Here is a 69,981-nt window from a genome sequence, read left to right as displayed (position 1 = left end):
AATTTGTTTTATTAAGCTATGATTTCAGCCCTGTTTTTATTAGCTTCGAATGTATTATTGAAAGTGGATATATAAATCATTAGAAAATAGAGCTTCATTGTGCTGAAGACATATTATTTTCATCTGTCGCCTACAGCAGTAGAGACAATCTTAGACACACTCAGCAGTACTGAAAAGCAGACAAATAACAGCAAACACCATTTACCTCACTGTTTAGAAAATATCAAATACCAGGAGGCCTTCGTTAATGGTATTTTTAAATGGAGTTTTAATTTTAAATATATGATTGTATCTCAAATATTCTTAGGCACTTGGGTGACCCCACAACATTAAGCTCCAGACTCTCTGAACAAAGCATGATACGGCTAATATATAACACATGTCTCAGCCAACCTCTTCAGTGAGATGGCAATTAAAAGGGTTAACTTTTTTTTTTTCAACTGATGCTTGGAAGAATGATGTGGTATCCTAGCAACAGGGATACTATCTCATTATTACAAAAGCAGAATATGCTCATCTAGATATGAGTTACAATTGCTAAGAATTCTATGGGGACTGGCTACATGGCCCAGTGGTTAAAAGTACTCACTGCTCTTGCAGAGGACCTAGGCTTGGTTTACAGCACCCACATGTCAGCTCACAACAACCTGTAATTTCAGCTCCAGGGAATCTGATGCCCTCTTCTGGCTGCCTCCAGCTCCTGCACTCACATGGTACACATAAATTCACAGTTATTGCTGTGTGACACTACTCTTCCAGAGATATAAACAGACATCTACTTATGCCAGGCAGGGAGCCAATGACAAACCAAAGCAAGGATACTACGGAAGCCCAACTTGGTAACTACTGAGATTTGTTGGGGGGATATGAGTAAGGGGTTACATACAAGAACAGAAATGACTCAAAGACAGCTGTATCACTACAAAGCCCACCCCAGAATGGGTGACAGCTCACAAAAGCTGGAAATCAGGAGCTTACGGCACAGCCTGCAGGCAGCTGAACAAGTTGAAAACTTTCTCTTCCAGGTAGCTCAGTTAGTCTGAGCCTCTTCGAGGAAAGCTCAGTTTATCTAAGACTGTCTCTCAACAGTCCTTCCTGCTTATAGATGGGTGGAGTGGGAGAGGCCTACTAAATCCTGTCAGCTTTAGGGACTTCCTGAAGCCTTTAGTTGTTCCCTTTCTGAGCTTAATGAGTTTCCTTGCAGGATACAGTGTTTCACACCCTCCTCAAGTATCCTGTTGTTCCCCTCCTTTATAATACCCTGTGTCTTAGGGAGCTTTCCTTCCTCTAAGATGGAGTATTTTAATCTCAGAGGAAATAATATAGTAAATAATTCTAGGTACAATGACCTCTTGCTCTCTTTTTAACAGTTCTTTTCTTTTATTGGAAATACTTTTCCCCACACACACAATATATTCTGATCAGTTTCCTGTCTCCCAACTCCTCCCGGATCCGCAAACCCCATCCATCCAACTCCCTGCTTTCTTTCTCTCTCTTTAGAAAACAAATACACAAAGGAAACAAACAAATGAGCCAAACTTGTGGGGGGGGGAGCACAAAAAACAGAGAGACACTCATAAAAACACAAAATCAGATGGTTGGAGAGACGGCTCAGGGATTAAGAGCACACTGACTACTCTTCTGGCGGTCCTGAGTTCAATTCCCAACAACCATATGGTGGCTCACAACCACCTTTAATAGGATCTGATGCCCTCTCCTAGCATGCAAGTATATGTGCAGAGCATTCATATGTTAAAATATATACATACATATATATGCACACATACATATATACATGTATGTGTGCATATATGATTTAAAAAATACAGAAACCATAATATAAAAGTCAAAGACCAGTAAGACAAAAAAAAAGCCCAAATAAAGCTATATAAGTCAAAAAGTCTACAAAAATACCCTTGAGTTCATTTTGTGTTTGCCATCTACTGCTGGTCATGGGGCCTACCCAGTGAAACTCCAGTGGGGGACACTGATTTTTCCTGTGCAAGCATCTATTAGGGACAGCTTCTTGGTGAGAGGTGGGAGCCTGTGTCCACTATCCATCTCAGCATGGGAACCTACTCTGACTTGACGCTATTCAGTCCCTATGCATGCTGCCACAGTCTCTGTGAGTTCATATGTGTGTCTGTCCTGTTGTATGTGCAAGACACATGGTGTCATCCATCTCCTCTGACTCTTAAAATCTTTCTGTCTCCTCTTCTAGATAGATACCTGAACCCTGAGGAGAGGGGACTGATGAAGACATCACAGTTAGGACTGATGCTCCAAAATCTGTCACTCTCTGCACATTGTCCAATTGTGAGTCTCTGTGTTAGTTCCCAGCTACTGCAAGAGGAAGCTTCTCTGATGGTGGCTGAGCGAGACACTGATCTGTGGACATAGCAGAATGTCCTTCCCAGTCATTTTAGTGCTGTGCTCCTTCAGCAGAACAAAGGCACTTGGTTTCCCCCTAGACCTCCATATGGTCATATGGTTCCCATATGGTCTCTCCAATGGCCCTTGGTGTTAGTTTTCCCTTCCTGTATTCCCTCCTCTACCTTTTCGTCCCTCCCCTTCTCCATTTAATCCTCCTGCTCCGACCTCCCCCATGTCTCTCTATAACTATATATTCTACTTCCCCTTCATTGGAAGGTCCTCCCCTCCCACTTAGTCCTTTATATCTAACCCCTGTGGTATATAAACTTTAACACGCCTATCAAGGCTTAACGGCTAACATCCAATATATAAGAGAATATATACGATATTTGTCTTTTGTGGTCTGGGTTACCTCCGTGTGATTTTTTTTCTTAGATCCAACCACTTATCTGCAACTTGTATAATTTTAACAGCTGGATAATATTCCATTGTATAAATGTACCACATTATTATTATCCATTCACCCATTGATAGGCACCTCTACTGTTTCTAATTTCTGGCAATTATGAATAGAGCAGCAATGAATAAGAATGAGCAAGTATCTCTGTAGTAGGATGTGGAGTCCTTTGGGTATATGCCCAAGAGTGCTATAGCTGGATCTTGAGGCAGATCTATTCCCAGCTTCCTGGGGAACCACCACACTGACTTCCATAGTGGCTGTACAAGTTGTACTCCCACAACCAATGAATAAGTGTCCCACTTTCTCCACATCTTCACCAGCATGAGCTGTCATTTGTTTCATTGATCTTAGCCATTCTGACAGATGTAAGATGGAATTTCAAAATAGTTTTGATTTGCATTCCCCTGATGACTAAGGATGTTGAACATTTCTTTAAGTGTTTCTTGGCCATTTGTGTTTCTTCTTTTGAGAACTATGTTTATATCTGTACTCCATTTTTCCTTGGTATCCACTTGTTTTTGTTTTTTGGGTTTTTTTTTTTTTTTTTTTTTTGTATCTTAGATATCAGCCTTCTATTGGATGTTTCTGGTAAAAAAAAAATCTTTCCCCATTCTGTAGCCTGCTGCTTTGTCCAAATGATGCTGTCCTTTGTCATTCAGAAGTGTTTCAATTCCATGAGGTTCCACTTACTAATTGTTGATGTTAATGCCCGCACTATCAGTGTCCTGTTCAGAAAGTCTTTCGAGACTATTCCCACTTTCTCGTCTACCAGGTTCAGTGTATCTGGCCTTAAGTTTAGGTCCTTGATCCATTTGGATCAAACACTTTTTGCTAAAGATGCTTTCTTTTTTCCTTGTGTACTTTAGGCTTCTTTGTCAAAAATCAGGTGCCCATAGGTGTGCACACTTATGTGTGGGTTTTCAATTTGATTCCATTGGTCAACATGTCTGTTTTTATGCCAACACCATGATGTTTTTATTACTATAGCTTTGCAGTACAATTTGAGATCAGAGATGGTGATATCTCCAGCAGTTCTTTTATTATTCAGGATTGTTTTTAGCTATCCTAAGTTTTTTTTGTGTGTGCTTCCATATGAAGCTGAAAACTGTCTTTTCCATTTTATGTGAATAATTGTGTTGGCATTTTGATGGGAATTACATTGAATCTGTAGACCACTTTTGGTAGGATGGCCATTTTCACTATATTGATCCTACTGAATAATGAACATGGAAGATACTTCCATCTTCTCAAAGAATCAACTAGTTCATTGATGTTTTGTATTGTTTTTATTGTTTGTTTCTATTTCATTGATTTCAGCCCTGAGTTTAACTATTTTTTGCTGTCTACTCTTTTTGGGTGTTATCTTTTCTTTTTGTTCTATAGTTTTCAGGTGGCACTGTAGGGTTAAGCCAGCCCCTTAGGGGGCGGGCTTGCCTCGGGTGAATGTTTACTTCTAAATCGGGCGCTCGGGAGTACGCGCGCCCCTTCTGCTTCCTGTGCTCCACAGGAACCTTGGTCCTGTAAGTCTATTTCTTCATTAAAGCTGTATATATTCTTTACAATCTGCTTGCATTCATTTACGCCACTACATGGTGCCACTAATAGGAGACTCTTATCATTTGTTTTTTATTGCTTTAGTGCTAAGAACTTGCCTCTTAGAACTGCCTTCATTGGGTCCCATAAGCTTGGTTATGTTGTGGTTTTTCATTATTTATTTTTTATTTTATGTTTTTCAAGACAGGATTTCTCTGAGGAGCCCTGGCTGTCCTGGAACTCACTAGGTAGACCAGGCTGGCCTTGAACTAGGAGTTCTGCCTGCCTCTGCCCCACGAGTGCTGTGATTAAAGGCATGTGCTACCACTACCCGGCTGTGTTTTCATTTTTATTCAGTTCTAAAACGTTTTTAATTTCCAACTTAATTTCTGTCTTGACCCCTTTCTCATTCCATTCAGTTTTCAAGAGTTGGTATACTTCCTGCTGTTGTTGATATCCAGATTTATTCCATGATGATCAGCTAAGAAGCGGGGTATCATTTAATTTTCTTATATCTGTTAGGATTTGGTTTTTTGTCAAAGGTGTGGTCAGTTTTGGAGGAAGTTCCATGAGTTGCTGAGAAAAGGATATCTTCTTTTGTATTTGGGTGAAATGTTCTGTAAATATCTACTAGGTCCATTTGATTTATGATGCCATTTATCGCCAGAATTTCTGTTTAGTTTTTGTCTGGATGACCTGTTGGCGAGAATTGGATATTGAAGTCACCCACTATCACCATATGAGGGCCAATATGATTTTTAGCAGTACTAGTATTCCTTTTATGAACTTTGGTGCCTTTGTGTTTGCTGTATACATGTTTAGAACTGCAATGTCGGGGGCTGGAGAGATGGCTCAGAAGTTAAGAACACTGATTGTTCTTCCAGAGGTCCTGAGTTCAATTCCCAGCAACCACATGGTTGCTCACAACCATCTATAATGAGATCTGGTGCCCTCTTCTGGCCTGTAGGCAGACATGGAAACTAACACTGTATACATAATAAATAAATAAATAAATAAATAAATAAATATTAGAAACTAACACTGTATACATAATAAATAAATAAATATTAGAAACTAACACTGTATACATAATAAATAAATATTAGAAACTAACACTGTATACATAATAAATAAATAAATATTAGAAACTAACATTGTATACTAAATAAATAAATAAATAATAAATAAATAAATATTAGAACTGCAATGTCCTCTTGGTGGGTTTTCCCTTTGATAAGTATAAAGTGACTGTTCCTTTTTTTTTTTTGATTAATTTCAGTTTAAGTCTATTTTGCTTCTTGGGTCTGCTTGCTTGGATTATCTTTTTCTATCCTTTACTCTGAGGCGATGCTTATCCTTGATGGTAAGGTATGTCTCTTGGGTGCTGCAGAAAGATGGATCCTGTTTTCTGATCCACTCGTCTATATCTTTTATTGGGAAGCATTAATATGGAAAGTTTTCAGTGAACTGTGTTTTTTGATTCCTGCTATTTTGTTGTTGTGGTTTGCCCACCCCCCTCATTTGATTTGCTGCTCTGGGATTATTTATTTCTTGTCTTTTCTTGGATGTGTTTAACCTCTTCTGATTTTCCCTTCTAGTGCATTCTCTAGAGATGGATTGATAGAAATTGCTTAAATTTTTTCACAAAGTATCTTTCTCATCTACTGTGATTGGGAGTTTTGATTATTATAGTAGTCTGGGCTGGCATCTGTGATCCCTTAGCGTCTACAGAACATCTGTTCAGGCCCTTCTGGCTTCCAGAGTCTCCATCAACAGTCAAGTGTTATTCTAATAGGTCTGTATTTATATGGTACTTGTTTTTCTTCCCCTTGCTGCTTTTAATATTCTTTGTTCTATATGTTTAGTATTTTGATTGTTTAATGTGCCATGGAGGATCTCTTTTCTGTTCTTGTCTATTTTGTATTCTGTATGCTTCTCGTACCTTGATGAGCTCGGCGCTCCTTCTTTAGGTTGGGGAAATTTTCTTATATGATATTGTTGAAAATATTTGGATTTGTTTTTTTTTTAGATTTAACATTTTCTTTGACTGAGATATCCATCCCTTCAACCTTGTCTTCAATGCCTGAGAGTCTCTCTTCCAAGTCTTTGGTAGGTTAGGTTTATCTCTGAGGTTTTGGTTTGACTTTCTAAGTTTTTTATTTTCAATTTTATTTCCATTTGGATTTTCTTTGGTGTTTTTTAGTCTGGTTCTTTGTTAAATAGCTTTATATTGTGGATTGTTTTCATTATTTCATTCCATTGTTTGTGTTTTCACAGACAAGGGATTTATCCATATCCCCTTTAAGGCCCTTGAACATATTCTGAACTGCTGTTTTGGAGTCCTTGTCTTGTGTTTCAGCTATGTTGCATTTCTCCTGGGCTACTGCAGTAGGGTTATTGTCTTCTGGTGGAAGGATATTGTTGTGGCTATTAATATTTGTGCTTTTATAGGGGAACCTAACCCAGATAAGGTGGGAGGAGAGGTACCTGCAAGCAGGCTGCCACCGGCCTCCGAGTGACACCAGGGAGATCTTAACAGAGGAAAGGAAAGCGAACAAAACTTGCTGACCTGGGTGCCAGCCGGTGTGGCTACTGCAGGCCCCAGGTAGAAAGTGTTTCTAGGCCTACAGGAGGAGGAAAGCTGCGTCCACGCCAAGGTTCTGCTGAGTCCCTTGAATAGAGATGGGGTGAGAGGAGAGGCAGCTGCTCGCCTCTTTGGTTGGACTGATGTGTCCCCAGGCTGGTATTTTGAACTTTGGATCGTCTACCTCCAGGGTTCTGGATTATAGGCATGTGCCCCAACATCAAGTTTATGCAGTGCTGGGGCTGGAACCCAGGGCTTGGTGTGTGCTAGGAGAGCGCTCAGCCCACTGACCCAGCTGGGGCTCGTATTCTACGTGTTCATTTTCAGTCCAGCAGCTTTCTCGTGAACGCTGGGTTAGCAAATACTGAGTCCTGAATACAAACCACGAAAGCACTTCCTAAAAGCGAGCAAGCTGATGTTGGATGTGACAGCTCTCTGTTCCCTTGACATACGATGCACTCCATAAAGCAACAGTTCCCCCAGGTGTATTTGTTTCTGGAGCACACAGCTTGGGTGTTCTTTTTTTTTTTTTTTTTCAAAGACAGCTACCATCTGTTTTACAGCTTCTTTGGAAACCAGGTAGCAAGTTGAGGGGGCAGAAGTGAGTAAAATTTTAAAAAAAAAAATGAAAAATTCAAAGTTCAAATTCTTAGATAGCTATGGAGACCAGAAATAAAACACTAAATAGTCCCCCAGGAACCAGAAAAGTCTCCCATCCGTTCAGGACGCTTTTACCAAACATGGCTTTACCAAGGTTACTACTGACTCACCACTCCAAAACAGGGGGAAGACCCCTTCCGAATCATCTTAAACAATATTCAGAAACAAGAATTCTGGTCATTTCATGGGAAGCTGTATCTGATATTGTGTGCAGACCCTTCATTGAGTCCCCACCAACAGACTTCAGCTTTGGATGGCGTTCAGAGAGCACCTTTGTTGGTGGCCTCGGGCCAGGACCAGCTGCTATGAAGGAGTTGCAGCCCTCCCCCTCGTCCTCATTATAGTCTTTGCATCACCAGTCATGGCTATTCTCCGCTGGGCCACCAGGAGGCAGAAAATGGTTGCTGGTTAACTATTTCAACTGAGATAGTGGCACGCCCATTTCCTGCCTCTTTCTGCTATGAACTGAGTGACTCCCCCGCCTTCTCAGGCAGGTCTCGCTGCCACCTGTGAGTCCTGCAGTTTGGTTCACAAACCAGATTTATCTCTGATGTTGGTGGTGACTGGGAGAAAAGATGCAGGTGTGGTGGGACTGGTTCCTTTGGAGACCTCTGTTCCTGGCTTGTAGATGATGTCTCCCTATATCCTCACATGGTCATACCTCTGTGGCGGTATCCTGAACTCTTATGGGGACACAAGTCACTCTGGATCAGGGCCCACTTACAGATCCCCGTTTGACTTTGATGGCCTCTTTAATGGCCTTGCTTCCAAATGGCGACATGAATACTAAGTCAGGACTCCATTGTGTAAACAAAGACTCTGCCCTTGCTAGAGCCCCCAGCCAGGGACTCTGTCAGCCAACAACAACTTTCCTAACTGATGAGCTCTACCCTCATTAGTAAGATCATCTCCCGGTACCTTCCTGGAACGGTCCACACTGCCAAGGGTGTTTCTTGTTTGTTGAGGCACTCCTGCAGGCTGGCCACTTCTACAGGGCCAGTGAACCTTGCCTGGACCAGCCCCATTCCCACTTCCTTGTACATTTCCTTTTCTCTGATCTCACTGAGCCCAGCTCCACCCTCCCTGGTCCCTCTTTCTCCCTTTATGGGTCCCAGAGCCCTAGAATCCAGGAGGAGCTCAGCTTCGTAGGCTCGGGTTTGCAGTAGCTACTGCAGGCTTAGCTAGTTCTGAGCCCTGGCCAGTCTGGCCTCACTCATCTGTGGCAGTAAGAGCTCATGTCCGGTACACAGCCCCACTCTCTCCACCCCTGCCCATGCCCTGCCTCCCTTCTTCCCAGCCTCGGCCGATGGCATGCTTCTCTAGGTTCTTTTCTCTAGCGTTTTCTCATTCACCCTCGCCACCATTCATCTTTGCTTAGCTTTTGTCATCGTCAGGGTGTGTCACACCGAGTCCCTGCCCACGGTCTCTAAGGTTCCCCTTTCGCTGCTGCGGGCAGGCGTTGCTCACTCAGTACAAGGTGTGCGATGCTCCACTGACTCATGAAATTCACTAACCCATGTGTTCTCTTGTCCCTTGCAGGTCTTTGATTAGTCATGTGACACTGCTGTGGCCATGTTGGCACACGTGTGACCACTACACGCAGAACTCAGATCTATACAGTTCCTGTGCTGGAGTAACCAGTGGCTCCCCAAGGTGCCTAGAGACACCAGTTCCCAGTAGGGAGAGCCGGCATGTGGACATTATGCCAGGCTTCTCATTTTGCCAATCAAATGTGTATAAAACAATATCCAATTTTGGATAAAACTATATCCCTAGTAGCTGGAAAGGAGGTGCACATGCATGTATGTATGTGTATATATGTATCTATATATATATATGTAAAATTGTATATGTGTATATATTTATTATATATAACAATATTTATAAATAAAACAAATATATATAAAATTGTGTTTATATTTCCCTTTTTCTATTTTAAGTTTTGGTTCCTATTCTTTTACCCATTAACCTAAATGTATCATCATATTTTTCTTACTGAATTATAGAAGCTTTTGCTTATTATATTACATATTCTGAATACTAGGCTGAGGAGATGGCTCAGTCAGTAAAGCACTTGTGTCCCAAGCTTGAGGACCTAGGTTCAGATCTCCAGATTCCACATAAAAAGCCAAGTGCAACGGTTGATAGCAAAGTGGGAGGAGACTGGCGGATCTCTAGATCTCTCTGGCAGCTAGCCTGGCCTATGTGGCGACATTTCAGGCCAACGAGAGAGAAGCCCTCTTTCAAAGGAAAAGTAGAAGGCACCTAAGGAATGACATACCTGAATGAGCACGTGTTGCATGAACGAGAGAGAGAGAGAGAGAGAGAGAGAGAGAGAGGGAGAGAGAGAGAATATTAAACAAACAAAACGAGGTTGCTTGAGTGTTGAGGAATATTATTTTAAGGTGTGTTGCTTTTGCTTATGCTGCATTTGTTTAACTCTCTGAAGCTGTGATTCTTTCCCTGTCTAAACGGCCTGATGGTCCTAATAAAGAGCTGAATGGCCAATAGCAAGGCAGGAGCAAGGATGGGCGGGGCTGGCAGGCAGAAAGTACAAATAGAAGGGAAACTATAGAGTTGTAGTGAGAGAACAAGGGGAGGAGGACAGCAGGGGCCAGTCACCTAGCCAGCCGTGAAATAAGAATGGAAGTAAGATATACAGAAATAGACAAAGAAAAAAGCCAAGGCAAAAGGTAGTCGGGATAATTTAAGGAAAGCAGACCAGAAAGAAGCCAAGCTAAGGCTGGACATTTATAACTAAGAATAAGCCTCCACGTGTGATTTATTTGGGAGCTGGATGGTGGGAGCCCCAAAAAAGCCAAAAGAGTAAAACATTGCATAACACTTGAGAAACTCAAGAGTTGAAGCAAACTGCACCCTAGTGGAAAGATTTAGTGGGCTGGCAGATGGTCCATAAGACCAGAGATGGGTAACTCTCAGAAAGGGCAGCTCTGAGCCAGGGGAGGGAGCATGGTGAGGAAGTCCCACCAACGTTGAGTCGATATCGGGGTGTAAGCAAGTCATGCCCAAAAAGGCTGGGAAGAGTCTGAATGGAGGACACAGACTTCGCCAGGCAGAGAGAAACCTGGTGTGCGCTCAGAGACACGGAAGTGGGGTTGCAGATGGGGACGGAAGGCGTGCGGATTCCTTCCCTGAAATGGCAGCGGGGCTGGCAGGAGCCTTCTCAGCAGCAGCCAGCAAGTAATGGCTTTAAAATTCTGATAGAAAATTGCTGTCAACAGGGAACTCTGCAGCAGCTAAACAGTCATTCAAGAATTAGATGAAAATAGAGAGGGTACATTCATAAGCTTAAGGAGAATAGCCCAGAAACACTTGCCAAGAGAACTAAACAGAGGCGGTTTAGCTGGAGAATGAGCGTCAATAAAAAGGCAAGATAAGTTCCTACATATAATTAACTATTGAATACAAAAACTAATTTCGGGGATTTTTAAGTGAAATCAAAACTTCAGATGACAGTAGGAAGAGGCAACAGGCTCAGATGGGGCTGTGCTGGGGTACCCAACGGCTCCCCAAGGTGCCTATGGACACCAGTTCCCAGCAGGGGGACCCTGTGATTGTCAGCACATGGACATTACACCAAGCTTCTTATTTTGTCACTCAAACGTGTATAATACAATGTCCAATCTGGGTAAAATTCTATTTTCCTAGTAGCCGGCCAGGTGGAACATACACTCTTGTGGATGGGTATGGGTACATGTGTGGAGGTTGGATGCCATGCCTCGTGCCATTTCAACAAGCTGTCTACCTTGTTTCTTGTGGGAGACAGGGTCTCCTGGCGTGGAGGAAGGTGGGTTGGGAAGGTTGGCTGGTGAGCCCTAAGAATCCACCTGTCTGTCTCCCAAGAGTGGGGGATTACAGGCATACAATGCTGTACCTAACCTTTCAAGTGGATTCTGGGGAATCTAATTCAGGTTCCCATGCAGGTGTGGTAAGCACATCACCGCCTGAACCATCAGAATGGGCTCTCTGATGGCATTGTGGCCAGGTAGGAATGGCCTGCCTTCTCTGCCTCCTGAAGCTCCTCTCTAAACACGTCTTGGCCCCAACCTTTACCAACATGTAACCAAATTCAGCTGCCAGCATCCATCTCTGTTGTGTTGAGGAGACCTCAGAAGACATCCAGCCACACATATCTGGGCCACTGGACTCCTATAGCTCTTGAATTTTCTAAGCTTTATCATTTGTTTGGGTGTGTGTGTGTGTGTGTGTGTGTGTGTGTGTGTTACAATTTACTCCCCATCTCACCTTCAGTTCTAAGTGATCTGCTAATACACAATTGAAAAACTATTTACATTTATTATTGCATAAATATGGGGCATACCACGGTCCATGTGTGGAGGCCACAGAACAATATTGTGAAATTGGTTCTCTCCTATCTTAACTTGGGTTCTAAGAATTAGCTCAGTGAACTTACCCACTGAGTTACCTTGCTGGCCCGAATAAACCATTTTTGTTGCTATTGGGTTTTTGTTTGTGTGTTTTTTTGGGGCTTTTTTTTAGCTCTAGACTTCCACTTTGGTTCCATCTTATACCTTCGATACAGCTCCTGTTTTTGCTGCTTCAAAAATGTTTAGCAAAATTATATCCATGTGCCCGATAGCTGAGGACACAACTCACTGTTCTGACCAGTTCATTTCCGGCGATTTCCGTAGATTTGATCACGGGTCGTGTTGCCCTGTGTGTGACTTATTACTCACGAAAATGGAACTTTCTAAGATCCTAAGTTCTGACCTCCAGAAAGGAATGACTCACATCACCTGACTGTTTAGGATCTTCTCTCTCCCACCAGATCTGGTTTTAAGGTAGTTCACCATATTCTGGGAATCTCTTTTCTATCGGGATCCCTTTCCTCTGTGGAGTATGGTGTGGTTTAGGGTGTATGCATAGTTGACCGACCTCCCAGAATGCCCAGTTGTGCAGGTTTCTAAATGGGTAGGGACAGCCTCCAAGTTTCCACATTCGGAGCGTCTGTGCCGAATCAGGCCCCACTACAACAACACCTCTCTGCTTTGAACCCTGTACCCGGTGCCACGATCATGGCACTGCTGCGGCGGCTGTTTCTACGCAGGCGCAGAGGTCAGCGGTCGGCTCCGGGCAGCCTGTGGCCAGAAGGTCCATTGCCCTGGAAGACGGTCCGCTCAGCTGAAGCACCGCTCAGTCTCCTTCGGGTCCCCAAGCCCTCCCCGAGTCCATCCGCCTGCCCTCTCGAAGTCTCTTTCTAGCCTTGTCACCCACCACAGGCCATAAGCGCACGCGTACCAAAGCCACCCCACCCCACCCCCCGCCCCGCGGCTTGACGCCCTCGGGCCTCCGTAGGGCAGTTGCGTCTCCGTGGCGACAGTCTGGGTCGCGCGGCTCCATTGTTAGACAGTGCCTGAACCTCTCGGAGGCGGGGCAGCCGGCGTGCCGGGGCGGAGTCGCAGGTGGGCGTGGAGGCTCGTGGAGAGGAGGAGGGGTGCTGCGGCGTCAATCACCGCTGGCCGGGCTGGACTGGAAGGGAGCGGGCACCTGACTTCGCGCTGTAGGACGGGCCCCCGGGATGGCGGGCGTGGAGTCCGGGGTTGATGGGCCACCGGGCTGTGGGTCTGTCTGCTGGGGGTCCTTTGAACATTGACCTCTGATAGCGCGGTGGTGGGAGAGGACTAGGACTTGGTCCCCTGACCCTCTACAGTGGTCACGCCCCGAGGATAGAAATTGAGGCCCAAATGTTGAGTTCTGCCTAACCAAGTCCCAGTGTGGAAACCGAACCACCAGTCCCTTCAACTGGTGGTTCTCTCCCATCAACGCATCTTCCTTACAATGTAATCTGTTGGAGGAAGAATCCTTTCCTCCTAATTCTAAGGTGTAGAAAAACAACAACAACAAACCATAGACTATGCAAATACCTGGAGACCTTAGGGAGCCCCATCCCGGGTCAGGAGCAGACCTAGGCTCCCCATGAATTGTACACTCTTGAGGTCAGATCCTTCACTGAAAGTTACCTTCTCAGAAAGGAGTGACAGGCAGTCTTTGGACGGAGTAGATGACAGATTATCTCAAACCTATAAGCATTCCGGCCATCGTTTTTGCTGGGATTGTTTTGAAAGTATGCGCTGGCTAAGCAAAAGAATTACTGAACTTTAAGATGCAAGATTGTCATTGCCTAGGCAGAGAATCAAGGCGGAAACAGGAAACAGGCTTACAAGAAACCCCTCCCCATTTTGCAGGTAGCTTGCAGACTTCCCCCCTTCGTTTTTATTCTATCATCCTTGCTTTCGCGGGGTATTTCCCAGTTAAAGTTATATTGTAGCCAGGTATGTACTTGATTATAATTGCAACATTTTCAAGGTAGATGCAAGGAGATTAGGAATTCAGAGCTCACCACAGTGAGTTGGAGGCCTGCCTGGGCTGCCTGAACCTATATCTCAGATCATAATAATCATTTTCTTTTTTAAATTTTGCGGTACAGTGTGAGGAGCAAAGAATTTAACCAGTGCCTCCTTATGTTCCAATATTTACAACTTTGAAAGCCAAAATCATGGTACTGTTGCTTTTTCAGCAAGTCAAGTCCCTGCAAATGTGCCCTGCTCCCATCCCGTCATGCTCCCCCCCCCCCCCTCCCGACTTCTGGTTGCTAGGACCCTCCCCCTTCCTGTTTTCAGGTGACTCCATACCAAGAAGGATGAGCTGTGGCCACTGGAGGGCATCCAATGGAGGACACGGAGGAGGCTTCCAATGATCCGGAGAATGCTGCTGTTGCCAAGGGCATACCTGCTTCCTTTTCCAAAACTGATGAGTCTGGTTTTGAGGGAGTCATCTCTTCTTCACCAGTTTTAGACCTGAGTCAAAGAGGCCTGTGCCATTTGGGAGAGTTATTTAAAGTTCCCACCCTTCAAGTAAGTGTCCCGTTCCTGAGAGGGTGTGGCACACAGGTGCCTGCAGCCAGAAGCAGAATCAGCGCTGGGCTTTTTGTCCCTCTTGTTAGGAGAGGTGAATTGTAGAAGGAGCGGGAGGGTTAGCTGGGGTTTCACAGGCTGACCACAACAAAGAGCAACTGAGATGTGGTGCCAGGCAACAGAGAGAGCCAGGTGTCAGGATGGGGCAGCCTTCTCTACCCTGCAGGGTGTGTTTCTTCACGGGAAACACTGAGGCTGAGATCAGCCAGGGTAGAGAGACCACTGTCCAAATAGGTGGGTCTCTGATTTAAACCACGTGTCCTTCTGCAGGGCCTGGGGACTATGAAAACAGTCGGAAGCTTTCTCTCGTTGTCTCGGACTTTGCTGATGTACACTGCTTTCCTTTGTGTCAGGCCTTCCTTCAGGGCACTTCCTAGTAATATTGCATTGTCCCCAAGTTTTCTGGAGCAAGCAGTGTTGATGGCAGACAGAATAGAGGATCCCCAGCAGTGCTGGCAGGGCTGGCACTGCCCTTGTGTCACAGAATGCCCTTACGTTGCATTCGGCTTCATCTGGAACCTAGAAATGGTACTGTGGTTTGTTGTAAGGTGGCACGGGGTTGTAAGGTGGCACGGGAACACACGTAGAGCCCTCGTCAGGGACAACAGCGCACTGAGGTGAGCTGCTCATTCCCTCTGTGCATGTCTGCTCTCAAGGCATGCGAGCCAGCTAGCACCCTTGCCCTTCAAGTTTTGTAGACAGGATCTTGCTATGTCGCCCAAACTGGCCTCAGGTTCACAGTCCTCCTGGCTCATGCCTGGCTGTTATCAGCCTCCAGGAGTGCTCTCTTAGTTACAGGGACCCACCTCCTCAGGCGACTGTTGTTTACATGGCACTCGCTAAGAAGTGAAGCTCTCCATTCTCAGGAGTCCAGCTAAGCGATGAGATAACCATTGCCTTTATCCAGAAAGGAAGGAGGAAATTCCAGCGTATTTTAGGTCTAATCTAGACTCATACCTGAGAAGACAGGTGTTGCTATGAATGTATTTCTATGGAAAAAAAAATCATCCAAGTGGTGGTGGTGGTGGTGGTGGTGGTGGTGGTGCACCTTCATTGTGGGAGTGCACAGAGAGCTGAATATCCCAGTGCTGTCTGTAGTTTCAAGCAAAGTTGGGACAGTTTCTCAGGGCTCAGATCAGGCCTCATGGATCATGTCTTCCTACCTGGGCGATGGCTCCTTTCTGTGTGGCCGGTCATCACAGATCATGCCACAGCAGAATGTGCCTGTGTCCCGTAGCTTCCTCCTAGGCAGGACTCTTACTGTTTGCTCAGTGGGTTCTCTGCAAGCATGGTACTGAGTGTGGCCAGGGAGAAGGAAGACAGTGTTAGGTTTTAAATCTCTGATTCTTGTGTCAACTGTTTATATTCTTTAAGAGTAGCTTTTTTTCGTTTGACATGTAGTTGTGGTTGTTTTAATCCTTTTGGAGATGGTTTTTGGATACATCCTGTTTTAAATTTCACTGGCTGATAAAGCATCCTCTTGTCCCCTTCTGTGGAAGCAATTACACCTGCAGAGGAATTCGCTCAGTGAGATTCCAAAGGATTTCTTCCAGTTGCTGCCCAACCTGACATGGCTGGACCTCCGTTATAACAAGATCAGGGCCCTTCCATCAGAGATTGGCTCTCACAGGTAAGCGTCTGCTCCTTGGATGTGCAAGTTGATCGTCTTCAACTGGGCTGGGCACTTAGGAAGCAGAGGCAGGCAAATCATTGTGAATCTGAGCCAACTCAGGCTGCATAGTGAATTGCCATCTCAAAATAAAAAATCCAGGGGGCTGGAGAGATGGCTCAGTGGTTAAGAGCATTGCCTGCTCTTCCAAAGGTCCTGAGTTCAATTCCCGGCAACCACATGGTGGCTTACAACCATCTGTAAAGAGGTCTGGTGCCCTCTTCTGGCCTGCAGGCATACACACAGACAGAATATTGTATACATAATAAATAAATTAAAAAAAAAAAGCCCCAGCAAAATAAAAAATCCAGATGGTTCAGACACAGCTCACAGGTCCGTGGCCAGCCGTCCCAGGTGTGGCTAATCGTGTTGTGATGAGCTCTTTGACATGGTAGAAAATGGCAGCCTTGGTGCCCCTGCTAGAAAGTCCACATTGCTTCCTAAACAGCTGACTCCACCCTGACTCTCCTGTGGGAAGCTGACTGAGATCAAAAGTACCCTGGCTATATAAAAACCCAGCCAGGCATTGCCTTGGGTCCTGGAGAATCCCCCCTGGCTCTTGGGGAAGAGTTTTACCCTGTTTTGGAAAGCTAGAAACCCCCAGGCAAGCAGTATAGACTGTCTTCCCACATTCCTGCCCCTCGGCTTCCCAGGGTTTCCCAGAACTCCCAGTTGCGGAGCCCAGTCCAGCCCACCCTCGACAGCCAGGCTTCCACTCCCTACCCCAGCCACAGACTCACTGCCTCCTTACCTAGGTCTACTCTCTGTGCCACCGCCCGACTCTGTTAGATCTGCCCAGGCTACTCACTTCAGACCCTCCTCTCCCCTCACAGAGCTGAGCAAAGGGAAGGGCAGACAAGTCCCCTAAGTACTCAAGAGCTTACCAGGGGTCAGGGACAAGGTAGGAGATGAGGCTGAGGAAGGTCTTCAGGGTTTGGGAATCTATGCTCTCAACTTTGAAAGAACTGGACGCGGATAGGGATAGAATTAGACTTGGCGCCAGATCACTGCCTGAGGATGGAAGCTATGGGGCAAAGGGTAGAAGGAGTTGGCAGGCAGCCAGGGCAGTGGTCCATGTAGGAGGCTTGGCCAAGTGACTGTAGCTGGGCCTCAAGGAACCTCAGAGCTTTTGGGATTGGCATTGACAGCAGACTAGAAAACAGATGTGTCTAAGGTTGACCTAGTTCCCATGAGTCCCAGGGAACTCATCAGTCCGCTGTGCATCAGCATAAGGTTTGCAGAGGTGCCTTGCTTGCGCTGAGGGCACCATTTGTTAAGTACTGATCAAACTATATTGTAGCTGGGTAGTGGTAGTGTGCGCCTTTAATCCCAGCACTTGGGAGGCAGAGGCAGGCTGATCTCTGTGAATTTGAGGCCTGCCTGGTCTACAAGCGCTAGTTCTAGGTCAAGTTCCAAAGCTACAAAGAAATCCTGTCTTGAAAAACAAAAACAAAAGAAAGAAAAAGAAAAAAAGTGTGTGTGGGTGGGGAGTGAGCACCCGGCACAAATAATGGTGAGAGCAAATGCCTTGCCCTTGCCCTCCACGCTCCTACTCAGCAGTCAGCAGGAGGCAGCTAGTTTTGACACATCTGAGCTGGGGAAGCACCAGGAAGCCTCCTGTGGAGTCCTGGAGCCCCTGGAACTAGCAGGGTAAGCCGTGCATGGACTGGTGGACTGGTGAGGCGGCAGCGCATGCCTGGCCAGCAGGTGGTGACACAGCAGAGCTGGCTCTTGGGATCTTTGGGTTGTTTCTACCTAGTTATACCTTCCTGGCCAGGCCACCCGGTCTTCTGGGCCTGTGTCCTGTACAGAGTTGCATTCTTCCTCACAAGAACACCATCTTCTGTGCTGGGACAACTGAGTGGTTTTGGCCACAAATTATTTTGTGGTTAGCATTCATTCTGTTGAGTAGTTGTCCCTGACTGTTAAGGTCACATGAAGTCTGCTGCTGAGGGGTCCACTTCCTGTTTCTTCCACCAAATAGTGCTTAGTTCTCAGATCTGGAATCCTTGGATTTTGACAGCCAAAGCCAGCTGCTTTGTGTTGTTTAATTTATAATTGAGTCTCTGATTTCACACCCATTATGTCATTAAAACTGGATCCACTTGCTCAAGAGCTGAAACATATTCATTAGAAATTTTAAGTAATTGTGGGCTCATTAAAGGCTTTAAAGTTAAAAAATATATTTAAAGCAATAGTATCGTCAGAGCCCCCCCTCCACTGTGTGTGGATGTGTGAGTGTGGGTGCAGAGATTAAAACAAGGCATGCTGACTCGTTCTCTGGAGGCTAGAAGCTGGCAGGTGTCTGCTCAGTTGTAAGCTGGTGCTGAGGTAAGCAGCAAGGACAGTCTGACTAGTGATAGAACATACAAGACCAACACAGGTTTATCACCATATGGATATTGTTATATCAGGTAGAAATCACCTGCATACTTTCAGCAATAATATTTGGTAAATATTAAATATTATAAATATTCTTCTAAAAGAACTCAAGCCAAATAGACTGGAATGCCTTTGGCTTTGGTGCTGGAGAAGCCCAGGGCACATTGCTGAGTGTCCTGTCTTGAGTCACAACCAGCTCATAGAGAGCAGGCATATCCCTGCTGCCTGTTTCCTTATGAGGCGTTTTAAAGGGCACCACAGCCAAGCCGATGAGCTGAGTCAGGAAGGCTCACATAACCGGCCTTTGTACACATCACGTTAAGTTTCTTAGGGCAGAAGAGACAGTTTGGTGGTTGAACGGGCTTGCTGCACTTGCAGAGAAGTAGGTTAGGTTCTCTGCAAACGCCCACACGGGCCGTTCATGACCATCTCAAACTCCCAGGTTCAGCAGATCTGACACCCTCTTCTGGCCTCCATGGGCACATGGCGCCTGTTCATACAAATAGGCCATAAAAACATGCATACACGTAAAACATTTTAAAATAATATTTCAAAAGAGACAAGTTTTTTCATAAAAATATCAAATAAGGCAAGATGTGGTATGTACCTGTAATCTTAGCACTGGAGAGGTAGAGGCAAGAGGATTGTTGAAAATTGGGACTGCCCTGATCTGCATAGCAAGGTCAACCATGCCATAGAGTAGAACTGTTTCAAAAACAGACTTCAAAGCATAAGAATTCCTGAGAAAGTACACTGTGGAGAACGATGAAGTCAGCAGACATGAGCCTGACCTGGGTGCTGAGGCTGCAGTTCCCCGCTTCCCCCCCCCCCCCCCCCCCCCCCCGCCCAAGCACGCCTTCTCTGTGTTTCAGGCCCAATCAGATATGGTCACTGTGAGCCCATCAGTCCAGAGGGCAATGGTTTCAGCATCATTCAGAGTCTCTGGGTGTAGCTCAGGCCCAAAGCCCTGCCTTCTGCTAGCCCTGAGATAGCCATGAGATAGACCCTATTTTCAAGTAGACAGCACATGAAGGAATAGGCCATTTGAGACCTTGTGCCAGATTTCAGCCAAGGGTCCTAGTAAAGAGAAGGAGAAAGCAATAAATTAATAATTTAAGGATTATGATAATCTCAACACTCGGGAGGCAGAGGCAGGCATAACTCTATGAGTTTGAGACCAGCCTGGTCTACAGTTAGTTCTAGGACAGCCAGAGCTATGCATAGAAACCCTGTCTTGAAAAGCAAATAAACAAAAACAAATGAAAAAACAACCAGAATAGGTGCAGGACAGAGTGCAGTAGCTCTCCTGCTGTGCTCCAGATCTGAGATGCTTGCTAATGGTTCATAGTGCGTGTGTGTGTTAGGATATCCACTACCAAGAAAGGAAAAATTGACACAGTATTTTACAGGTGGTCATTTAATCTTCTGTTTTCTAAAGTATTTTGTTGTTGTTTTCTTTTAAAGACATTTGAAAACTTTGCTTTTAGAAAGAAATCCTATCAAAACGTTACCCATTGAGCTAGGTAAGTACCACGACAAAGTGAAAGGTGGATTTTAATGCTTTGAAGTCCAGGGCTTGTGATGGAGGGGAGAGGCATGATGGAGGAAGGGAGGCAGCGAGGTGTTCCAAGGCCCTTTCCCAGGTTGTTAGTTCCTTCTCCAGTTGCTGTGGTAAGGCACCGTGACGAAACAGTCTAAGGGAGGAAAGGTTTGTTTGGGCTCACAGCTCAAAGGTTCATGGTGGCCAACTGAAGATAGCAGGGCTGGGCAGAAAGGAGCAAGAATTGGTGCCCAGCTCATTTCCCCCTTTTCTACAGCACAGGATCCCAGCCTAGTGATGATGCTACCCACAGTGGCTGGGTCTTTCTCTTCTGTTTAACCTTACCACAACACTCACCCACAGGCATGTCCAGAGGGCCGTCTCCACAGTCCTTCTAGAGCTCATGCCTGTTCTCGGGCAAAGGAGTTGTTAGCACTCACGTGTGTTGTTCATGCCATGGCCAGACAGCTTTGCATTTTGCACACAGCCTAAGAAAACCTGGTCATACAACGCTGCGTGCTGCCGGCATGCGGCTTTGCTCTCCGTGGGAGCCAGGCTTGAGTCTCAGCTGCTTGGGTTCAGTGCCCTCCTTTGGACTTGAACTCGGTTACTTGATTCTTTGACTCACATGTGCTTCTGAGGCCCGAGAGGATGTGAGGGGCCATTGTGTGTGTTTTCTCTGCTATAAATGAGGAAGACACTCATTTCCTCCTTACATACTGATTTGCCTTGGTTTCTGCTTTCTCTTATCTTTGTCTGTTTGAATTTGATTTGCTCGCCTCCCATCTTTGTTGAGTTGAGTTGAAAACTTGGAGTTTGATTTCAGATCTCTTTTCTAACACATTTGAGCCGCACTCTGTCCTAAACACTGCCTTCACCGTGTGATTCAAGGCCGCATGTCTTCTGGTGCGATTCACCCATGGGCTATGTTAAAGTTATTTTCTTCACTGCTCTGACCAGAACAGCTTGAAGGTGGATTTGCTTTGGCTCACGTCACAGAAGGTATTACAGAGTTCACTGGGACAGGATATGCAGCTGGGACAGGTCAGGAAGCAGAAAGCACAGAATGCTGCTGCTGCACATGGCTTTCTGCTTTTTACCTTGATCTATGGGATGTTGCCACTCACATTCAGGTTCCCTTTCCCCTTAGTGAAACCTCTCTGGAGACACTTCAAAGATGCGCCAGAAGCGCGTCTCCTAGGTGATTCCAAATCACCCCAGTTAATTATGAGGAATAGCTGTCATAGCTTGCTGCTTAGATTATATGCAACTAGAGATTCTCCAGCTGGCTTTCTGTGGTGCGTGATGCTTTGCCGTTTAAAAGGCAGAGACTATCAGGTCAGATAAAAATGAGCAGTCAGCTGTATGCAGCCCACTCGCAGTTACTAAAATGCAGGAAGTTTGAGCACCCTCAGCCGGAAGGGAAGGGAAGCAGCAGGCAGACAGGAGTGACTTCATGATAGCTGCTTACCACGTCACATGCTATCAGTAAGCAGGTGACAGTGCTCAGTGTCATTCTATCACTAAAGTATTGTGTGTTTTCAAAAAGGTGGACAGCCATCTTTGACTTCCCTCAGTCTTTCTTCTCAACATCAGTTGGCCATGAAGCCCGTCTAGAAGTGGGAGTGTGGGGGAAGGTGCCCCAGAGGCACACATATGGGAGCAAATCTAGAAGACAATGGCTGGATTTCACCTAGGCTTGAGACTGGGCTGGGAAGTGGATCCCTAGGACATTCTTAGACTTTGTCAATTCAACTAGGTTTGGAGACTCAAGCCTGTAACCCCAGCACTTGGGCTATGAGACAGGAGGATTGCTGCATGTGAAAACAACCTGAGTTAAATGGTGAAATCTAGGCCAGCCTGGGCAACAATGGAGTGGAACCATCTCCACGGAAACAAAAGAATGAAGGAATGAATAATGGATGTCAATCACCCTCTCCCATCTCCCCATCTCTTCCTTCTCCTCTTCCCTCTTTTGGCACAGTCTTTTGTAACCCAAGCTGGCCTTGACCTCCCCAGTTGAGCTCAAGATATCCTTGATTCTACCTGGAATCTCAGGCATGTGCCACCATCCCTAGTTTATGCCTGGCATGGAACCCAGAGCTAGGCAAGAGCTCTACCAACTTAGCTGCATCCCTGCTCCATCTAATACCCACGGCTGAGTTCCTCTGCTAAACTTTTTGCTGCAATGATTGCCATGTTCAATTCTAAACCTGTTGGTAATTTTTGATTCTTTGTTTCATTAGCATTCCTATTTGTTTAGGTATTTTGTTACATTCTCCTCAAATTAGCTAGGCAGCTCTACTTTTCATTTCCTTAGCTGTGTTTGCAATGGCTGCTAAAGCCTTTGTTTGCTAATCCTGGCATCTGGGCTGCCTGAGGACAGTGACTGTAACACCTGTCTCCTCAGTACAGGTCCTATTTTTTTTTAATAGTTCATATAGCTTATATGTTACAAAGGGACATTTTTGGTAATGTAGCCGCTTTCTGCTACGAATTTGACTTGAAGGTTGCTGTTGTTTGGCTTGCTTTTATTATCATCAATTATCTGTCTCCCCTGAAGAGCTTTGTTCACAATTTTTATCACATTTATTTATTTTGTGAGTGTGCAGTTTTATCATGGCATGAGTGTGGCGGTCAGAGGACAACTCACAGGAGTGAGTTCTCGCTTTCAACTAGGTGGGCCCAGGGATGGAACTCAAGTCATCAGGGCCATCTCGCCAGCCCCACCTGCAGAGTTCTTAAAAGAAAACCTCAGGTGTCCGTCACCTCCTCTGCTCTGCTCTCCCTCCTGGGCTGCCCTCTAAGAAGCAGGCAGGGTACTGACGCTCCCCCTCTGCTGCAGGGCAGGTCACTACACTGAAGGCGCTGAACCTGAGACACTGCCCTCTGGAATTCCCACCTCACCTGATCGTGCAGAAAGGCTTGGTAGCCATCCTGACCTTCCTACGGATCTGCTCAGTGCAGAATGCCTTCCCTGGGGGTGAGTCCCCTCGGGTTTGTAGAGACTTCTATGACTTGATGAAACTGCAAGGTGTGGATCAGAACCAGGAGAGCTACTTCTCCAGCCTCTGTGGGGCTCACATGGCAAATGCCAGCCCCTACACCGGCCCAGATGCCATGCCTTTCCCTGACTCAAGTTCACTCTGAACAGTCACACCTGTCTGGGTAGATGTGGTAAAAGTTCATGGGAGGGGGCTGGAGAGATGGCTCAGTGGTTAAGAGCATTGCCTGCTCTTCCAAAGGTCCTGAGTTCAATTCCCAGCAACCACATGGTGGCTCACAACCATCTGTAATAAGGTCTGGTGCCCTCTTCTGGCCTGCAGGCATACACACAGACAGAATATTGTATACATAATAAATAAATAAATATTTAAAAAAAAAAAAAAAGTTCATGGGAGAAGCCGGCTGTGGCAGTCTTCACCCCAGCCACTAGTAAGCAGCTACTTTGGGGGTCCTTGTGCTACTCCAGACAGCTTTGTAAAAAGCTCCATGAGGCATATCCTGTTCCTTCCTAGATGCCAGGAACTAGCTTAGTAAGCATGGTGTCCCCCTGTAGGATACTTACTAAACTGTCCCATTTTGTCAACATATTGACCAGCCAGAGAAGAAGGGAGGGAAGGAGAAGGGTGACCCAGTCTTTGCCTTGACCCATCATAAATGTCCTGGGTTGTGATGTTTTAAAACAGTCATGTTCATAAAAGGACTTAGTTTGTGTCTTCAGAATCAACTCTGAGACAGGGACTCAAGGGCCTGTGGATGGTTTTGGAGGTGTCCCAGGAAACTTGAGAGTGGCATTGGGCAGCCAGGGAGGGTGAGGGGCTGCACTTTAGCAAGCTCCTAGGAGACTTTTGTACTGGACAGTTTACAGAGTGCTAGTGCTGAGTCACAAGGGTTCCTGTGCCTGCATGGGGACCTAGTGAGGGTTCATCTTCGTGTGACATCTAACTGCGGTATCTTAGACTGACATTGTAAAGGCACATAATTTAGGGAAAGGCAGCATGTAGCAGGCTCTGAGAGGTTGCAATGGCATCCTAAGCCCCTGAAGGACAGGCCGACAGGCTAAGAGAAGAGAGGCAATGTGGAAAGCTCTTCATGCCTGGCAGGAGCAGGAGTGAGCAAGGGATTATGGGTTACTGAGAGGCCAGAGTGAGAGTCTGGATGCAGCCACCACTGTGCTAGGGATTGGGGGCAGGGACTCGGGGCAACACCTGGGCACATGGGCACTAAAAGACGTACGTGTCAGACCCCAGTGGAAAAGAAGCACCCTGGCAGTTAATCTGTGCTGTCGAGAAGTGAGGATGCCATCAGGAGGAGGTCAAGCTCTGCTCCACACTGGAGAGGCGCAAGGGCATAGGAGGGTGAATATACAATATGTCCCGGACAGCTTGGGTCTGGTCTGGAGATGGTGCAAGAAGTGTCTCTGGCCCAGCTGTGGGGATGCAGGTCCTCCATGACATAACAGATGACGGGAGTCTGTGTGACACCCTGGCTCTGCAGTAAAGTTTGTGACTGGAATTCACTCCTGCTGTGTGTTTTACCCAAATGTAAGGAGGGGGTTACCAACCATAGTCAGAGTGGCCAAGATGTTTGGTATTTAAGATCAGAAGATGTTAGATGCTGAGGCCCGGTTCTGTCCAGTCCTGCACTTTCTGGCTTGTGGTGTGGAGCCTCTGTCCCTAGTGGGAGAGAGCCACGCTGACTCAGCACTTATCTTTTCTCAATAGTTCACACAGAACTAAAATCTCTAAAAGTCAGCAAAACATCGCCAAAGAACAGCAGGCACAAGGTATAGCCTTTAATTGGAAATAAAGACTCAAGATATCTTGGGTGAGGGGAGCAGGAATGTTCACAAGGGTGGCAAAATTGCCTCATGCACATAGGCTAAAAGATACTGGGATACCGGAGGTGGAGAAGGCTCAGGAGCTCAGGGATCTTCAGTGTGTCCATGCCCTGCCCGGCAACTGCTGCTCTGTGGTAGCCTATGAAGTCCAGCTAGTCCTGACCTGAGTGGACTCCCTCCCTCCCTTCCAGACATCTCAGCAAAGGCACAAAGGCTGTGGCCTTGGCTGCTAGGTGATACTGGAGAGTAGTGTTGACTACAGGCTACTGTTGCTGCCAGCTTCTCCTTTTGGTGTGACAGAATGCCTGAGGACTAAGGATAAAGGATAACTTAAGGATAAAGGCTATTCTGGCTCCAGGTTTGAGAAGATACAGTCCATTTGGAGAAGTTACAGCAACAGGTACATGAAGCAGCTGGTCACAGTGTGTCTGTGGTCAAGAAGCAGAGAGAGATGAAGGCTGGTGCTGAGCTCACTTTTTTAAATTCAATCAGGGTCCCCAACTCATAGGATTGTGCCCCCCACATCCAGGGTGAATCTCCCCTCCTAGTTAAACATCTCTGGAAATGCTCTCATTGTGACAGAGGTGTGTCTCCAAGGTGATTCCAGGTCCAGACAAGCTGACCATGAAGACTGCCCCCCCCCTTCACCGCAAGGTCTAACATGCCGTTTTACTCCACCAGAAGTCTCCGCCATTAAGATGTTCTTCAGTGACCTTCCGTACCCTGTGCTGCCTCAGCCCCATAGAAGCACGTCCAGTGAGAAAGGCCTTAATGTCCCAAGCCATGAGGCAGCCGCGGTGAAGGAGAAGGCTGACTTCTTCCCGCCTATGGACAGGCTAGACCTGAGTGAGCTCCGCAAATCCAGCGCCTCCTCCGAGAACTGGCCCAGTGAGGAGGAGATCAAGCGCTTCTGGAAGCTGAGGCAGGAGATCGTGGAGAATGAGAAGGTGGATGTTCTGGAGAAGAAGCTCTTGGCTGTTGAGCTGCCTCCAAATCTCAAGGCAGCACTAAATGCCAAGGAGAAAAGGCACCGGAAGCCAGTACCCACAGGCAGGTAAGGCAGCGCTAAGGCGGACTTGCCTGATCTCCCAGAGCTGTAAAGCTATTTCACAGTCGTGTGAAACACAAGGTCCACTTTCTAAATCCATTATTTAGGGTATGTTGAATAAGACCTGAGTATAGGACCCGAACAGACCAGTGTCACAGAACACACTTGGCAGAGTAGGTCACGTAGAGGAAATTCAGCTCTGGTGTGGTATGTAACGTGTGTACATGCAGCAGGTGTGTGTGCTGAGTATGTATGTGTGGTGCTCATGTATAGAGAATGGAAATGAGATGTGCCATCATATCTCAGGAATCAGTAATGGGCTCCTGAGGGTGACGGAGTCTTAGAGCTGACAATAACCAGTAGTTTAAACTCTGGTCTGAGCATTTGGGAAGATATCCACAGGAGCTGGGGCATCTGAAGATGACAAGCAGCTGGCCCTTTAACTGTACTGTGGTTTTGGATGTGTGTATGTGGGCGGTGTGCATAGGTATGGATGTACTTGCCCATGTGTACAGTATGGAGGCTAGAGGGTGACTTCAAATGTCTCACTCTCCACCTTTGAGACAGGATCTCTGACTGAACCTGGAGCTCGATATTTCTGTTAGTTTATCTGGTCAACAAGCCCCTAGGATCCATCCGTCTCTGGCTCTGGCCTCACAGTGCTGGGGCAGCAGGTGTGCCCCTACTCTAGGTTTCTACATGAGTGCCTGGGAGTCAAGCTCAGGTCCTCACATTGTCCCACTGCACTGTCTCTGCAGCTCCTGGGCTCGAACAGTCATCTACACCTTAAAGCATTCATGCATGTTACAGCCAGGAAGTTTTAGAGTTTTTTTTTTTGTTTGTTTGGTTGGTTGGTTGGTTTTTTTTTTTGTTTGTTTGTTTGTTTATTTTTGGCCCTCTGCACCGTAGCCTGTAGTCCTCATGGCTGGGACTGCTGGAATGTTCTCATCTCGGAGTCCCAGGCAGAGAACAGTAGCATCTACTCTGCTGTTTGGAAGCCTCTTTCCTCTCTTACACTGTCGCGATGAATAATAATGATAATTTACTCCAGCAGTCATGGCCACTCTCTAGGAGTACTTCATAGGTCTGTCTCTCTGTGAGACGTAAATACCAGATCTCAGCCCCGGGAGACTGATGTGACTTGAGAGCTTGGGGCATTCAGTGTGTGGCCACACTCCTCTGGTTCCCTGCTGATACTGTGTCGCCTTCTGGGAGTGGTTTAAAGATGTCCGTTCCTATGGACTTGAGCTCAGTAGCTGGTGGGCATCTGGAGGACAGCATCTTCTGCTGACATGAATCAGTACTGATGCTTCCCCTGGATTGCTATAGCTGGGACCACTGACTGTTTAGTATCCAGTGCACCCACCAGGCCTGCTTTGGAGCTTTTCTGTTATTCACTGGGTAGCAGCTGGGATCTTGGTTTTGGTTTTTTGGAGTCAAGATCTTAAACTATAACCCTTTAAATCTGCACGTGCTCAGCACTGTATCTCCCGCAGGTGGGAGGGACCATCATAAAGTTACATTTTCAGCTATAATCATTGTGTGATTTTAGAAAGAAGTCCACCTCCTTCAAAGGAATCTTGCCCAACCTCCCTTCAGTGTACCAAAACACAATGCGTACGAAAAAGCTGGATGACAGTCATATGGCGACTCTCCGGGAACTCCAAGAAAAGGAGACACTGCTGGAGCAGCGGAGGAGGTACGCCTGGGATGGATGACGTCAGGACTGGGCCCAGTGGCCAACTGTGTGGGTATGATATTGTCTCCAGTCTCAGAAGAGGCCTGATAGCTTCTATTCTCCTTGCCTCGTTTAGAAGCCCTCATACCCTTTGTATGGCCTGTAGTTTTTGAAAAGCCCAAACTCTTGCTTAGCAGTTCAGAGACTTCTCCTTGGACTTGCACAGAGTGGTAGTTCATGGGCATCCTTTGGGCAGTGTACTGTCCCCTGCCTGCTTTTCAAGTGCCTTGAGCTTTTTTGTGTGGGCCCCACCCACCTACCCACCCACCCAAGTGCCTTTTTCCTCCCTTGCCCATCCCTAGGGCCTGCCATCATATCTAAGGAATGTTCCCTCGTGTTGGTGGCACAATGTCACACTTCCTACCCTTGGTTTCATGCAACCTGCTTGTCACCTATCCCATTCTCAACAACTATTCTCCTTTGCCCTACAGCTCCACTAACAAGCCAGCTGTGTCCTGTCATGGGCACCCTGCAGCCAGTCAGTGTGGACCACATCCACAGTACCACAGTAGCCCAAGCTTCATGGTTGGGTTTGGACAGTGGGGGATCTCAGTGGAGCTGTGCAGGGTGCTGAAAGCCAGGGTCAACTCCCCATGTCCATAGCCACCGCGAGCTCCCTAGTCACATCCCACATGATGCCTTTGACTTCTCTCCCGTTTTGTGTTTCTGACTGTTCTTCCCCTGTCCTGTCAGGATCTGGGATCACATCAGGCTTAGATATTTGAAGCCTCTCACTCCTCCCTTCTGAAGCCTGGCTATAAATAAACCTCCTGAGGCTACAATCAGGAATTCTGCCTCTGTTTGTCTGGGCCCTGATGAGGACAGACTGCTCACAAGCAGCATCTGTGCTAGCCCATGCCAGCATCATACCAGACACCCTGTAGTCAACCCGGTTGTCTTCTTCCATAGCGGGTCACTCACCGTTGTTGAGAACGTGCCTTGTGTACAAACAACCAGTGAATTATCTCCATTGTCTTACCTCTGTTGTGGTCCCTTGCTGAGCAGCTATGGGGGTTCTCACTTCCCCAATTAGGAGCTTCGTGCAGGGTGAGCAGATCCCTTCTGCTCCTTGTGATGGAGAGGTGGCTAAGTAAATAGAATCCTTTGTCCAGGAGCAAGTGGACGATTTGGAGCATGTCTGAACACTGGGAGCTGGGGATTGGGCCATCTAGGCAGGAGGTATAGGGGAGGACTCAGCTCTGTATCCCGTATTGGAACCCAGGGAACCTTGGCATCTAGACAGGAGATAGTTCAGAAGAGAGATGGGGAGGCCCAGGTAGAGTAAGCATGAGCCAGTGCACAGGTGTCTCTAAGGAGAGCAAGAAGAAGCTGATCTGGAACAGGATTTGGGGCTCCATCCACTGGAGCCGATGGCTAAAGTTGGTGCCAACAGGCAGGTGGACTTGGGAAAGCAGAGGTGGTTTTAATATAGCAAGGCTTCTTTGTATCTCTGCCTCTCTGGATCTTGTGAACACTCTATCCCTAGAGGCTCACTTGGTCCCTGAGGTTGAACAAGATGGAAGATATACACTATTTAGACCAGTATCCTTGTGAGAAGCTGCCATGATTCTGAGCAGTGTCTGCAGCCTAGCTGGTTCCTTCCTGGCCAGTAGGGAACTAGGGGAACTTGGCTGCCACAGCAAAGTAACAGCCTACAGCAGGAAGTACAACCCAAGTCCAGGGGGTCTCAGTTGGAATCTGTCTACCCTGTCTCTGCTCCAAGTGGCTGGAAGAAGCCCAGCAGAAGGGAGGGATTAGGGAATGGAGGATACTCCCAGCCTCCCACTAGCTCTAAGGACAGGTCGATGGGAGAAGGCTGTGAAGCTGAAATGACAGCAGATCTTGCGAGCTCTGCTTGAAGTAACATCTGGCTTGTGACTTTAATGTGACCATGCTTTTTCTCCAGAAACAAGAGAACTTTGCAGGAGTGGAGAGAGCAGACCCAGCTGATGAGGAGCAGGAGGGAGGTCAATAAATTCCAGCCACCACATAGGAACATGGTACGTGGCAGACCAGGTGGCTCTGGCCTCATGTGCGAGCTCAGTGGGGCTCACACAGTGTCTGGGCCATCCCTCTAAGTCGGTGATGCTGCACATAGCCCCCACCCTGTGGCACTGTGGCCGAAGCCTCTGTGTGCCGGACCTGGCCTTTGAGGTTGCCCCCTGCCCACTGACTACTGGCTCCATCTGAAAAACTTGATGTTCCAAGAGGAAATAGGAAGGACTTGAGGGGGAATGATCAAACAGCACTAGGTTGAGGAGGAAATAGGAAGGACTTGAGGGGAATGATCAGACACCACTAGGTTGAGCTATGTGGTGGGCATCATCCTGTAGACTCTGCACCCTCTCATGCCAGTCACCTTGGGACCTGGAGAACAGCAGCCTTACAAGCTATCCCTAACCCCAGGGTCGCCCCCCCCCCACAAGGCTGTGTTTCACAGAATGTCTGTGCAGCACCCCTTCTGAATTCCTCCCAGTCGACTTGCAGGTCATGGTCCAGTAGGGCACAGGAAGCGGTCAGCACCAGGGACCCGACTGCTCCTCCAGAATGTTCCTGGCATACTTGTACAGGCCGAGTGCTTCTTTAATCCCTGCACTTAGGGAGGTGGATGGATCTCTGTAGAGTTCCAGGCCAACCTGGTCTTCAAAGCGAGTTCCAGGACAGCCAGAGCTACACAGAGAAACCCTGTGCCAAAAAAAACAAAAAGAAAAAGTTCCTTGTTAATCAAGCCATTGGGGGCTGGAGAGATGGCTCAGAGGTTAAGAGCACTGGCTGCTCTTCCAAAGGTCCTGAGTTCAATTCCCAGCAACCACATGATGGCTCACAACTATCTGTAATGAGATCCGGTGCCCTCTTCTGACCTGCAGGTGTACATGCAGGCAGAACACTGTATACATAATAAATAAATAAATCTTTAAAAAAATAATCAAGCCATTGGTTAGGTCAATAGATCCCAAGATTTTGCACAGGCTGTTCTGACCAAACTATGCTGGCCTGCAAGTGAAGTCAGTGTGCACAGTTCAAATCTTTAAAACAAACAAAACCCTAATTTTAGAATTTATAGTAAAGTTAGGACATCAATACAGAATCCATATGTCCCTTCCTCCCTTCGTCTGCTGTTGTTATCTTCCCAGATCACAGAGCAGTAGTCAGAATAGGCATGCCTGGTGCTGCAATATGAGGACCCAAAGGAAGACTGCACCTCACAAACTTCTTTGGTAGGGTCCTCTTGTCACCTAGCATTCATGTTCCCTGGTGTGCTCTGGCTGGGTGGCTCTGTCTCACTACGTCTTCCTTGACCTGATGCCTTGGGATAGTGCTGAACAATTGTATCTCCATCTGATTTCATCGAATTTAGGTGAGATTTGTTTTCGGGGCAAAGATACCACAAAGCGATGTTGTGCCTTTCTCTGAGCAGCTTGTTGTGGGTTCATAGTTACCCAGCTGTGGTAGTTTGAATGAGAATAGCCTCCATGGGTTCATATATTTTAATGCTTGGTCTACAGTTGGTGGAACTGTTTGGGAAGGGTTAGAATATGTAGCCTTGTTGGAGGAGGTATCTCTAGGGCTGGGCTTTGAGGTTTCAAAAGCTCACACCCCTCTCAGTTAGCTCTCTTTCTGCTCCATGGTTGTCTCAACATGCAAGCTTCCAACCACTGTTCCAGTGCCTTGGCTGCCTGCCTTCTTGCCACCATGTCCCCACCATGACAGCCATGGACTATCCCACTGAAACTGTAAGCAAGCACCAAATAAACTCTTCCTTTCATAAGTTGCCTTGATCCGGGTGTCTTTTCACAGTAGTAGAAAAGTAAGACACCAGTCTTGATGCTTTTCAGGGTAGCAAGCTTGTCCCCTGCAGTCATGCTGACCTCTCCTCCATGGCTGATCCAGGCCTTGTGACTCATTCTTACTGATTTCCACCAGGACCCTTCATCACCAGATCTGCAGAAGGGCCTTGCTAGCAGTGTGTCATGCATTCCCCTTGGTCACTGAGTTCTAGTGCAATTTGTCTCAGTCAGCGACCATTGACCCGTTGTCACTGATGTCTGGTGGGGCTCATCTGCAGCAGGGCTGCAGCCGATGGCCAGCCAGGGTTCTGTCACTGGGTTCCTTTGTCAGCTAACATTCCCCAGGCTGCCATTGTTCATCCAACTCAATGTTTTGTTACTTTAAGAAAAAAAGAAAAAAAAAAAACCATGGAAATGTTTGCTACAGGAGAATGCCCCAGGAGAGTGATAGAAGTTAGAGGGTGGGGCTTTCAAGTTCTGTGCAGTTAGGGTCCATGAGTGGTGTGGGCCCTGCTCATGGTCAGTAGAGGCACAGCTCTGTCACTTGTGTGCCACTACTCAATCTCTGGTCAGAGGGTGGCCATCTCTTGGGACGGAAGTTCAAGAGATTTGGGCTCCTCCAGTCCAAACAGGACCCGTTACCTTGTGTTATATTGCATTTCTTATCCAGGAAGCCTTTCTCAGGAGTAGGCCCGAAAGTCACCCTGGACCCTGAAACGGGATCTTCCTAAATGATGTAGTCAGGACCATAGAGGCTTTGAGGGAAAGCATGCTGGAGCCAGCCTTGATCCCTCTGTTCATCCTGAAGGCTGCTCTGTTCTGCTCCAATGGGGTACTGCCTTCTGCATTGTATGTGATGTCAGAGAGGGCTGTGTGTTCCTTGTTCACTTAACACTACGCTGTATTATGAGAAGTGTTCACGTTTGTGTCTGTCTTGTTTTCTGTTCCCCAGTTTTTTCATATGTATAAAACGTTAAAAATATTTCATCAGCCAGGTAGTGGTGGTGCATGCCTTTAATCCCAGCACTGGGGAGACAAGTTTGGTCTACAGAGCAAGTTCTAGGACAGCCAGAGCTACACAGAAGTCCCCTGTCTCAAACACCCCCCCCCAAAAAAAAAAGAAGGAATGAAAGAAAGGAAATAGAAAAAGAAAAAAGAAACTGAAGAGGCCTGGAAAGAATAATCAGTGGTTAAGAACATTTGCCGTTCTTACAGGGGACCTGGATTCAGTGCCCAGTACCCACATGGCAGCTCACACTGTTACTCCAATTCTGAGGGATCCAGTGACCTCTTCTAGTCTCCTTGGGCACCAGGCATACATATGGTACATAGACATACATGCAGGGAAGGAACTCAGTGCACATAAAATAAAAATACATCTTTAAAAAATATTTTTAAAAAGAAATCAAAGATTAAAAGAGAAGAGGACAGAGGAGGAGACGAACAGTTCACAGAGAAAATCCAAAGAGCTAGAAATCCATTTGGTACGCTCTGTCCCACCTGTCCAGTGCGGACCCTGAACAATGAACAGTCTATGAGCACAGCCCCCAGCAGCCTCCTGAGGAAACATCTTAATAATGAGGCAGCAGACTGAGGATGTTGTTCAGCTGAGAGTGCTTTCCTGGCGTGCACAAAGCCCTGGGTAAGAGCCCCCAGCACCACAGAAACTGGGCATGAAATTGGGAGGCAGATACAGGAGAATCGGCTGTGGACTGAGTTTCAAGCCAGCCTGGGCTACATGAGGCCTTGCCTCAGAAACAAACAAACAACAACAAAACTAGTGTTCTTTGGACACTTTTGAGAGTTCATTTTTCGGAGATGACGGCAATCTAATTGAAGCATGTGACAAAGTTGTGTATTTTGTCATCTGCACAAACACACAGTAGGGACTCACAGTAGATGGCATGACCCTGTGCCAGCCTAAGGGAAGCTCTCAGCCTGTACAGGCTCCTGCAGTTGGGCTGGTGATGGCTAGAGGGTGCCAGAGTGCTGTGCATGGCTGGAGGCTGCTGGGCGGAGCTGACGCTCCAGCCTGGAGCACTATGTGCCAAGCAGGGGTAGTTACCACGTGGAGTGAGGAAAGGCCTTTGCAGAGCCCACTTGCCTTACCTGTGCTTCCTGTGACATGTAAATGTGCAGCTTTTACCCCATGCAGGCGCTGACTGCTAAAAGACTTCTGAGATTGGACACTGGGTGGGACTCCAGGTCTGCCACTTGATTGAGAAAAGACATACATTTTTCTTCTCCATGTTGTTCTGAAGCCAGCTTTGTCTACGACCTTTGAACCTGTTTTTCTTGGCCTCCATAGCAATTGCATGTTTGACACTCTCTTATAAAGCTGGGAACCTCCCCCAGCACCATCATTCCCTGTGCCTGAAGGTTTGCCCAGTTTTCAAGCATTTGCATTCTTTTTGTTATTAGGAGATTGGGTATTTGGATGATTTTTTTCTTGCCTGTTTTTCTGTAATAGTAAACTATATATAGATGAGCATCCCCCACCCCCATGCATGTCTTTAATTATTAAAACAAGTAATATCTGGCTTTAATGAGGAAAAAAGGAAACCACCTGGATTTAGCATCATGCATTTCTTTCTGTTGGAATTTCTGTGGAAGATTTTTGACCTCCTATGGTAAAGCAGCTATCACAACCAGCAAGCATGTGGAATTCTGCTGTGTCCCAGCCCTATGCATTTCCGGGGGGGGGGGGGGGGGGCTGTAAAAGAAGGGTGTGGCGGCTCCTGTCCCCTAACTGTATCTTCCTGGGTTCCAGGCCTTTCAGAGAGCCAGGAATGCTGGGTTTGAACTGCACACCCTGGCAGATAAGACCCCAGCCCTGGAAATCTTCAACTGAGAAGGGGAGATACAAGTCTGATAGGGGGGCACAGTCTGGCTGAGCTCAAAGTCCACCCTGGCAGGCAGATAGCACACAGCAGGAACCCCAGCAGGAGATTCACCCCTCCCCAGGCCTCACACCCTCCTCTCAATCTCACTCTGTTTAGTCAGCCTTGGAGTCTAACAGCCTGCCTCCCACGAACAGGCAACCGCGCACATACCTTGCACATTGCAGAGATAGACACACACACTCACACACACTTAAGCTCCTGAATCTGGGGCTGGGCTAGTTCCCCACCTCATCCCCTGGAGGCAGCAGTGAGCAGTGCTGGTCACGTGGTCTTTGTTGCCCTTACCAACACATCCTGTCCAGGCATATCTGCTTGCTGGAGCTGCAGAAACAGCTTCAGATGCCATCTGATGGCTCTGCAGGAAGCCAGCTACTACAGCAAAAGGCCTGGGAGTAAGACAGAAATGTTTGTTTCTGTAATTACTAGGATGAAATCCCCTTACCTCTAGTATTAAGAGGGGACAGGACAGCTCAGGTTCCAAACATTAGAACTGAGCCTTAGGTTGGCTCTGAAGACACATGGGGACTGGGTGGGCGTGGGGAGCTGGGATCAGACAGGAGGTCTCCAGTCATAGCCCGAGAAGAATTCGAAGACTAGCCTGGAGCTGTGTCTGTGACGTGGAGTAGAAAGGCCCTGCAGGAAGGCCATAGCAGTCAGGAGACAGGGTAACTCAGGCTACAGGGCAGAAGGCAGGACTGCTAGGAAGAGAGGCTATGTCTACATAAATCACAGTGGATAAGGAAGGCCAAATGGGGAATGGGTGGCCATTAATCTGAGTGACATCGGGCTGTCCGGGAATGAGGAGTGTGCCCAAGAGGCTGCGAGGAGTGGGCTGTGTTTCCATAACACCAGGTGGCCCATTAACATTAAAAGATCACACGAGCTTCCTCTCTCGGCTGGGCTGCTCTCCCATGCTCTGTTCTCACTTCCTACAATTTAGGGAAATCTGAGATGGGAACCACTCAGGCAACATGGCCGAGCGGCTGTGGAATGTCCTAGAAAGACACTGAGAGTGTCTGACCTGTGGAAAGATCTAGAACTACTTGGCCTGGAGGGCCATGGAGTGCAGGGGGGTGGGATGCCAATGGGCACAACCGGATATGCCCTGGTGTCCCTCAGGATGCGGTTTCTTTTTTTTTTTTAGGGTGCGGTTTCTTTATGGGGGGGGGGGGAAGAACTGAGTCACTTGTAGGTTGTTACCTGTTCTACTCACGATGTCTAGATCTATGACCTGCAGGCTTGCCAAGTTCAAGGCCTGTACTTGGTTTGCATTAGCACTTATGTATTAGCTTGAAACTTTGTGATTTAAAACTAACTCACACCTGTCTAAACAACTGGAGTCCTGTTACAGTAATGTGTTTTCTGTCACGTGACAGCGTCTCGGGGTATCCTAGGTCAACTATAGCAACTTTGAGCTTACCCAGGGTTCCTTGCTCTAAACTGCCTCCACTCCAACCTGGGCTGCTGGGACATTTGAGAGATGCCTGCACCAAGGACCAAGGTGGGAGCGGCTATTAGTCAAGCTATAGGACAGGGAGGCCTATAAAGAATGTCCCCTTGGGTGGCCTAGCAGGGCAGGTGGGCCTGTGGGGAAGCGCAGCCTTTGCATGCATTGCTGGAAATAAGAGCAGCCTTTAATCCCAGCACTCAGGAGGCAGAGGCAGGCGGATCTCTGTGAGTTCGAGACCAGCCTGGTCTACAGAGCTAGTTCCAGGACAGGCTCCAAAGCCACAGAGAAACCCTGTCTCGAAAAACAAAAAAATAAAAAAAATTTAAAAAAAGAGCAGCCTTTGCATGTATTGCTGGAAATAAGAGCAGCCTTTGCATGCATTGCTGGAAATAGCTTGTTGCATTTTTCTAGATGGCATCAAAGATCCCCTTTGCCACAGATCTGACAGACCATGGGAAAACGCCAGCGAATCCACTCAGGAAAATGAAGGCCAGCAGAGAGAGGACAGTGCAGAGGAGTTTCAGGTTGGTGGCAGTTCTGCATTCCCGGCTCCGCAGCTCAGTGCCACAGGCTGCCCAAGGCATGTACCAAGTGCCATGGAATGTCTAGCCTTGTGTGAGCACTCAGCATAGTGGATGATCTAGGAAGACCTGATCCCCATGCTTGGTGTTCCATTACCCTGCCAGATGACCAGCAGGACTCAGAAAATGCCCACTCCAGGAGTATAACTGCAGGCACCACCAGCCTCACCCTTCCCCAGTTGTTCTGGTGCCTGAGCCCTTGTCTCACCCTAAGTCCTGTCTTTTCAGCCCTTAGGACTACACCTAGCCTTCCCATCATGGTGTGCCGGTCATGGCTCCTGCCAAAAGATTCCATGAAAGAAAGGCAGAACACATGAGAAGACTGGTTTATGGTCCCTTAGCATTTGACACCCTAGTATTGGAGTCTCTGGCCAAGGAGTCGCCAGGTTGCTAATTGGGAGAGAAGTGTGGCGATTGTCCTAAGAGCTTAGGCTAGCTAGCAGACCCATCTGGAACTCAGGAGAGCATTGAGGAAAGTTGGTGCCAAAAAGGACCAATATTGGGGGTGGGGGATCCCTGAACCAAGCCAGTGGGACAGTGTAGAAGCCCTGCAGGGTACAGGGCAGGTAGCAGAGAACCAACTGTGTGGGAAGGGAGTGGGAACCTCCTGGCATTTAGCCAGAGATTTCTGGCCTCTTTCTGCCATTCTAAATCATTCTGTTTACGGTCCACAAATAGCAACTTTGGAGTCTCAGCCTGATGTTAGCAGAGATAGAGATGTATTTAAAAATCTCAGGTCAATGAGATGTTCTGCTCTGTCTAAAGGTTCAGTAAAACTGTGTTACCTATGAAAAGGAATGCTGTTCTCCGCATGCACAAATCAGACTGCTAAAAAACAGGCACAGCCACATAGCTCTGGATATGAAGTTATAGATGGGTGTTAGCCTCCAGGGGGTGCTGGGAACCAAACCTAGGTCCTGATAAGCTCTGGGGTGCTTCTAACCTCTAAGCCACCTTTCCAGCCCCAGCTTGAGGGTGTTTAAGCATAATGACCTTCTGGGAAAGATGTCGCCTCAAGGCCAGCATCTCTAGGGGAGGCCGGGAGCCACATGGTACCTCAGATGGCTCATGGGCTGTGGGGAAAGGTTTCTCTATGGTTGGAATGAGGGCTGCTAGCCTAAGGCCAGCATCCAAGCAGTAAGTGTCTGTGTCCCAGCGCCTCACCGTTAGCAGACCTGGAGGAGAAGATAAGGCGGCATACAGAGCAGATCTGTGCTCGCAACTTTCTGGGTACCAACCCACTACAAGACATGAAGATAGCCAACCAGGACCTGGAAACTGTGAGTACCGTTGCCCTGTTTACGAATGTCTCATTAATGAAATGAAATTCTTTGTATCACTGTGGAGCAAGTGCCCTCTAATGCCTGTCATGTATGTATGTATTAGGGGCCTCCAGAAAAATATCCTGGCCACACTGTTAGCTCTCAGCTGCACTAGACATAATGGGATACGCATGACAGCTTAGGGCCTCTGAGGACTGATGACAGAACTAGTCCGTTCCTTAGTCTGCGCAGTCTTTGCTTAAGGCTTCACACCCAGAGAGCAGGCTGTTGGTTAAAATGGAGCTTCTTAGAGAGGGTTCATTGCTGTTGCCTGAGGAGAGAGCAGTGTGCCAATTCACAGGGATCCGAATGACCACACCTCTGAGCTCCTAAACAGAGCAAATTATACACCTAAACCCTTGTTGTCTAACCACGTTGCCACCTAATGGCTGAAACCATCTGCACCCACCTTTCACCTCAGTACCCTGCTTGTGGGAGAATCCAGAGCAAAGGCCCTTCCTACGACAGGAAGCTGGTAGAAGGAAAAAGAAGTTTTGTGATAGTGGTACTTGGGTGCCCATGACCCCACCTTGGCTTAGTTCCAGGTTAATCTGTCATTGGCTCAAGAGCAGGCTTTCTTCACAGCCTCTCTGTGGTTCCATTTCTGTTCTGTCCAGACGGACAAAAGTCAACCCTGGCCACAAACCCACCACGCACCCTCCGCATCGGCACATTGGCATGTCACATTAGCACCCAGATTAATCATCACTGCACCACAGCAGGAAGAGAGAAAAAGGCAGAGACAAGACAGCTCTGCGGTAAAAGCCATGAATACCCAGTAACAGCTGCAGGGAGTCTACAGCCCTGGCTCTGGCCTCGCAGAGATGCCACTCCTCCTGGTTTTCAGTCACTCTTATCTGACCTTTGCCATAATAGCTGAGCCTGAAACCTAACACATACTGAGGCCAGCAAAGTTTTGTAAGAAGAAAGTCCCTGGAGGTATAGTATTAGGAGCCTGCTGAGAGATAGAGAAAACACCAACCAGTTATGAGGTTCATTCTACAGAACCCTAAAACACAAGAATGCAAACCCAGACCAAATTGTGGCAGCCACATGTCCAGTATGGATTTGTTACCAAGTCCCAGTCTGAGCAGAGAGGCTGTTGACAAATGTTAGGTATGTGTGGATCCCCTAGGGGTCTGCCCCTGGTGATAGTCAGTTAACCACACTTCAGTAAGCCACACAGCCAAGAATATTTAGGGGGAACACAAAGTTAGGTAGGTAGGGAGGGAGTGTGAATCTGCGAAAAATTGGAAGAGGGGTGTAAATACAATGAAAACATGATGGACTTTTGTTTTGGTTTGGTTTTATTTGTTTTTGTTTTGTTTTTCGAGACAGGGCTTCTCTGTAGCTTCAGAACCTGTACTGGAACCAGCTCTTGTAGACCAGGCTGGCCAAACTCACAGAGATCCACCTGCCTCTGCCTCCTGAGTGCTGGGATTAAAGGTGTGTACCACCACTGCCAATCTTAAAATTTTTTTAAAAAAAAGAGTGAAAATCTGGGGACAGTGGGTAAAAGCTGAAAGTCTGTCCCCTGGAGTCACCCACCCAGCATAGCCTGTCTTGTAGGGAAGCAGGATAGAGGTGTGGTGACAGTAGCCATGGGATGCCTTCCTGGGCTCTGATAAGGACCCTGAGGGTCTGCCCCAGGTGAGCAGGTCGCTGTAGAGGAGCTGCTATGGGGTCCTGGGGACCTAGAGAGGGGCCATGGCTACCCTGTGTCACTGTCACAAAGCCTCTGCTTTTCACCACCTGGAAGGGCAGGAAGAGCCTTCTCAGTGCATTGCTCTCCAGCCCTCTAACTGACAGATGGCATGGGTGCTCCCTGGAATTGTCCCAGCAGAGTGGCCAGTGGGTTCCCAGCAGCACCTGTGAGGTCTGGTTGTTGTCTGAGGTCTCATCCCAATGCATGGGGAACCCGCCTGTGCTTGGTCTTTCAGGAGAGGCCTCAGCAAGCCTGGAGAAAAGCAGAAAGAGACAAACAGAGACCCAATTAAGAAGTGCACAATAGGGCTGGAGCACTTGCTGCTCTTCTGGAGGATCTAAGATCAGTTCCCAGCACCTACACAGCGGCTTACAAGCACCTTTAACTCTTCATTGCAGGGAACCTAGTGCGATCTCTGACCTCCATGGCACCAGGCACATGTGGTGCACATACATTTATGCAGGCAAACACTCACACACGTAAAACAACTTTTGAAGCAGTAGCAGCAACAACAGCAGCAGCAGCAGCAGCAACAGCAACACTTGACAGTGTTAGTCCCTGGGCATTGGTGGAAGCAACTGCTACCATGAACCAGGGCAAGTGCCCGGAGGTGAAATTAAATAAATCCCCCAGGAAGCAGAATGAAAAGAAAATGGAGGTGGATGACAGAATGGAAACAAGATTTTAAGACAGCAACAACCAGAAGATGGGTCTGAGAGGTTCAACACGTGCTGGCATATTTTAGGAGATTCCAGAGCAAGTGAAAGGAACATTTAGAAAGAAACAAATTAGCTTTCCTAGCATCCGTGAAACCATGAGTTTGAGCTGAAATACATGGGGCATGGTGGCACGTGCTTACAGTCCCAGCACTTCGGAGTAGAGGGAGGAGGATTAGGAGTCCCAGGGTCATACTTGGCTGCACAGTGAGGCTCAGGCCAGCGTGAGGTACACAAGACCCTGTCTCAAAAGAAGAAAAAAGTACAATTAGAGAAGGGGCATCATAGTCCACGTGTTAGTAGCTCGATGTCCTGACCAAGGACTAGAAAATCCCACCTCTAGAGAGCTCGAAGAGGTCAAGGCCAGAGCAGTATAAATTCCACTCAGTCCTTTAAAAATGCTGCTTCCTGCCCAGCCTCTTCAGGGCCATTGGAATGAATTCTGCCTGAAGGGAGTTGTCAGAGGGCTAAACAGAGCAAGAAAAAAATAAAATGCCCCAGGCTGCTTGCCAGGGGCTGAGCCTCTGACCCAAAGTTCCCCATGACAGGTTTGTCCAGGAGAAGAGACTTGGGAGGGGTGTCCAGTTTGGGCACACTGAATGGCAGGCACAAAGGAAACAGCAACAGCACAGTCTAAAAAGAGGCAAAGCTATAGATGGGCACTAACAGGACCAACAGCAGACAGTACTCACTGGCGTGGTGCAGACCTGAGATGGTGTGGCTGGGCTTGAGGAGACAGGCAGAAGAAATGGACAGATGAGCTAAGGTCTCCACCCAAGGATCGGGTGACCTCAGACAGAGACATGACCACCCCGTGGCCTCAGGTTTCTCTTTTCCTGAGTGGCAGATGGGCTGGGCACTATAGGACACAAAGCACACACCTGATTCCAGGCTGGGCAGTGTCCTTCCTTGGCCCTCTGTCTCTCTGGCTATGTTCGTGGCTAGATTGTGCTTAGAGGGTGTTATGGCACCGGCCTCAGGATTCTCTCTTCCTGAGAATGAATTCTTCATTCATACTGCTGCCTGCACGGTATGGGGATGCTGTGCGTACACAAATGCCCACAAGGTGGTTAACTCTGGGGAAGCATCCACAGGTACAAGAGCTGTCAGGAGCCCAGGTTGAGTGGCCCCTCCGTATCAGTGAGGAGACATCACTAAGATACAGCTTGTGGGTGCTTGGAGGAAAGGCAGCCTGAGTGCTCCCACATATACCTCATACGCACCAAAGTGGGGGTTCCTTTGTCCTAACTTATACCTCCTCGTCTTCTCACCAAAGGCCAAGAAACTTCAGGACGAATTAAGGAAACTGAAGCTGGAGATGACCTTGAACAAGGAACACCCCTTTGCAACTCTGTCTGAGAACCTTTCGCTTCACCCACCAGCATCACAGCCTCAAAATATATTTTTTAACACAAAATACTAGGAAAGTGGTGTTGTCAGCAGGGATGACAAGTACCTCCCACAGTGCAGAGCTGCAGGCCCCCATGTGGTGTGGGGATTGGCAGGAGGGCAGCTAGAGGGTCTTCAGCTGCTCCACAGGCTACGGCTTTTGATTGACCCGACTCCTTTCTGAGGCATAGGTTTGTTTAAGTGCATTAAAGGAAGAATGTTGTGAGCAAGCCTAAATGTTCTCTTGTTACTGTTTCCACCAGTCCAGTTGACAGGGGCCTTCAGCCAAAACCACAGAGGTGTCCTAGTTTCCGTTGACCCAGTGGGAAGGGGAGGCCACTGGCCTGACTCCATCTTCATTCAAATGGGACTCAGTGGAGCATGCTATCCTGTGCAAACCAAAGTGTTCTTTGGCCTAGACCCTTTGTCTACATATGCACAGTGACACCTAGCCCCAGGAATGCCTTTGCCCTGTAGGATCCCTAGGCACCCATCACCACCACCAAAATTAAAACCTCCTCTTGATGCCACTCCCACCCCACCCCTGTAATCCTTCTGCCACTCACTCAGGGATTACATGGCAGGTTCCAGCTCTTGGATGTGACTGTAAACTCAGGGCTTTTTCTTCAGGATGTTGGGAGCAGACATAGAGTTATTCAGACTTTCTGTTTCCTCTTGTGTCAGTTCTTGTTAACTGGGTTCTGTTTTTAATTTCCTTGTCTTGTAAACAAAATAATTTGAAAACATGTTTGAAGGGTTATAGAGACGGCTCACAATCATCTGTAACTCCAGTTCCAGAGGATTCAACACCCACTTCTGCCCTCTATGGGCACAAGGCACATTCATGGTGCACATACATACATGTAGGCAACACACACTACCAAAAGTAATTAAAAAAATCTTGGAAGGAAGTTAAAGACCATTTTTTTAGTGTTTGAGAGAAAAACAAGGCAGGAAAACTGAACATCACAGCAGCTTCTGAGACAAGAGAGAGGGATAAGAAGAAAGCCATCCCTCTAAAATGTCATTACATTTGTGTTGTGCGTGCACATTTGTTTGCATGCACATGCATGTGCAACAAAAACATGGAGATCAAAGGACAATTTGAGATGGTCAGGTCTCTTCATCATGTGGGTTCCTAGGGAATGGAGTTCAGGTCGTCAGGCTTGTCAGCCTTTACTGGCAAAGCCATCTTGCTAGTCCAAGAGACATTGTCCTTAAATTAGAGGTAATCAGCAGTGAGCAGCTGCTTGGGGGTGGAGGTGGGCATTCAGAGAAGAGTGAGAATGCCCTGTGGGTTAGGGCAAGCGGGCTTAGGAGTTTGGCTGACTTTCAAAACAGACATAGAAAGAGGGAGAAGGAGGCCAGAGAGATGGCTCAGCTGTAACCACAGCTTGCTGACATGCCTGATGGCCTGACTTCAGTGCCCAGAGTCCACATGGTAGGAAAGAACCAATGTACACTAGTCTTCTGACCATCACAGGGTTCCATTCCTCCTATCTCCTTAACAAGTCTTTAGATTTGTTATTTGGCCAAGTGATTGGTAGGCCAAGTAGTTAAACTCTTTGTAATCTCATGATCCTTTGGGCAGTATAGAATGCCATGTCTTTACCTGGGGCCAGAGGCATAACTCAGATCTTATTTTTTTTTCTGAAACAGGGTTTCTCTGTAGTTTTGGAGCCTGTCCTGGAACCAGCTCTTGCAGACTAGGCTGGCCTTGAACTCACAGAGATCCGTCTGCCTCTACCTACCAAGTGCTGGGATTAAAGGCGTGCACCACCACCGCCTGACTAAGATCTTATTCTTTTAACCAAAAATCATTTAACAGGAAGCATTAAAAATAAAAGAGAGGGCTAGAAAGATAGCTCAGAGGATAAGCACATTGATTGCTCTTCCAGAGGGCCTGAGTTCAATTCCCAGCAACCACATGGTGGCTCACAGCCTTCTGTAATTGCATCTGATGCCCTCTTCTGGCATAAAGGTGTACATAAAAACAGAGCACTCATACATAAATCTTCAAAAAAAATAAAAAAGGAGGACTTTTGAGGTCCTAGCCAGCCTTTCAACCCAAGTTCAATCCCTGAAACCCAATGTTTTAAAATCATCTTTCAAGCCATAGGCGGTGATTTACATCTGTAATCCCAGCACTCCTACAGTTGAAGTAGAAGGCGAGACAGGAAAATTACACAGAAACTCACAAGCCAGCTAGTATGAAGTATGCTGTATAGCAGCAGAAACAAGAGACCCTGCCTTGACAAGGCAAAAAGCAAGAAATGACTCCCTAAAATTGACCCCCAGGCTTCCGTATGTGTGCCTGGATTCATATAGACACATGCACACAATTAACATATATGTATTCGTTTTTTCGAGACAGGGTTTCTCTGTGCTCTGACTGTTCTGGAACTCGTTCCGTAGACCAAGCTGGCCTTGAGCTCGCAGAGATCCTCCTGCCTCTGCCTCCCAAGTGCTGGGATTAAAGGCATGCGCCACCACTGCCTAGCTTTTTAAGTCATAAAATAGCCAGGCTTTTCCAAGCCCTGCTATCTCCACTTTTGTCTCATAAGGCACTATAAATCAAATAGAGTATTACAGTATTAATGGACCATGATTAAGGTTCATGTGTATACATGACTTTCACAGATGGCCTTGCTCTTTTCCCAAATAGAAACCAAAAACTTTCTGGGAATATCACAAAGACCATAAAATTTTTGCAGTAAGTACTCAACGTCCACATGACTCCGTGTGACCTGAGGTTTTTCCTTATCTGCTGTTGTCCTAGCCGGTGGTACACCAGGAACCATCTCGCTCTTATTTACTGAAAAAAAAAAAAGGCTCCTTAGCAAGCCCTGAGACACTTCAGAAGCCGCCAGATTCATGATTCTCGGTAAAAAGACACAAGTGTGACTTTCTTAAGAGGGCCACACCCATGCTTGGTTTTGCCTTATCCTTTCCCTGAGTGTCTTTCCCTTCCCACACCTCAGCCACTATTTAAATGTTAAAATCTCCCCAACTCAGAGCTTCACCTGAATGAAGGTCTCTGATCCCAGGCTGCTCAGAGGGCTGCTCGGAGTGGCGGCGTGGGGTTGTGTTTCCAGCCACTACTCTACTGGTGCCCCCACCCCTCCAAGGTCACACTGAATACAGCAATCTTAACCCAAAGTCCATACCCTTAGTCAGTGGTTTTCTGGTGAGTTCTTTTCCTAATCATGAGACATTTCCTAATGGGAGAATGTCACAATTATCCCGATTTTTTGAGGGCAGGATCTCTTCAGAGCAGCCCTTGCAGAGTGGCCAGAAGCCAGTCTAGCTTCTAACGCTCTGCTCTGTGACCTGTGGGAGGACCAGGTTTCCAGCTACAAAGACTCAATGAGGCCTTGCCCTGGAGGACATCCAGGAAAGTGTGGCCTGCTCACAGTGACACCCCCCCCACCCCAATCCCGGTGTACTCCAGTGCCCACTCTACCCAGTACCTAGGGAACCAGGCTTTAGGGCCTGCATACCACCGGCCTTACTCTGTGTCTCCGCCCAGACCAGGCCCTTTGATTCTATCTCAGAAGCCTCAGCTCTGGCAAAAGGGACTGCAAGCCCGCAGGGCCTAGTGAGTTCAGAACAAAGCAGCAGAGGCAGGCCCAGGTATGCTGGTGTGAGTGTGTGTTGTGGATCGCCAGTGGTCTGGCCAGGCAATCCTGGGACAGGCCTGTGGCTGGCTGTGGCAGCACCCTTCATGGTCATGGGTTGGGAGTACTGTGAGTCTCCCCAGTAGAGCTGGGGAGTGAGTCAGTGAGACTCAGAAGGGCCGTGCTCTGCCAAGACCTGCAGAAGTCATCTGTAAGATGGAGGCAAGGCACAGGGCTAGTGACAAGTAGGGGCCAGACAGCTGTACAAGGTGAATCTTGAAGCCAAGCCCAGGCTCCAAAGGGGAAGCAGCTTGCTGCGGGCCTCCTTCCCTGTCCAGGTGGATGGAGGCTGGGAAGAGGCCCTGAAAGGCCTGTGTTTAAATTGCAAATCCATCTCCTTGTTGGCTGCTTAAATATTCTACCGAACAGGTTTTTAAAAATGGCTTCCAAATACACCATTAAAATACACACTACAAAGCTGGCAGGCAGATCCAGAGAGCAGCATGAGTGGGCTGTGGCCCCTTCTCGCCACTCCCCGGCTCTGGCCACCTCCTGCCACGGTCTGAACCCTAGGTTCTCTATGACCGAACTACTCCTGCTGACATCAGGAACTAGTAGAAGCCCCTCACCCACACAATAAGCAGGCAGTTTTCAAGGTGTCCCTCTGTCCTTGCCCCACAACCGAGCTTGACATTTAGCAAACTTACTTTCCAGCCCTTGCCTCTATCACCTGAGGGTCCCTCCACAAGGGCGCCTGCTTGTTCGTGTCTTTTCCCAACTGCCTTCTCCTCACAGCCCCAGCTGCTCATAGCCCGTGGGTGTCCCCAGCTTAGGAGCTACTGAACTGGGGGAGGGGGTCCTGCTGTGGTCTGTCCTCCGCAGGCACCCCCGGCACTCAAGCACAGATGCTCAGTTGGTATCTGGGCTGAGGGAGTGGGCAGCCTCCCACCAGCCATCCACCTGGGACTGGGCTGGCAATGGTTCCTGCAGCCACCATTTTTGCTCCAAATTCTGCTGCATCCAGCTCTGAAGACGTGAGGATAACAGACGCTTGGCATGGGGGGGTGGGGCGCCGGCGGGGGAGTTGCCCCTCAGCCGAACTCCCCCCAGGCTTTCTCATCTGCTCTGAAACTAGGGCTAGGAGGTAAAGAGGCGCCAGAGGCAGCCTCGATTGTCCTTCGCGGCGTCAGTGCCCCGAAGCAGCCCCAAAGCAGGTCCAGCGGGGCAAGAACTCCATTCTCAAGCAGAGAGGAGCATGGGCTCAGGAGACCGGTAGTCAGGGCCTCGTTGCCCTCCTGGTGCCACCAGTGAAGGTGATGCAAACCAGGCTTAGGGGCCCGGGTCGTAGACGCCGCCGTTGGTCATTGCAACACGGCCGACCCTTGGGGATAGTCCGGTTACGGATTCCGAATCCGGATCCAAAGTGCAAGTGCTTGCGGAAGCCGGAGGAGGTCTGGGGTGGCGGTCAGGCGTCCGCCGGGCGCCGCCACCTCCCACTCGCTGCCAGCCTCCACTCGCTGCCAGCCTACCCCCGGAGGTTCGGCTGCGCGCGCCTGGGAGCCTGGCTCTTGCTCTCGGGGGGCGGCTCTTTGTAATGTACACTAAGCGAGGCGCTCCGCGGCGCCTAGTCCGAGGAGACCCAAGAGACTGGTCCTAGGGCTCTGGATGGAATTAGCCTCCCCAACGCTAGAGCTGGCCACCCCCGCACACTGTGAGGTCCTCAAACTGCCGCGAGCCCTATAGTCTCTCAGGAGGCGTCGAGCACACCTGGCTAGCCCAGTGCCAGGTCGCCCGTGTCGTCATAGGCCTCTTGCAAGAGTCCCACTGGTGTCCCTCGGCACCCCGAGTCTCCTAAGCCAGGCCGGACTCGCTTCAAAAACACGCACCCACAGACTTTACCAAGTACCGAATGGGCACAGGAGTCGTGCGTAGGAGACGCTGCCAGGGTACACTAGCACAGACTGGTAGGCAAGGGACCCCAGGGTGCATGGGGGAAGGGCCCCAGGCTGCGCCGGGCTCAGGGAGTGGCCCCGGGACAGGATCAGGAAGGAGGTGGGGCCCGGGGTGGGACCCAGAGCAGCGGAGTGGGGGAAGGGCCTGGGCCCGGGGAGTGTCCCCGCCACCCCTCGGTTTCTGGCAGGGCCTCGTAGGGGGCATTCCTAGCCAGCGTGGCGGCAAGACTAACAAACCCTCCTCTCCGCCCGGTGGGGCCCCGCAATGCGTTGCCAGCCCAACTCTGAGAGCCGGCTGTGGGGCTCACGCTGCGGGCGGACCGCCCCACGCCCTCCGGCTCCCGGGACCGCAGCCCACGGCCGCGCGCCCCAGCCCAGCTCCGCGGTGGCGGCCGGCAGAGAGAGCTTTGTGACGTCAGGCGGCGTCACGCGGGGCTGACCCGGCGGCGGCGGCGGCGGCGGTGGCGGGCGGGGGCGGCCTCCGGAGGCGGCGAGAGCATGGAGCCGCGGGCCGGCTGCCGATTGCCGGTGCGGGTGGAACAGGTCGTCAACGGCGCGCTGGTGGTCACCGTGAGTTGTGGCGAGCGCAGCTTCGCCGGGATCCTGCTGGATTGCACGAAAAAGTGAGCGGGGCAGGGTCGCGGGCCCGGGACTCCTCGGAATCCCCCGGGACACTCCCCCGCCGATTCAAGGTTCTGATGCGGGCTCTGGGCAGAGCTGCAAAGCCCGGCGCCCGCTTTCAGTTTTTCTCCGGCCGGGGTTTCGAGGCGCGCCAGCTGGCCGCCGGTCTGGGTGCGAAAGTGGCTCTCTCCCAAAGTCGCGGTGACTTTAGGGGCAGGAGAGCATGCGGTCCCGCAGAGGGGCTGCGGGAGCCGGCCGGGACTCACGGGAAGCATAGCCTGAAACTCCGCGCATCTGCCATAATTAACGCACTTTTCTTTGTTCAGAAGCACTGTTGATTCGACTGTTAGCAGAATTGTGATTCGTTTAAGGGGGTCAGTTACTCGGTGGCCTCACCTGTCACAAAAGGGAGAGAAGCCCTATCTCTGTCATGGGTCCCGAGGCTTGTAGGAGTGGCTGGTGGGGACCAACTGCGACGACTGCGGGGTGTAGAAACACTGCCATGGGAGAGGTGCCTCGCGGGGGAGTAGAAGATACAAGTTACAGGGCCAATGCCTCTAACTGGAGGGGCGCGTTGGGCTCAGCTCCTGAGACCACCTGTGCACCCTTTGCAGGGGTTTCTGCAGCGTAGAGCAGCCACCTGAACCCGGAGTCACATGGCAGTGCACTGTCACTGCCGGATAAATGATTAGGCATTAATCAGACAGTGACTCTTCTGCTCCAGTCTGGCTTTATTCTGAAATTGGGAATGGAGGAAGGCTCTGCTTTCAAAGATCCAACTTTTTCCCTTCCTAAAGCCCAGATTTTCCTGGGTTCCCAGCACAGAGCAGAGCCCTTCCTCCTTTGACAGTTACCCTGCTGACATTATGTCTTCATTAGATGTGCCAGAAGCCATTTATGCACAAGTCACGTGACTTAACATATGGCCTTCCGTGTGACTGGTGCCCCTCTCTTGTTGGTTAGCACAGGGAGTGCCTATGTGCTGGGGTGACATTCAGGGGCTGCCAAAGAGCCCACCTGAAAGCTTCCAGAGAAGGCACTCCCCCACCCTGCTGTTGGCTGCCCTGGCCTCCCTGGGCAGGTCTGGCTCAGTCCTGAGCCTGCAGGGCTGCGCCCCTGCTCTACCTGTGCAGCCTGCTCTAGCCTCTCTCCCTAGAGAGTGTCTGCAGCAGAGGACCCGCAGCTCTTCAGGCTCCAGTGCTCAGAATAAGACAGGCCTAGGTAGTCCTAGCTTGTGGTTGAGACTTGTGGTATCCCTGCCCCGAGACCCATGGCTAACCTGGCTTACAGATCCACGCAACCTTCATGAAAAGAAGCTGCTGGGATCTTGAGCATGGGTGATTGCAGCATAGGATGTGTGGATGTCTGTGCCCCACCGACTACCATAACCAGAGCCCCTTGGAGCCCAGCCTCGGTGGTCACTGTTCTCTGCAGTGGCTTTGCTTGCAGCTGTGCCCTTGCAGAGAATCTGAAGATTAAAACTGCCGTTCCCTGCCCCTCCAGCCTTCCAAGGCTTGGCCTTGAAACTATTCCTCTATCTTCCCAACCCCTAATCTTTCCTGCAGGCCACGGCCGGTTTTTGTTTCCCGTGTTCTAGCCACAGTATTGTGAGTTTCAATGTTTACAGTCCTCCTTGTCAGGCAGGACCGAATACAGCTTAGGAACCATCTGGGTATTACTGGCAGCAGGGTCTGCTTTCAGCCTACAGGGTCCACACACTGACCTGCCCTCCTCCCAGGTACCAGTTTCTCCTCAGGGTCCAGTACCCGTCCTTGCTCCTATGGAGGCCCAGCCCTTGGATGTGAGCCAGGGAAGAGCTCCCTAGTGCTATTTCCTCCTACCTCAGGGAAGCCTCTAGGACTCCAAACAGCAAGAGGTCAGCATTCCTGGGGTACTGGTGGGGTTTATAGGCATCAGAGCTCCCATAATTTGGGTACAGACCCAGTGGCCTGGTTGTCCTTTATGGTTCCTGATCATCGTGTGTCTCCCTTGCTAGATCAGAAGTGTCTCCTAGATGGCCCCATTCAGATGTGCTCCTGGGTGGAAAGGGTTGAGACTGGATCCAGCCACCGCCAGTGTTCATTATGGAGTCAGACTGAAAGATGTTTTCTCTTTCAATTCCCTTCCCTGTCTGCAGATGGCTGGGGAGCTCTGAGGGGGTCTTGCCTGCAAGCCACCTGGTACAGTGCCAAGTGCCACCTCCCACTTAGATCCTGAATCTGCTGCCTGGCAGCAGAGCAGCCTGAAGCAAGTTCTCTGCTGCTCTGGGTACCTGTGCATTCACTGCGCAGCCACACTGGGCCAGGGAGTGGGCTGAGCCTCTGCCAAGCTGCCCGTGATCCCTACTTGCAAACTTGAGGATCCCTTCCGAGGTGTGCTGACCCAAGTCACTGACGAAGGGTTGGGATTGACACTATTCTGCAGACAGTGTAGAGGTAGGTCTCTTCTGACTGAGTACCAGGTGAGGTAACCTCGGCTAAAGGGTAGCCTGCAAGCAGCCAAGGCTCACTGACTCAGGACTTCTAATCTGAGCTGTTGATTCTTAAACGTCACCACCCAACCCCTGAGCCCATCTGCTGGGGTGGTCAGCGTGGCATCCTCTGGCACTAAGATCACAGCCACTGCCTGTTACCAGACTAAAGGGCATCAGGTTCTGTCCTGGAATATGCCATCCAGGATGGAGGCTCAGCTGCTGATGGGTATTCGTGAGATTATGTGGTAGGCGCAGAGGTTACAATAGCGCTCCTGCTTCCTCCTTGCTCTCAAGGAACTGGAGGGTCCCAGGTGCTTTGTGCATCACAGCTGGTGTGCTGCGGTCCAGGCTGACATGCTGGTCTTGGGGCCTTTACCATAGAGATGTAGGCTGACTAGACAAGGAAGACATGGAGGTGGGATGGGCTTGGTCTGAGCTCGTAGGGGAGCTTAGAGCTTTGGGACAGTATTGGTGCTATTGTATGTATGTAGGGACAGGCAGGTTCATTTGGATGATCTGGAGAAGGCTCCTCTGGTGTCCAGGCTGTGACTTATCCTGAAGATCTACTCACCTTAACTCCCAGAGCAGAGGTGGCCCCTAGAGTCCTTGGTACACTTAGCAGTCCTGAGCAGCCCACCCTGCAAGACCTTCCTGCTCAGAGCCCTGTCCAGTTCTAGTCCTATTGCTCCCTGGCTGTTTGCTGGGCTATGGAGAGACTGCATATACTTTCTAAACTAAGCAAGCCTTGGTGAACAGCCCAAGGTGGGGCCTTGGGTGTTTGGACTTGGGCCTTCCTGGGGCTTGCAGGCTCCTGGCAGCATAGCTCTGAGAAGTTTCCGCAGGCTCCCGCCCAGCTTTGCACATCCGCATGCCTCTGCTCCAGGAGCCTGTTGACTCAACCCTCAGGCAGTGGCGGGATGGCCTCTGCCACCACAGGCTCAGGGAGGAAGGCCCCAGACAGATGGAGTGGGTGGGGCGGGGGACTGCCACTTGGGCGCCAGCAGCCCCATGAGTCCAGGGTCTGCCTGAGGATCTGGGAAGCAGGGTGGAGGCAGCTGCAAGCAGGGGCAGCCCAGGATTCTGGCAAGCAGCCAGAACTGTATTCTTACTGTCCATGGGCTGGTCTTAGCCAGACTATTCTGGGTGATTGGCTGAGACATATACCCTTAGGTGAGTCCCCAGGGACATGATTTGGTCACTGGTGTCTTGTTGAAGACTTTGGGTCTGGTCATATGCCCCTAGGACTGTGTGTCCTCATCTGAACACCATGCAAAACAGGAGAGCCTCAGTATTCCTGGGAGCTCTGTCCCCGTCCCCATAGTTAGTACTGCTCTTGCTTTTGGATATGGCCCTGAGCTGCTTAACCCTGCTCAGTTTCCTGAAATCAGAGGTTCTTTGCTCTGCCTCAGAGTTCCCGAAGATGCTATGCTTCTAGGAGATACTGGTTCCTACACCGGGGAATCATTCCCTAATCTCCAGGCACCTCTCCTGCATATCTACCCTCTACCCAATGTTAGCCATCCCCAAAGCTGCACCCATTCAGCAGGCCCTCTTCATCCATGTGAGCCCTATCAGGCTCCTCTCACTGCCAGAGCCGTTGCACTTCTTGTAGGCCTCTGTCCTTGAGACTGACCAGCTTGGGCTACAGCCTGGTCTTGCCAAGGTTGCCAAGCCTTGGGAGTCACAGGCTGTAGCACACCGCCCCCCATGGGCCCCAGGCCAGGTCACAGTTTGTCCGCTGGTTTTTCCCTGTGCCGTTTCCATCTCCATGTTTGGAGGTCATGGATCTCAACATCATAGCACTGGGCTGCTGGGACTCATTTGCAGGTCTCCTCTGTGAAGACGGACTGTCACTGCTCGTCATTCTATGGAACTACTAAAGGGTTAAGGGAGCTTAAGTCATAGCCACAGCCTCTGCTGCCTAGAGGCTGGAAGCGCTAAAACTGAGCCCTGGAGCTCCCTGGCCTCCCAAAGTTAAGCTGTTGGCCTCAACTACTTTCAGGACTCCTAGGGGAAGGTCATCCGCCAGCCTGCCTTGACCTAGGGTGAGCTGTTCAGCTGTTTACCCACCAGGCAGGCCTTGGGTGTGGCCGGAGCAGGGGCAGGGCAGCAGCTCTGGGAAGGAAGAGTGGCTGCCTGCTGCCAGGGGCCTGTCATTTCTGAGGAGAAGACCAGCCCCAGCCTGTGGTGGTGCTTGAGAGCCCTGGCCCAGGTCAGGCCCTGGGTTTGCAGCCAAGCACTGGGTGTCTTCAGTATGCAGTGTACCTAGGATTCTGGAGCTGTAGCAGGCAGACCCCCTGGACAGAGAGCCCTCTGCTACAGCACCTGTTAGGTGGTCAGCACAGGAGGCTGGAGGGATGGACAGAGAAGAGGAAGGGCTGGAAGGAATCCCTGCTTCAAGTCCTAGATGACTGTAGAAGCAGGCAGGGAGATGGCTTTGGATAGTAACCCTCCATCCTGGGCCTCTTCTCTGTCCTGCCTCCAAACCAGCCACTTGCCATTCCTTCCTGTTGTCCTATGGCTTCCTCTAGCCCCTAATCGTGTCTGGGTAGGATACCATGTTCCCCAGTTCCTGGGATGATCTTCTTGCCCTCTGCTCCCTTCCTGGGACCTGATGTGTGTTACTCTCACAGGAATGCTGGTGCTCCCCGGGGTGGATATTCCAGCTTCCCCTTTCTCCCAACATCCTCATTATGGCCCCGTGTTGTTTTCTGAGGGTGGAGCCCAGGGGTGACAGGTTGGCTGATGAGCCTTTCTAGGGCCCATGGAAGCTCAGGCCAATTGTGAGACTTTGGGAGGTTGTAGAGCCCAAAGGCCCTGCTCCAGTGCCTCTGGCCTCTAGGCAGCAGAAGCTGTGGCTGTGGCTCTGGATCTGGCCACATGTGGATCCCACCCTGCACGTGTGTACTAGGCATCTGGGACCAGGGTGCTCCATAAGATACTCTTTGGGTTGGGCTTGCATGGGGTCCCCAACAAGCTGGGTCCCTAGGTCTCTAAAGGGAAGGGAAAGACAGCTAAGGCACATGAACAGGGGCCTGGGCTCTGTGACTCCTGGTCATAGGGTAGGTGGACGCCCTCTCAGACCACGCCCAGGATGCAGATGTTCTTCTTAGGCTTCTAGAAGCATTGGAAGCCTTCAAACCATATGTCATAGGACATGCAGGGCCTGGAGTACCTGTTTAATGTTAACCTACCGCTCTGGATCTAGATACAGAGAGCCTCCCAGGCCTAGAGTGTGTTAGGTGACAGGTGCTGGGTGTAGCTGGAATCCCCGCCATTCTCACCCCAATTTTGTCTCTTTCTACCAGGTCCGGCCTCTTTGGCCTATCTCCATCTACTCTGCTGCCTCTGACTGACAACCCCTCTGTCATCAGCTGTCATGGCCAGGGGCCTGAGGAGAGACCTGGAGAAGTGACACAGCCGGGAACAGAACCTCTGCCTCCTCAGCACAAAGACCAATCCCCTGAGAAGGATCAGCCTCCCAAGACAGCTGGGCCCGAGCTGCCCCCACCTCTCATACCCCCTCTGCCTGCTGGGAACCTGCCTCCCTTTCCACCCTACTTTGAGGGTGCCCCCTTCCCCCACCCACTATGGCTGAGAAACACCTACCAGCAGTGGGTGCCGCAGCCCCCACCCAGGACCATCAAGCGGACCCGGCGGCGACTGTCCCGCAACCGGGATCCTGGCAGGCTCATTCTTAGCACGATCCGCCTGCGGCCACGCCAAGTGCTGTGTGAGAAATGCAAGAGTACTGTGAGTCCCCAGGAGGCCAGTCCTGGCCCCCTGACCACCTCCAGACCCCGCCGGAGGCTAGGCAGTGGCCCCGACAGTGAGCACCGGAAGCCAGAGGAACCAGAGGACAGTGACTCCAGAGCTGCCGCCCCGAGGAGGAGCAAGAGAGAGAAGCGGGAGGAGGATAGGGTTCCTGGAGAGCGTGTTCCACGGAGCCCTGTCATCAAGATCTCCTACAGCACACCACAGGGCAAGGGTGAGGTGGTTAAGATCCCATCCAGAGTGCATGGCTCTGTGGAGCCCTTCTGCCCTCAACAGTCCCTACAGAACGGCAGCCAGGACTTAGAGGTTGCGAGGGATGTGGAGCCCAGGGGTGGTGGTGATCGACCGCCCAGCGGGCATTCTATTCCCAAGCTGAAGCTGACTCGTCCGGTGCCTCCCATCTCAGACCTGCCGCCTCCCAAAATCCGCTTGAAGCCCCACCGGCTGAGAGATGGGGAGCATGAGCCTCTATACAGGGCTGAGCTGGTAGAGGAGCTGAACGGATGCCCACGAGGCCCCCTGAGCAGCTCTTCTGCTCTCTTTGCTGATGGCTCTAACCATGGGCTGGAGGACTTGTCTTCTGGAAGTTCTGGTGAGGACGATGACCTCAAGAGGTTTCCTCAAAGTAAACACGGACGCAGTAGCTTGACTTTTCTCGTCGACTGCCCTGGGAGGAGAGCAGATTGTACCAGTGAATCTGTGTGCAGCACCGACAGCCTGGATGAATTGAAATCATCTGGTTCAGAAGTGACATCTCCAGACACAGGAGACCTGTCATCTGGTGACAGTGCCTCTGTTCCTTCCTCTTCTGCTGACACTCGCCAGACAGTCCCTCCCCTCACGGTCAGGCTGCACACGCAGAGCGTCTCACAGTGTGTGACTGAAGATGGCAGGACGGTGGCTGTAGGGGACATTGTGTGGGGTAAGATTCATGGTTTTCCTTGGTGGCCAGCGCGTGTCCTTGACATCAGCCTTGGCCAGAAGGAGAATGGAGAGCCCTCTTGGCAAGAAGCGAAAGTCTCATGGTTTGGGTCTCCAACTACATCATTCTTGTCTATTTCAAAACTGTCCCCTTTCTCTGAATTTTTCAAACTGAGATTTAACCGTAAGAAGAAGGGGATGTATCGGAAAGCTATAACTGAGGCTGCCAATGCCACACAACATGTGGCCCCAGAAATAAGGGAGCTCTTGACCCAGTTTGAAATGTAACTTTGGTTCCGGGAGCAGGTGAGTGTTGTGTGCACTGAGTGCCTGCTGTTCCCGAAGCAGTGATCCTGAGCCTGTGTCAGCATCCGGCCACCAGGGAGCCAGACTTTGGTCCTGTGGCTCAGCAGGGGCTGTCCTAAACACTAGTGCCCTCACTGATGTTATCCCCGAAGCCCACACATCCCAGCAGATTATCGGGTGTGTTTGCGATTGAGTCTTGCAGCCAGTTAATCAAAGGAAACACTCTGTGTGAGTTTTCTGCTAGGATGTTGAGAAAGGGATGCAGTTTGCCTGACCCTGATGGGGTAAAGGGAGAGCAGAAGGACAAAGGGCAGTCCGTCATCTTCTGTCACTCTGGGGGAACTTCTTTTACTCTCTTCCCTAGTAGCCTTAAAGCTCCTGCTTACGGGGGTGCATGCCTTGCTGGCCAGGCATCTGACTGGCAGGGAAGGGGGGGCATGGCAAGGAGCCCATCTTACCCTCCAATGGAGCTGGCCTCAGCTCCTCAAGTGGGCTGTTCCCCTCGGCACACCCCCTCCCTCCTTCGCTGCAAGTGTGATGATTCCTGGATGTAATGTGGCCAGGTGTACCCAGTTCTGAAGGATGGGTGTTCTCTGCAGTGTCTTGGTCTCTCACAGGACTCCGTAGCAGTCAGTCCTCAGAGGGGTCTGGGGCATTGTGCCATGTGTGGCAAGAGAGTGTCATCATTCAGCCTTGTAGGGTATCATGTGGTGTGATCACATGGAGTAAGAGACTCCGGTGGATCTGTAGTCACCATGTGGGGTGTCTAGAAACATGAGGGCTACAACCTGCCTGTACTTCTCACTGGGCGTACTCACATCTGAGAGCCTCTTCCAGCTGTGACTGACTGCCCTGTTGATGACTCTTCAGGCTGGCCTAGCGCTCCCTTCTTGGCTCCAGGCAGCCTCTTTGTTTCTTCTTAATCCTTGGCTTCATGTGATCTCATAGTGCAGAGACATGGAGGTCGGGTCGGAAGACAAGAGTAACGCATCTACCTCTAGCCAGACCCCTGACTTGAGGTCTTAGTGCCTTCAGTGACTTATGTGCCCAGGCCACTCGCTCATTCCACCATTTTGGTGTCATTGGTTTCTTGGAGATAGCCTTTCGTTGGTCTTTCAGGCCTTAGCAGGTTCAGGAGGTCTGGTTCAGGAAGAGGGGTCCGGGTTACCTCTCAAGCCTATTTGCTGCTCTGCCAGTTGCATTGGAGGCACCAGGAGAGGAAGCAAGACTTGGGAGCAGGCTTTGGCGGGGTCAGCTCTCAGGCTATTCTGGCACCTACCCTCTCCTCTCCACTGGTCCCTGGTTATGCATAAACGCTTTTTCTCTATGCAACCAAGCGAATTTCTACTCAATTTTGGGACCTTTGTGTAGAATGAGGCAGGTACAAACAGGCATGGTAGCTGTGGCAGCAGCCTCCACATCACTTTTTTGGGGGGTGGGGGAGGCGGTTTCAAGACAGGGTTTCTTGGTGTAACAGCTCTGGCTGTTCTGGAACTCTCTTTTGTAGACCAGGTTGGTCTTGAGCTCACAGAGATCCACGCGCCTCCGCTGAGATTAAAGGCATGCACGACCACATCTGGCATTTCTGCTTATCTTAAGGCAGCACTTCCAGCAGGCTAATCAGAGAAAAGTCAGCTGACCTGCCCTGAGTCCTGGTGCTATATCCTGGCCCTAGTAGAACCTCACCTGCAGCCACACCCAGTCCTGGCGTGCTCCTCCCTCCCTCCCCCTGGCTGTGCCTTGCTGGGCCCCTGCTCTCTCTCTTCCCTGCCTCAACCCCTCTGTTCAGCAGTTGGTCATGGTACTGGCTTGGCTGGAGACAGTATGGATGAAGGCTGAGAGCCCCCCTCATGTGCCCCCAATTATGTGGCATAAACCCAACTCCTGGTGAGAGATGAAGTGTAGTCTGACTTTCAATTCCCATCATAGCAGCTGTGTAGACCAGGAGGCGACCCCTGGGCCCTGGAAGCCCAGCCAGGCCTTAGCTGCTCTTTGGAGAATGCTGCCTTGTAGGTTCTGGGCTGGCCCTGCTTATCCGGAAGCAGAGGAAAAAAATCTCACCCAACTGGTTTGCCTAGCCCCAGGTCCTGGGCTGTGCCTGGACCAGCATGCACCCAGCAGCCCTTTGCTTTCTGGGAGTGTGGAGCCCTGGGTCTCTATAGCAGCAGAGTGCTCAGCGGTGCTTGTCTGGCTGGTGTTTTGGTTTTGTAAGGACTTTATAAACATGGAGAGAAGGCTCCTGCCAGGCAGGTCAAGTGCTCATCAGTGATCCGAGCTGGCGTTTGCAGCCAGAACCTCCTGCTGTATGAACTGGGGTCTCCTGGTGGACAAAGGCACTTTGCAGTGTCCCTCCTGTTAAACTTCCAGCCTACACTGGTGTGTGTGTGGGGGGGGGGGACCTGGGGACCCGGCCCTCCCTAAGTAGAAGCTGTTGAAATGGTGATGGGATCCAGTGGAGGGTGTAATTGCTGGCCTGGACATTAGAGAACAGGCAGCTGCCCAGGGATGGAACTCAGGTAAGAGAGGCCGGATGGAGGAGGTCGGCTTCCTGGTCCAGCTCACTGGCAGGCCATATCTGGCCCTGCAACTACCTCAAGACAGCTGTGATTGGACCGCAGTTCTTCAGGATTTGGGGGTGTCTGTGCCACTCTTGGGAAGCACAGCCACATGGTGCCTTCCAAAGGCACTGAACTCAGTATCCCACTCCTGAGAGACCCTACACCTTGACGGATGACTGAAGGACCAGCTGAGGGGGACTTGGTGTGGACACCCTGCACACTAGACTGGGAGGGAGGTGCCCTGGCCCTTATCAAGGACTTTCCTGGGACCTGGTGTCATTTGTGTGTCAGACTCAATGAGTCCTTCAAGTAAGTCCTGATCCAGGTGGACCGGCTAGGCTCCCCCCATTCCGTCCGTGCACAGAGATCCCAGTTTCCTTGTGTGCCATGAGGTGACAATGGCAGCCATCTCGTGGATGAGTGATGGGTATAGCAACACTATGGGCTTAGGAACGAACTTGGAGGTGATCATATCTTCTCTAGCTAGGCACCAGGGGTTGTTTACCCAGGGGCTCTGGTATGAGTTTAGTAGCTGGGGCAAGAAACTCTTGGGGTATCCTTTATGTAAGTAGGGCCTACACCCCTTTGTGGACAGGGCAGGCTTCTGCTCCCACCCATGCTGCTGCCTGAAGCCTTGTAGAAGCTGACGACCCAACTTTGTCCTACATATCAGTGGGTGCTCCCCAAATGGAGGGCTTGACTTTCCCTACCTCCCAGACCAGCAAAGATGGAGAAGGGTTGGTTTGAGTCCACATTCTTGAGGCCGTGTTACTTTCTCTCCAGCCCCTGGTCCTGTCTTCCTCCTCTAGCTAGTGTGTCTGTCACCAACCCTCCAAATACTCAGTTGGATATGGGCTAGCAGGGTGGGTAGAATCCTGGAGGCATTTGTGAGTCACAGTTCCCAAATTAGCGTGTCATAATCACACAGGCATGCTCCGGGAAGGAAGGGACAAGGGATTTGGAGCAGATCTTACGGTGGAAACCCAGACCTGCGCTGTTACCTGGGAAGGCTTCCTGGAGAAGGTGACTTGAGATCTAAATAGGGTGTAGGGGATTGTGGGGGGCAGGCAGTTCCAGGGCAGACCCTGTTCCAGGTGATGTGTGACCCCCTCAGAGCAGTGAGCAGGTTTAGTTATTTGTGCTGAAACAAGCTGGGGAGGGTGGGCAATGTGGTTTTAAATCCTCAGATGAGAGGGTGCTGCCTCTCCCTGCCCCACAATCCTGACCTCACGGTGACCCTGAAGGTGACGAAGTGCCCACGGCCTGGCTTAAAGTGTCTCTAATGGACAGCTCAGAGCTCTGGTACCACAGGCTAAAGGTGAGGGGTGTTCAATATGGCATTGGTGGGGACAGTACTATGGGAGACAGAGTAGGAATGAGGACCTTGCTATGGCTGGCAAGGTTCTATTCAGGGCCTCAGTGAGGAGGGATGTGATGGGGTGGTAAGATGTGGCACCATGGAAGCTGGAGGGTCCAGGAGAGAATGACATGACTACCACCAAGGACAGGAAGAAGTATGAGATCAGAGAGGAGGGCTCAGGGCTAACAGCAATAGGGCGGGGCCTTGCTTACCCTGTGCTGCAGCACTCTTAAGAGGTACAGCATGCCTGCCCTGGTATCCTGGGAGCTACAAGGGTTGATGACGCCTCTTTTCTGTTTTCTGGAGTGCCCAGGCAATCTGTGGACAGAGTCACAGAGTTGGCAGGTAACCAGCACAGTGCTTGGCTGCAGCATGGGCTAGAAGCCATGCCACCTCCCTACAAGGACGATGGGGTACCAGCTCAGGACCTAGCCCTAGGACTGTGGAAACACCAGATGCCCCAGACATGGGAGCATGCAGGCCCCAACTTTTGAGTGTCCAGGCTGCTGGCTTGAACGCTTTCCCAGGAAGCACAGCACACCCATGCCTTGGACGTTCCGCTTTGCTGGACTGTCATCCTTCCTAGAGTCAGTTTGTCCTGTGGCCATGGTAACAGACCCCCACAGAGTAGGGCCTACAAACATCCCCATGTCCTTTAGAGTCAGAGGTCTGAGAGCAAGGCTTGAGCCCAGCTGGGCTCCCTTTGAAAGCTGGGGAGGGGAGCCAACTCTGGCTCCTGGTGGCTTCGGGTGCTCCTGGCTGTGGCAGTGTCCCTCTAGTTTGCTTCTGTAATCTTGGAGCTTCCTCCTCTTCCTCAGTGTCGTGTCATAAGCTGTCCTTCTGACAAGGACCTGTAGTGACTTTGGGAGCCACCTGCATAGTTAGTATAATCATCTCAGAAATATCTAATTGGTTATATCTGCAGAAGTAAGCCATAGACGTTGACACGCCCAGGCTGCAGAGGCTAGGGTCTGAGTCTATGTGGTACCATCCACCTCTCACTCATCTCCTTCAGGCGACAGTCCCATGCACACTGATTGCCAGTGCCCAGCCTCTCATGTAACAGAGGGAAGACTGAGCTTCAAGGATAGACGAGCCCAGGGCCCACGGCGGCAGCAAGGGCCACCGCCTCCATGCCCCACACCACCAGCCTGGTTGTAGAGTAGCACCTGCAAAGAGCCATTGTATTGTGGAGATGGAGGGGGTCTGTGCTCAAGGGGAAGGCACTGTTGTTCCAGAAAGATCCGCCTATGAAGGCGTTTGTGACAGCCGGTTTAGGGAGTATCATGGCCCTTCTTGCTTTCCTGCTTCTTGATATTTATTTCTCCAGGGAAAGTAGATATTTTCAGGATCCAGTCTTCGCAGGTGCTAGTGCATTGTGCGTGCTGGGTGGAGAGGAGAGTGTGCCCCCAGACCTCGAGTGCACTGTGCACTGCCCTCAGTGCCCTCAGTGCACAGTGTCTTCCCCCATCCAGTCTTTGAACAGCATCCCTTAGTGAACCGCGTCGAACCAGCTCGCTTTCTTCCAGCACTTCTGCTCCCCCGATGGGCTGTCAGCTGACTTCTGTGTTGCTTTCAGGGAATTCAGGTCCTCTGGGAAGGTTGTAATTATTTTGTTCCAGAAGGAAACTAAGGCCTATAATTCCAGGCCTTCTACAGGGGCTCAGGCCTCCCCACCCACTGGCTCCCAGTGGCCTGTCCCTGCCACTGCCCCTGAGTATCATGTGGGAGCCTGCAGGCAGGCAGGACAGTCTGGGGGAGGTAAGTGGGAATAGGAGGTATTAAAGTGTCTGGGGCATCAGGGGCCCTGTCCAGTGCCTCCAAATGTACCTGCCTGTCTGAACCTCTTGGGCCAAGTACTGCCAGTTTTCCGTTGAGAGGCCATGGTCTCAACACCCATCTCTGGATGACGCTCCCTGAGTCCACCTACTTTGGGCTTCATCCCCTCCGTGGACTGCCCATCAAGAAGTCACTGTCTTTGGTCAGTCAAGGTTCTGACTTGAGGCTGCCACATACCCTGCTGTCTGTAGAGACTATAGACACTTGTGGTGGTTTTGAGACTCACCTAGTCACTGGTGAGCTCACTGGGTCACCATTCCTCAATTACGCCTGTTCTCCCAGCTTGGTCTAAGTGGCTATCCAGGATGGCCTGTGTGAACCATGGGTAGATTCCGGACAGACTGTCAGGGCAGGTGTCCAAGCCAGTGTTTCCTAACAGCATAGCGCTTGTCACCATCCCCACTGCTTGCAGCCAGCAAGAGCTCTCCTGCTGCTGGACTTGCCCATTCTAAGTCACTTGCCCCATCAGCCCCAGGCCTTCAGTGGCCACAGCATCTGGTAGCAGCCCTGCTTCCTGCCGCACCCAACATCACACTTTGGTACTCTGTATGTTTTCTGGCCAGGCCTAAGGCCCTCACACTTCTTGAGAGCCCAAGCCTGTGTCCAGGCTGCTCTGTGCTCCCAGCTCACTCTTGCTCCCGAGCTATTTATTGGCTTCTGGTGTTAATACTGGGAATTGCTTTTTTTTTTTTTTATTCTTATAGTAAAGCTTTAACTTCTAATGGTATTATAATAATGCATCGCTAATTTTACATTTGCAAAACTAAATTGCTCTTAATAATACGTATTATACATACAATCTTTTCCTGCATTACAATACGATTGTTTCGGCACATAAGCTCATTAATGCCATCCTCCATGGGGGAGGGGAGCTGGCCACCGAGGTTGCTCCAGGGATAGATAATACAGCAGTCTAGGGCCTGCACATTCCTGGGCTTCAAAGGCCTTGAGGACAGTTCCTCTCTGAGTCAAGTTGTGACGCAAACGTGACAATACAGGCTTGTTTCATTTGCGTTCATTACTGGATTGTTGAAATCTGTGTCTTGAAATACGGTGAACATTTCTGCTTGGCATCCATTCCTCATGGTCCCTCCTGACCTGCTCACAGCCAGCATCCTAGTCTGTGAGCCGTGTCCTTCTGATGTTTGCATCAGAGGATCCTGAGCAGCAGCCCCTGAGGCCTGAGCAGCGTCAAACATCATCTACTTCCCAGTTGTTCCTGTCCTTTCTTTGGGGATCTGAAGGGTGAGCCCTCTAGGTTTCTTGGCTATGGAGAAGGCTGGGTCTGGGTAAAGAGGTGCTCCGAGCTGCAAGGTGGGATGTGCTGGGTAGAAAGATGATCTACAGGTTTCTGGGGAGGTCTGGTGTTCTAGGGTGTTGACAGCCCAGAGCAGCTAAGCCTGCTCTGCCATGCATGCTGGTCACAGTGCTGGTTAGGGGCCAGCTCCCTGAGAGTGGGAGGGAAAGGCTTCTTTGAAGTCTATAGTTGTAGGACAGAAAGGCTGGAGGCCAGGAGTCTGCTCCTCCCTAGCCTGTCCTTTTCCCCAATGAAGGCTTCTACTGCTGGGTGTTTAAGAGCTTTTCCAAAGGTCAGGCCGTGGTGACTAGAGAGACTTTAATTGTCTCCCAGGGCTGGCTGAGGGCTTGTTTGTTGTTGTTTGTGTTCGTTTGTTTGCAGTAAAACGTGGCGTCAATATGAGCCCCTTTCAAACCTAAAAGTACTCATGAAAAGGGGATTTTAGTCATAGTGCCCACCTTCACCCAACTAACCCTGTTACATCTATGCAGAGATCTGGGACTCCCTACACACAGTGGCTATCTCTCCTCATGTGTTCCAGCCTGAATACTGGGGTAGTGTCAGCCTGTGGGGCCAGGGTAGGTCAGCATACTGGGCCCCAAGAGCGTTGGGTGATATATTTATGGGCCACCTTCACTTTGCTGCTGGGGTGATGGAAGAGGTTCCTTGCCCCAGGACCTGTTTGCACACCCCTTTCTAACCAACATAGGCATCTTGGTAATTGAGTTTCTCCTTTGATTTTTAAGAGCCTTCAGTGGCCCTTTGGTTCTGCAGATTGTTGACTTGCTGCAGTTGCTCAGTGTGTACATGGGGACATGCACAGAAACATGCACACGAGCAGAGGATCCCCTTTATGCCTGCTGCAGTGGAATCGCAGGTAGTCGCCACACCCATCTGGGTGTTATGGCTCCAAACTCCACTCCTTGAATTTGCACAGTAAAGTCTCTCCAGCCCCTGGATTTTAGATTCTTTCAGATTAGGCATTTCCTGTAGCCCATTTCCTAGGGAAGCGGGGGGATTTTGTGTTCTCTGAGCATTCTTCCCCATCGACAGATGCAGAGGCTTAGCTTGCCGAATGAGAATCGGGTGGGTGTGAGTAAATGGAACCCCTCCTGCAGATCCTGCAGGGTTCTGCTCTCCGAAGTTGGCTGTAGCCCTACTTTCTGTCTGATTTGCTTTATAGTCAGTTCTGCTGCCTGCCTGTCTGCAGCTCTGAAGAGAAGTCCTTCAGTGCTTCAGACGTGTTCAGTATCCATTTTAGTTTAAGGCTGCTGAGTTGACACGTTTCTCCAAAACACCTCAGCTAAGCACAATGCTTACAGAGATCAGTGCTCACTGTATAGTAGCAGCGGTCAGATTTGGAGCTGCAGAATGGCTGTATCCATAAGCTAGACACCCCGGGCTGGTGCCACACCCCCTCTCCGTCTATACACACACACACACACACACACACACACACACACACACACACCATCTGTTTCTAGGTCTGTCTTTCCTCATCTTGGGGGCAGAGAACGTATCCTGGTGAACGGGAGATCAGGATTCCTTGTCCTGTGAGCTCATTGCTAGAACAGCAGACTTTCCCCCACAGCGTCCTAGGGTTTGGCCCTCCTGCTGGACTTGGCAGATCCTGTGGTCAAAGCCTCCCACCATCTCGGACCCGCTACCTTCCTCAGGCATGGCTAAGCCACGGGCACCAAAAGCTATGAGAAAACAAAGGAGGCATGGTCAGCAGCCTGGGTTCAGCAGGGCCAGCGGAGAAGCTGCAGCCTTTGGAATCTCTGCAAAGCCACAGTGGCCAGGGGAGAAGGCCGAGGAGACACTGATGGAAGCACAGGCGTGCTCAAACCGGCTAGGGTCCTGTTCCCTATGCTTGACCCCTTGGTAATGTCTACCTTTTCTGCTTCTTCCAAGGTCACCGACAGTGAGGTTGGAGCTGCTGTCCTGGAACTTCCATTCAAGGGCCCGTGTGCCTCTGGCTGGCTGTGTGCAGAAACCTGCCTGGCACAGCGGTTGGCCTGACTCCGGGTCCCCAGAGGAGCAGGTGTGCATGGGGAAGAGCCCAGCTCAGGGCACCTGGCTCCTCTCGGCTGAATGTATCTGTTCTTATGACTCAGGCTTCAGCATTCCTCACTGGGAAGTGTCCTGGAGCTTGGTGACATGTTTGCTGCTTTGTGTGTTAGCAGCTGCAAGGCTTAGGCGTCCTCAAACAGAAGCAGGGCCTTCTGCCCAGCCTGTGAGAACTTCTGAGTGGGTGCTGGGCATAGCTACAGGGCACCCTCCTGGGCCTGACCTCGGCTATTCAGCTAGAGCCATTCTGCAGGCTTGAGGAAACCAAATTGCATTGCACGTACGGGGTTCTCCTCCTCCAGCCCTTGGGTGTCGGGGCTCTGTGCACTTGAGCCAGGAGCCAGCCTAGTTGCATCTCCCCCACATTCCACTCAAAGCATGGGTCCCTGGGCTTGCAGCCCTGGCCTGCAAGGCTGCCTCGATCTGAGATGCTGCTATGTCATCTACTGTGAGGGGGAGAGGGGGAGGGGAGGCAGAACTGAAAACAGGCCTCAGGTTAGGACATACCAGCTCTGCCCTGTGAGGCCGCATTCCTTTCCCCTCTGTCACTTCCAAGACCAAAAAGAAAACAGAAAGAAAAGAAAAAACTGTCTCTGCCTCTTTGTTCAAGCCTGAAGAGGAATAAACAGGAGTCTGGGTTGAGGCTCTTGCCTGGATAGCCTCAAAACTGCACCTGCCTGACCTGTGAGAGAGGCTGTGGCCCTCTAATGGTTTTTCGTTTTTTTTTTTGGTTTTTCGAGACAGTGTTTCTCTGTGGCTTTGGAGCCTGTCCTGGAACTAGCTCACAGAGAACTCACAGAGATCTGCCTGCCTCTGCCTCCCGAGTGCCCACCACCGCCCGGCTTGTGGCCCTCTAATGGGATGAAGGAGGGTCAGGGCCATCCCTGTCGAGGTGGCCGGTCACCTGACCTGATGGGATGCAAATCTGAAGCAGGCACCACTCTTTGCTCTAGGTGGTGGTTTCCGTCTCCTGCCTCGGGCCTCCCTCCTGGTGTTCTGTTCCACCCTAAGTCCCTCAGGCAGAGGCTGGGGCCTGGAATGGTCTGGCTCTTTTCTCCCAGGGAGCCTTCCTTCTCCCCGTTCAGGGACATCCTGAGGTGGCAGTAGTGGCTTTTCTTGTTCCTGATTTTAATGGAAAACGTTCTGGGTGTTGAGGGTGCCACAGCCCTCAGGAGGAAACTGTGGGCAAGGTGGGAGCACTGTCTGCCATCGAAGTCTTCCCCAGGCACAGCAGAAGGAGACTGATGCAGATCCATTACTGACCAGCCCAAGGGCTGCGCTAATGGTGCCCCAAGGTTCAGGTTCTGCTCTTTGGAGTCAGGAGAATGTTTTTCCAACTCCTTATAGCTGCAAAGCCTTCGCCACAGTCAAGCCGTCCAGGAAGAAGCGACACCAGACACCTGTCCCCAAGAACCTACACACACACCACCTCTCTGTTTTCAGGGTCTCTCCCCACCATCCTGGAGTCCCTTGTATCCGGAGGGATGTGTCTTAGTGAATGGGGGATTCTGGGGTTCCTTGTGCAGTCGGCCCATGGCTAGAGCAACAGATCTTCTCCCCAGCACCCCAGTGTCTGACCCTAAGAACCTTTAAAAAATCACACTTAGAAGGGGGGACCTTGCACAAGAGGGGACTTTGGAGGAATGAGAGCAGTCAGCCTTGCCATTGTGCCCCCACTACCCCTGTTCTGAGAGGAGGTGGAAGAGCCACCCACAGCTGTTTCCTGGGCATGGCCTCATGGCCTCCCCACCTTTGGCCAACCAGCCCGTCCCCCCCCCCCCCCGCAGTTGCTCTGGCCAACCAGGAGCCCTGCAGTCACATGCTGTACCAAGCCCTTAGCTGTGCTTCCTCCCAGGGGTTCCCCAGCAGAGGCTGAGCTGGGGGAATTCATGCTTCCAATTATCTTGAGCCAAGTGGTCCCTGCCATTTGGGCCTGGGACAGAGGTTTGTCTCTTCAAGAAGCCTGTTCTGCTGGGCAGGGGGTGGGGATCTATCTGAAGCAAACAGAGCCAAGCAGAACCGTGTCTGTGCTTTGTCTGCGGAGTGCATTATACACCCTCAAGAGCATTAGTTCAGAGCCGGGTATGGTAGGCAGAATGATCTAACAGTGAGGTTCAGACCAGCCAGGCCCGCACAGTGAAACCCTTTCTCAGAAAAAAACAAAAACAGATCAGGAAAGGTCACGGGCACCTGCCCCCGGCTCTACAGAAGACTGAAGAAGGAAGCTAGCGTGATGTGTAAGCACTGTACCCTGGCTACTCCTGCAGCAGCTCAGAGGGGGCTGGCCCTGCCTTCTGCCCATAGATGTCTACAGCACCCACATTCTTGAACCACAGGCCCTGGCTGAGCCCGGTAGCGCCTGAAGAGAGGAAGACGAGGAGTTTCCTCTGCAGTCTGTCTCCAGGCACCCTCTGTTAGCCCAGTCTGTTGGGAAGGTACTGTTCTAGGGGCCCAGTATCTCTGCTGAGGGAGTTTAGGCCCAGGAGCACCTGCCGCTGTGTGACTCTCAGCCGCACACAACCGTTACTAGGCCAGAGCTCCTGACAGGACTTAGGCCAGTGACTGTGGCATGTTCTGGTGTCTGTGAAAGCAAGCTCTGTGTCAGAGCAATGTGAAAATGACTCTTAGAACTCGGATCTGGGCGTCAGAGGATGGGGTCAGCTGTTGTCTTCTCGCATGTGGAGAGGGCTCTTGCAAGCTACCCTGCCTAGTAGGTCTCAGAGCAGACAGCCGTGGGCACCTTATCCTAAGGAATCGAGAGACCGCAGTGAAAAACAGTTCTCTGGGTACAGGGTGTCCCCGGAACACTTGCCCTGTGTAGTGGTCAAGGAGCCTGTACCTGTCCTAGACAGGACACTTGCTATGATTAACCACCATGACCAAAATCACGGTGGGGAGGAAAGGGTTTATTTGGTTTACATGTCCACACCATAGTCCATCATTGAAGGAAGTCAGATCAGGATTCTGGAGGCGGGAGCTGATGTAGAGACCATTGAAGGGTACTACATTCTGGCTCGCTTCCTCTGGCTTGCTCAGCTTTTTTTTTTTCTTTGATTAAAAATTTTTTTATTATATTTTTTCATTTAAAACAATTTTTAACTTTAAATATATTTGATCATATTCTTCCCTTCCCCCAATACAACAGCACCCTAAATCAAGAAAATGACCCCCCAAAACAAAAATCATCAAACTATAACCAAATAGAAATATACACACAGAATCAACTGTAGCATTTATTGTATGTTATTGAACTATTCTGAACATGAGGCCTGCCCTCGAGTGGTTGATATACCCAGTGGCACTCCATTGGAGAAAACTGGTTTTCCCTCTGCTAGCAGATATGAATAACGGTTCAGTTGTTAACCTTTACCCTAATGGCTAGGATTTCATTCATTTATTCACTTTTTTAAAAAAGTAACAGTAAAGTATACGATTAAAAAAAAAACACATCAAAGTTGGTCAAGACAAACCAGCAGAAGGAAAAGAGCCCAAGAGAAGGCACAAGAATCAGAGTCCTGCTCATTCAGCACACTCAGGAATCCCATGAAAATTAAACTGGGAGCCATGACATGAGCCCAGAGGACCTGGTGCAGACCCGTGCAGGCCCTGTGCATGCTCCCCAGTCTCTGAGTTCATATGAGCTTTGCTCATGTTGATTTAGAGGGCTTTGGTTCCTTGGAGTCCCCTATCACCTCTGACTCACACTCCTGCCTCCTCTTCCACAGAGTTCCCTGAGTTTTAAGGAGAGGGAATTCATTTAGCCTGCTTTCTTATAGCACCTGGAACCACCAGCCCAGGAATGGCACCCCTCACAGTGGGACTCACATCACTCACTAAGATGACCTCCTACAGGCTTGCCTACAGCCCAACTGATGAAGCATTTTCTCGCCTGAGCCTGTCTCCAATGGCTCTAGCGTGTGTCAAGTTGACATAAAACTAGCCACCACAGATGGGGTGCTCTACCTCGGTGGATACTACCTGTATGTTCAGCATACCACTGGGGAGTCCTGTCACCAAGCAGAAAGAATCCTTGCATGCCTGACATTTCCCAGAATCACGGAAGTCCCTCTCATGTCCCTTGGTGGCATTTCCTAGAGAGGCCAAGGCTGTACTGGTTACACAGATGGCTGGGTCAGTCCCTTTGTCTAGTCACTAGAACACGGATGCAACCTGATCCTGCTCAGTTCCTTGTCCTAAGGACTTCTTGCTTGCCCACCGAAGGTCAGTGCTCTCTGCAGGTGTGCACAACCTCAGAGGCCCAGGACACCAAAGCTTTCAGGAAGGAGTCCTGAGCTAGCCTGCGCTGCCTGCCACCCTGCCCCTGTCCCCCACCCCTGGAGAGAGCAGCTGTCCTAGGGCATAGATGATGCTTCAGATCTAATGAGAAGTGCAGGTAGCGTTAAGTCTTTAAGAATGTCTTTTTAAGCCGGGTGGTGGTGACGCACGCCTTTAATCCCAGCACTTGGGAGGCAGAGGCAGGCGGATCTCTGTGAGTTCGAGACCAGCCTGGTCTATAAGAGCTAGTTCCAGGACAGGCTCCAAAACCACAGAGAAATCCTGTCTTGAAAAACCAAAAAAAAAAAAAAAAAAAAAAAAAAATGTCTTTTTAAGAAGTATGTTAGAGCTGGGCAATGTTGGCGCATGCACTCAGGAGGCAGAGGCAGATGGATATCTGAGTTCAAGGCCAGCCTGGTTTACAGAGATAGTTCCAAGACAGTCAAGGCTGCACAGAGAAAACCACCCCCCTCCCTTACCCCTAGGTTGACCCCAATGGAAGGGTCCCCCCAGAAGGTGACATCTGACTCTTCTCAACAACTCCCAAGATGACCCTCCTCCTAGTCCTGGTGAATTGCCCCTTGAAGAAACCCAGACACAAAGGCTTGTTCCCCATAAACATTTGACACAGCAAGCCTCTGTGTAGTCAGTGGTGGACAGGTCACTCCATGTGACTTGCTTCCCAGCTGCCCTGGGTGCCATGTTCTGCTCTGGCTTCAGATGACCGATCCATGATGGCCTGTCGCCAGCACTTCCATCTGATACACAGAAGGGCTGTCCAAGGTTGCTAGCTTCTTTTCCTCTCACTGTCTGGGAGGGGAAGCTCCCAGGGAGATGACAGGTGCAAACGTTTGGATTTCAGGTACTAGCCAGGAGTGTGGGGTGTGTGCCTTGTGTGAACTTGGAGACATGGCCAGAGAGAGCTGGTACTGAGCCCCGCTCCTCCCCCCCCCCCCCCCCCGCCCCGTGGACTCCAGAAGGAAAGAGCTGGTCCACTTAGAGCAGAAATTGGCTGGGTCTCTTCTGTCATCTGCCCCAGAGCATCGCCAGCGAAGCTCCAACACCTTCACCTTTAGAGGCAAGTGGGTTTGAGTGATGCTGTAGCCAAGGGGGAGAGGGTGCTGGTGTAACTCCTTCCCGGAATGGTGACAGCCTAAGAGCAGGCTCTGTGCCACCAGTCAGTCACCCAGCGTCTTTCATATGAGCAGCTGTGCCATGACCCTCACTATTCTGACCCTGTGGAGCCTGGGTGGAGAGTGGCATGGAGCATCTGTGGGC

At 50.0% G+C, this 69,981-nt stretch overlaps 2 protein-coding genes across 3 annotated transcripts; both read left to right on the top strand.

Moving 5' to 3' along the window:
• The first annotated feature begins 13,072 nt into the window (after window positions 1–13,072).
• Window positions 13,073–41,702, top strand: Lrrc27 (leucine rich repeat containing 27). Its single transcript, XM_041666871.1, has 11 exons — window positions 13,073–13,152; window positions 14,273–14,506; window positions 16,066–16,196; window positions 20,082–20,140; window positions 23,003–23,140; window positions 25,682–26,054; window positions 27,601–27,747; window positions 29,693–29,786; window positions 36,339–36,451; window positions 37,665–37,788; window positions 41,528–41,702. The coding sequence occupies exons 2-11, from the start codon at window positions 14,321–14,323 to the stop codon at window positions 41,672–41,674; spliced, it is 1,512 nt and encodes a 503-aa protein (XP_041522805.1). The 5' UTR covers window positions 13,073–13,152; window positions 14,273–14,320; the 3' UTR covers window positions 41,675–41,702.
• A 5,550-nt stretch (window positions 41,703–47,252) lies between these two features.
• Pwwp2b (PWWP domain containing 2B) lies at window positions 47,253–64,997 on the top strand. 2 transcript variants are annotated; one of them, XM_041667156.1, is made up of 3 exons: window positions 47,253–47,832; window positions 53,612–55,304; window positions 64,273–64,997. In XM_041667156.1, exons 1-2 carry the CDS (start codon window positions 47,708–47,710, stop codon window positions 55,284–55,286), a joined length of 1,800 nt encoding a protein of 599 aa, XP_041523090.1. In that variant the 5' UTR covers window positions 47,253–47,707; the 3' UTR covers window positions 55,287–55,304; window positions 64,273–64,997. The 2 variants fall into 2 exon arrangements, with proteins under 2 accessions (XP_041523090.1, XP_041523091.1); XM_041667157.1 differs by having other exon boundaries at window positions 47,262–47,832; window positions 53,612–54,999.
• The last annotated feature ends 4,984 nt before the right edge of the window (window positions 64,998–69,981 follow it).

Source organism: Microtus oregoni, unplaced genomic scaffold (assembly GCF_018167655.1).
Source record: "Microtus oregoni isolate MIOR12 unplaced genomic scaffold, Mior012 000016F_ref0000370, whole genome shotgun sequence".
Taxonomy (NCBI): Eukaryota; Metazoa; Chordata; class Mammalia; order Rodentia; family Cricetidae; genus Microtus; species Microtus oregoni.
The sequence above is the reverse complement of the archived record's forward strand: the minus strand, read 5'-3'. Positions and strand labels throughout refer to the sequence as shown.

Bases quoted from the DNA above. Each gene is read 5' to 3' on its own strand.
- Lrrc27 (XM_041666871.1), top strand. From the start codon at position 14,321: ATGGAGGACACGGAGGAGGCTTCCAATGATCCGGAGAATGCTGCTGTT. The intron at 36,452-37,664 runs GTTGGTGGCAGT...TCTGTGTCCCAG, and splicing joins ACAGTGCAGAGGAGTTTCAG to CGCCTCACCGTTAGCAGACC. The intron at 37,789-41,527 runs GTGAGTACCGTT...TTCTCACCAAAG, and splicing joins CCAACCAGGACCTGGAAACT to GCCAAGAAACTTCAGGACGA.
- Pwwp2b (XM_041667156.1), top strand. From the start codon at position 47,708: ATGGAGCCGCGGGCCGGCTGCCGATTGCCGGTGCGGGTGGAACAGGTC. The intron at 47,833-53,611 runs GTGAGCGGGGCA...TCTTTCTACCAG, and splicing joins CTGCTGGATTGCACGAAAAA to GTCCGGCCTCTTTGGCCTAT.